This window comes from Hemitrygon akajei, unplaced genomic scaffold (assembly GCF_048418815.1).
Source record: "Hemitrygon akajei unplaced genomic scaffold, sHemAka1.3 Scf000048, whole genome shotgun sequence".
Taxonomy (NCBI): domain Eukaryota; kingdom Metazoa; phylum Chordata; class Chondrichthyes; order Myliobatiformes; family Dasyatidae; genus Hemitrygon; species Hemitrygon akajei.
Window position 1 is genome coordinate 2,204,421 of NW_027331934.1, and position 72,089 is coordinate 2,276,509.

Here is a 72,089-nt window from a genome sequence, read left to right on the forward strand (position 1 = left end):
TCGAGGTAGAAATAAAATGTATGAATGTGTGGAATGGGCCGGATGGAACTCTGTATTGGATTAGGACAAGCGTCATTTCAATTTTAAGGAGACCAGACTATTTGCATCCAGCATTGGATCTCTGTAAAGCAGCAGAGAGCGACGGTCAATAACATCCTTATTCCATATTTCCCGACCTGCCAAACTGTATAATGTGAAGCAGCGAAAAAGAGGCGCAAAAAGTTTTCGAATACTGCACAGCCGCGTCCAAAATCCTCAGCAGGAATTGAGGATAGAAAATATTCTTCCTCGATAATTATTAGAAGAATACAAATTTGGAAAGAAGTTACATAGCCTTTCAAAAGATCCTGTGTTAGTTCAGCTTACGTTGTGTCGTTCCATTTATTTCGTGATTGGCAGTGCCACTCAGCTGTACCAGAACTTCCTCAGTTGACCAGCCACCCCTCAGCAATAGAAGGCGATCTTCTATTCCCGATCCTGTAGACATTATATTCGATGTTACCCCGCGATACCCCTGGTTACGGAAATCAGCCCTTACAGTACAGCCCTTACAGGAAATCAGATATCAATGCCAGATTTGGGAACAGCTTCTTTCCAACTGTGATAAGACTGCTGAACAGATCCTGACCCGGATCTGGGCCGTAACTTCCAAATATCTGGACTTGACTTGCACTACCTTACTTTCCCTTTTCTGTTTTCTAATTATGATTTATAATTTATTTTTAAATTATATTTATTTCGATGTGTACTTCAGGGAGCGCGAAACAAATATCACTGTGATGATTGTACGCACTAGTATCAATTGTCTGGAGACAATAAAGTAATAAAGTCAATAAAGTACTTACTGTGAAAAATAATAAATAAGCACACGATGTATTGCTTTTCAAATTGATTTTATTAAATCATGTACAGATGACTCACATTCACTTTCTAATTAAATCTGAATATGGTTCATATTTTAGGGAGGCAATACTCTCACAAACGCTCCACAGCACGCCCAGCAAACCCATCCCCAAAATGTCGGGATTGCGTGAAAACTGATTTATTCAGGTTATTAACAAGGAGCACGAGAAGCTGATTCTCACCTGGTCTGAAGCCGACTGAGCCAAAGCAATCTCGCATTCCGCTTCCACAAGCTTCAACGTCACTCAAACCTGTCGAACTGTCTGCCTGATTTATTCACAGCTCATTGCCATGGAGGAGTGAACGTGCCGAAGCGGGTGCCTTCCTGACTGACTCCCATTTGCCTGTGTTTAGACATCGATCCTTCCCAAGCTTTCATAACATGATCTTGTCAAAATGCCAAAGACACATTCCAATTATATCTGCCTCAAATATGTTTACTGTCATCTCGGTCCGTGCCCACCACAATGAAAATTATGTTACTCAGGAGCCCCTTCAAAATTTCCCTTCTCGCATACAAATATAGCCACTAGTTCTAGAATCCACTCGGTTGGAGAAATGCTTACTATCCGCGCCATGTCGTTTATATAAATCTTTATATATTCGCCCTTCAGCCTCTACCCCAGAACAAAAAAAGTTCCAGACTATCCATACTTCCCGCTTACCTCAAAGTCCAAGTTCCAATTACATCATTGTGAATCCTTTCCGCGTCCTTCAACAACACGTGAGCACTTCCCACTAAACTTCACTCTTCTGCGCATGTCAACGGATCGCACTCTTTGGTTCCATACGTCACAGGGGCAGGTGTAAACGTACGAACTATTTTTCAGTATCTGTTCGGTTGATGTTATTGATAAAATGAGCTTGTTGCTGCGGATCTGAGTATTGAGAGAGAGCCGCAGAATGTCCTTCCAGGTCACGCTACATCTTCAGATTAACTACATCCCTGCTCTTCCTGATATCTACACTCAAAAGGGGATTATCAGCATGTGGGGTCCGGCCAGCTCATCGTCCAGTGACATCACTTATGATCCCAACAACAATCCCTGACGTTTGCATTAATAATGTTAATAAATGGCTTCACGGCACTGACGCTCTGTCTCTCGAATCTCTCTTTCCTACGGGGTCACACAGTCCTAAACGTCCATTGATATTATGGAGTTGTTCCGGGACAGTAGGCAAGGTAAGGGAAATTGCATCCTTCCCGAGGATTGGACTATTTTAAATTAATCTGTGTTTAATTAGTTTTGGTAGTGCCCGTGTTCTTCGTTGTTTTAATGTCATCATCATGGCTTGGCTTCGCGAACGCAGATTTAGGAAGGGGGCTGCCCCCGTCTGCTGCAGGCTCGCTGGTGGCTGACAAGGCCAACACGGGACAGGCAGGCCCGGCCACAGCGGCTGCAATAAGGGAAATTCTGTTCCGGGTTTGGTGCTGCTGTGTCACTGTCGTTCCTCCTTCTCCTTTCATCCTGAAGACCAGCCCTGCGTGCGTTCCCAGTGGAGGAGACAGACTGGTGAATGGCGTGTCGCCAGGCCTCGCCATCGGAGGCTACAGTAGACCACTGGCGATGGTCAATGTGACAGGCACCAAGGGATTTCTTCAGAGAGTCCTTGTACCTCTTCTTCGGTGCCCCCTGTCACGGTGGCCAGTGGAGAGTTCGCCACACAGCACAGTCTTGGGCAGGCGATGATCCTCCATCCTGGAGACGTGCCCTGCCCAGCGCAGCTGCGTCTTGAACAGACTCGATGCTGGTGACCTCCGCCTGTTCGAGGACTTCGATGTTGGTGACGGAGTCACTCCAGTGGATGTCGAGGATGGTGCGGAGGCAGCGCTGGTGGAAACGCTCAAGGAGTCGTGGGAGGTGACGGTAGGTGACCCAGGACTCGGAGCCATACAGGAGGGTGGTGAGTCCAACGGCTCTGTACACGCTGATCTTTGTGCCTTTCTTCAGATGCTTGTTGTTCCAGACTCTTTCTCACAGCCTGCCGAATGCGCTGTTGGCCTTTGTCAGTCTGTTGTCAATCTCTTTGTCGGTCTCGGCATCTGACGAGACGGTGCACTCCAGGTAGCTGAACTGGTGGACTGTCTTCAGCTCTGCCTCGCCGATGGTGATGCGGGGAGGGTGGTAATCTTCCTGAGGTGCGGGCGGATGGAGGACTTCTGTCTTCTTCAAGCTGGCTTCCAGTCCGAAGGGCTCGGCAGCCTCTGCGAAGCCGGATGTTATACGCTGCAGGGCTGTCTCTGTGTGGGCAACAAGGGCAGCATCGTCGGCGAAGAGGAGCTCTCGGATGAATTGCTCCAGTGTCTTGGTGTGGGACTGCGGTCGCCTCAGGTTGAACAGGCTGCCATCGGGGCGGTACCGGATGTAGACACCGTCCTCGTCATCACGGTCTTCCGTGACCCTTTCGAGCACAATGCTGAAGAAGATGGTGAAGACCTGACCAAGGCGTTCGACACTGTGAGCAGGGAAGTTCTGTGGCAAATCATGGAACGACTGGGATGCCCCCCAAAGTTCCCCAGCATGGTCATCCAACTGCACGAAATTAGCGTAGCCAAGTCACACACAACAACGATCTCTCAGATCCCTTCACAATAGGCGACGGTGTAAAGGAAGGCTGCGTCCTCCCCCCGACTCTCTTCACCTTTGTTACAAATTCTGTGTTATAATATACAAAACAGTGACTAACACAATTACTTCACTAAAAATAAACAATACACATTACAACAAAATGTTTGCATCTCTATCAATGATTTACGCCTCTAAGGTCGCCGTGGACTGCGTATGTTCCTTTTCGATATTTACCCGGGCACGAACATACCCTCTAAACATTGCCAGGCAGTCTGCCTGGGGAGATCCTCCCGCCACCCGTTTCCAAGACCCATCAATGGCTGTTTTCGCCCGCCCCAGGAGCAAGTTAACAAGGATATCCTCATCCCTTCATGCCCCCTCCTTACTGGATGACCATATATAAATAGGGTGGGGCTAAAATGCAGCCAGAAGGCGAGAAGCAGCCCACGCAAATACGCAAAAAGAGGCTGCAGCCTCGCACACTCCATGTACATGTGGTACACGGTCTCCTCCAGCCCGCAGAAGTGGCATGCGGGTGGGAGATCCATGTACAAATTAAAAAAACTTATTGCAGGGCACCGCTCTATGCAGCACCCTCCAGCCGAGATCCCCCAGGTGCATGGGAAGAACCCCCTCGTAAAGGGACTTCCAGTGGGAACCCTCCTCACCTCCGGGTGGAAAGATCGACCGCCATGGCGTGTCGGGACGGTGGACAAGGGCAAGGGATTGGAGGGTGTGGAGCAGCAGCCGATACAATTACCTCCTACTTGCATCCCTGAAAGGGACTGTGGGTATCGATGAGAGATGGCTCAAGTTGTGTGGACACGGCTCCCGGAGAAGTTTGCGAGGCCTGGGCCCGACAAGCAACTCGGCCTGAGTCAATCCACACACCCGAGCCGCACCGACATCCACTGGGGTAGGACAAGAATCGGCCAGGACCCCGCCCTCCGCCAGAGGAGGGGATTTCCGGCCTGAGGCGACCATGTTCCAGACTCTCAGTAGGTCCTGATAGAAGCCGGTCAGACTCCGCAAAGCAGTACGGCTGACGCCCGCCGGTGGTAGCCGCATGTCTTCGTGAAGACAGCAGCCCCTCCGGATGAAGAAAGTCGCCAACAAGTGCCACCTGGGAGGGTGCTCTGCGTCCAGGAATCTCTGCAGAGTCCTAAGGCGGAGAGCCGACGGTCGCGTTCGAACGCACACCAGCGACTGTCCGCCCTCTAACACTGGGAGACTCAAGACCGCTGCAGAGACCTAGTGTTTCCTGTTGCGCCAGAAGAAGTCCACTAACTTCCTCTGCATTCTCGCAACAAACGGGGCAGGGGGGGCCAAGGTGACCATCCGATACCACAACATGGAGGCCACCAGCTGGTTTATGACCACCACCCTGCCTCGATAGGAAAGCACCCTGAGAAGGCCTGACCAGCGCCCCAGGCGGGCCATGACTTTCGTCTCCAGGTCCTGCCAGTTCGCCAGCCAGGTCTCCCCAGATGGACTCAGGTAGAGTTCCAGATAGAGGAGACGTCTAGTGCTCCACTCATAAGCTCTCATCTCCTCCGGCAGGGAGTCCACCTACCACTGACCCACTAAGAGTCCGGAACATTTCGCCCAGTTGATCCTAGCGGAGGATGCTGCCGAGAAAACTTCTTGGCACTCGCGCATCCTGTGCAGGTCATTGGGATCTGTCATCATGAGGAGTACATCATCGGCGTAGGCCGAGAGGACGGCCTCCATGTCCGGTTCACGCCGAACCAGACCTGTCAGCCTTCGCCGTAGGAGGCTTAGGAATGGCTCGACACAGATCGTGTACAATTGACCGGACATGGGGCACCCCTGGCGTACTCCTCTCCTGAATGGAGTGGGCGCTGCCAGTGATCCATTGATCTTAACAAGGCACTCCGCGGCAGAGTATAGGAGCCGAACTCGGGCCACAAAGTGTGGTCCGAGCCCAAAAGCCTGCAGAGTGCCCACCAGGAACTGTGGTCTACCCGGTCAAACGCTTTCTCCTGGTCAAGAGAAAGAAACGCTGCCCGGGACCCAGTCTCCTGTTGCAGGTGGATCAGGTCCCGTACCAGGTGGACATTGTCCTGGATGGAGCGGCCCGGGACCTTGTAGAATTGGTCAGAATGGATCACCTGTCCTTGTACTGTACCAGGACGGTTGGTCATTGCCCGGGGAACATCTTGTAGTACGCGCACAATAGGGACACCGGGCGCAGTTCATTAGCAGGCGGAGTTCTCCCTTCTTGGGCACTAGGACCACAACAGCTCTCCGCCATGAGAAAGGCATTTCCCCGGGGGCTCGGCTCTCCCCTAGAACAAGGCTGCAATAAACCCCCAGTGTAATCCACACTCAGACCATCTAAGCCAGGGCAGTTAACCCTCCGGAGTTGCCGAAGGGCAGTAGACAGCTCCTCCCGAGTTAGGGGAGCGTCCAGACGCGCTGCGTCTACTCGGCTGACCTTTGCTAAATCTTCCCAGACCTCACTGCACGCCCCCGCATTTGACGGATCTGGTGAGAATAAGGACCGATAGAAAGTGCGGACTTCTTTGATAATTTCGTCGGGATCCGTGATGGAGGAGCCATCAGCAGCCAGTAGCTCCACCAGTTGCTTTTGAACACCCCGCCACTTCTCCAACGAGTAGAAGAAGGGTGAGCCGCGGTCCAAATCTTGCAGCATTTGGATCCGCGACCTCACATATGCACCTCGGGACTGCTGAAGCTGCAGATGCCTGAGTGCGTCCTTCTTCTCCTGGTATTCCTGCCACAGCTGTTTGTCTCCACCGGTCGGACCAAGACGGGGCTCTAGGTCAAGCAACGCTCTCTCAAACCGCTCAATCTCAGAGCCCCGCCTCTTTGTCGACCCCCTAGTGTACTCCCGACAAAAAAACCGGATGTGGGCTTTGCCCACATGCCACCACAGCCGTAGGGAGCAGAACTCTCTCCGTCCCTCACTCCAGGTGGCCCAGAACGCTCGGAAAGAATCCCGGAATCGGCTGTTTTCCAGCAGCCGGTTGTTAAAGTGCCAATACCCGGATCCCAACCGAGGGTGCAGAGGAGTAAATTCCATCCACACAAGGTGATGAGCCGAGCACGACACCGGCCGCATGGAGGACACCGACACGCGGGAGATACAAGCCCGAGAGATATACAGGCGGTCTATCCGGCAACCCCCCTCTCTAGATCTTCTGGAGAAGGCGCTAGAGTCGGGTTGAAGATTCCGCCAGCTGTCCACCAAGTCAAAGGAGCCGACTAGCTCCTTTAACCTTTTCGCCGATGCTGGGTCGCGTTGGAGGCCCGAGCGGTCCTCCACCTCGAGGGTACAGTTGAAATCTCCCCGAGGATGACGCAGTCCCCAGAATCGATGGAACTCAGCAAGGTGGACAGCTGACAGAATAGGCGCGTCTGCATCATCCCGCGCCGCGGGCATACACATTGGTAAAATGCAGCAATACTCCATCCAGGCGCACAGCCATGTGGAGCAGACGGCCGGGCACAACATCTTGGGCTCCTACCATTTCTGGCTGGAAGGTTGGGACAAACAGGATCGCCACCCCGCTAGAGCTGGAGCAAAGGTGACTCATGTAGACACCACCCTACCACTCCAGGAGCAAAGCGGACTCGTTCCTGGGGTGGTATGGGTTTCCTGCAGGAAACTCACCGCGTATCTCCCATCGTGCTACAATTTATATTAAGACTAGCTATGGTAAGCTTCATGTCGGGAGCACACTAGGCCTCAGCACCAATACCCTTCCCACTGAGAGCGGTGGCGCCCTCAACCTCACCATCCCGAAGAAAACCAAGAACATTCTTTGCTTTCCGGGCTCGACTGCTACCATCGCTATCGTGTGACCCACCGGTTTCCGAAGGAGCGAGGCTGCTTTCCACCCTGATGTCCCTCACCAGGTCATCCAGGAAGGATTTCAGCTGCCGTCTGTCATTCCCCGACACAACATTCCTCTTCCCCTTCCCCTTCCCTCCGAGAATGACTCGCAGGGACTTCACCAGCCTCGACATGCTAGGCCAGCGAAGAGAGGCTAGTTTAAGCCGATGCTTTGCACCCACAGAGGAGTGAATGAACTCTCTGATCTCCTCCACAGGTACCAAAGGGGATTTTTTCAGGAGGGGTGAGGATGTTCATTGTCTCGATATCAAACGAGTCTCCCTCCAACCACTCACTGCAGATAGATCCCCCATCTTTCTCCTCGTGTGTTCTAATATGCGGCTGCACTTGTAACCCACACTGCGCAGCGGGTACCTCCCTCATCCTTCCCGCTCCACCGTCGCATCAGTCTTATCCACAGTTACGCCGATGGAGGGAAAATCCCAGGGACTCCCTGCAGGCCTTTAGTTGATGGGGTCGGCAAGCAAGGTATATCACCCTCCCCAGGAGACAGGTATGAAGGGGACCCCAGCAGCTCTGGTCCAAGGGATTCACCGGCAGCCTGATGCTGACAGTGAGAGAGCTTGGTCTCCTCTCCGCTCATACTGTTTAATACACTTGCCTCCAGGGAGTCGCTTACTGCTAAGTCCTGGGTGGAGGGCTCCAGGTCTGTTTTAGTTGTGCAAACAGGCCCAGCAGTAGCTTCCTGCACAACCACACCACCTACCACAGGACTGGTGGCTACATCTGGGGATTCAGGGTTAGACACAACTTCCACCCGGAATTCCACCCCTTTCTGGGACTCCCCCGCATCTACATTCCCTGCCCTCTTGGGGGAGCATTCCCTTCTCCTCTTCAAGCCGGAGGAGCACACAGGTGCAGGATTTACTGATGGAGCGGTACTCTTCGCTTCCATTCCTCCGTCCAACTGTGCACTTCCACGAGCCTCCTGCTCCACTTCTGGGCAAATGGGCGTGAGCTCTGCTTTCTCGGGGGCTGACTTCTTAATGAGTTTGGATTTCTTCCTCACTTTCCTTCCCCGCACAGGCTCCACCCCGTCCCTCGCCTCAACATCCTTGCACGTAACCTCAAGAACTCCCGCCTGAACAATAGGGGCATGGGCAGGGACTAAAACAGACACAGGAATAGGGGCGGGGATAGAGACAGGGTCAGGGGCAGGAGCAGGGGGCGGCACAGGTGTAGGAGCAGGAATGGGATCAGGGGCAGAGGTAGCTGGGGCACCAGTTCCCGAAGTGGAATCCCTGGGTTTTCGGGTGCTAGGACAGTCCCTCCGAAAGTGCCCCACCTCCCCGCACGCATGGCACCGTGGGCGCTCAGAGCTCCAATATAGCTGATAATCTACCCCCTCGTGCCGGACAGTAAACCGGTCTCAACTTCGTCCTCCCTCTCCAGATGCATGAATACCTGCCGCCGGAAAGAGATTACGGGACGGAGGGTGCGTCTCTTAAAATCGTGCCTGATGGCAGTTATTTCTGACCTTACTTGCCCCAAGCGTGATCGTGCGGGAAGTAGGTCTTCGTTGAGGATGAAAGGCTTTAATCTCCCTCCACACCGTCCCATACACACTCCCGGTGTCAGTCTCAGAGTGAATCTCCCTCCACACCGTCCCATACACACTCCTGGTGTCAGTCTCAGAGTGAATCTCCCTCCACACGGTCCCTTACACACACCTGGTGTCAGTCTCAGAGTGAATCTCCCTCCACACCGTCCCATACACGCTCCTGGTGTCAGTCTCAGAGTGAATCTCCCCCCACACCGTCCCATACACACACCTGTTGTCAGTCTCAGAGTGACTCTCCCTCCACACCGTCTCATACACACTCCCGGGTTCAGACACAGAGTGAATCTCCCTCCACACCGTCCCATCACACACTCCCCGGTTCAGTCTCAGAGTGAATCTCCCTCCACACCGTCCCATCACACACTCCCCGGGTCAGTCTCAGAGTGAAGCTCCCTCCACACCGTCCCATACACACTCCCGGTGTCAGTCTCAGAGTGAATCTCCCTCCACACCGTCCCATACACACTCCTGGTGTCAGTCTCAGAGTGAATCTCCCTCCACACGGTCCCTTACACACGCCTGGTGTCAGTCTCAGAGTGAATCTCCCTCCACACCGTCCCATACACGCTCCTGGTGTCAGTCTCAGAGTGAATCTCCCCCCACACCGTCCCATACACACACCTGTTGTCAGTCTCAGAGTGACTCTCCCTCCACAACGTCTCATACACACTCCCGGGTTCAGACACAGAGTGAATCTCCCTCCACACCGTCCCATCACACACTCCCCGGTTCAGTCTCAGAGTGAATCTCCCTCCACACCGTCCCATCACACACTCCCCGGGTCAGTCTCAGAGTGAAGCTCCCTCCACACCGTCCCATACACACTCCTGGTGTCAGTCTCAGAGTGAATCTCCCTCCACACCGTCCCATACACACTCCTGGTGTCAGGCTCAGAGTGAATCTCCCTCCACACCGTCCCATACACACTCCTGGTGTCAGTCTCAGAGTGAATCTCCCTCCACACCGTCCCATACACACTCCTGGTGTCAGTCTCAGAGTGAATCTCCCTCCACACCGTCCCATACACACTCCTGGTGTCAGTCTCAGAGTGAATCTCCCTCCACACCGTCCCATACACACTCCTGGTGTCAGTCTCAGAGTGAATCTCCCTCCACACCGTCCCATACACACTCCTGGTGTCAGTCTCAGAGTTAATCTTCCTCCACACCGTCCCATACACACTCCTGGTGTCAGCCTCAGAGTGAATCTCCCTCCACACCGTCCCATACACACTCCTGGTGTCAGCCTCAGAGTGAATCTCCCTCCACACCGTCGCATACACACTCCTGGTGTCAGTCTCAGAGTGAATCTCCCTCCACACCGTCCCATACACACTCCTGGTGTCAGAGTGAACTTCCCTCCACACCGTCCCCTACACACTCCTGGTGTCAGTCTCAGAGTGAATCTCCCTCCACACCGTCCCATACACACTCCTGGTGTCAGTCTCAGAGTGAATCTCCCTCCACACCGTCCCATACACACTCCTGGTGTCAGTCTCAGAGTGAATCTCCCTCCACACCGTCTCATACACACTCCTGGTGTCAGTCTCAGAGTGAATCTCCCTCCACACCGTCCCATACACACTCCTGGTGTCAGTCTCAGAGTGAATCTCCCTCCACACCGTCCCATCACACACTCCCCGGGTCAGACACAGAGAGAAGCTCCCTCAACACCGTCACATCACAAACACCAGGGGTCAGACGCAGAGTGAAGCTCCCTCCACACTCTCCCATCACACACTGCCCGTGTCAGACACAGAGAGAATCTACTTCAGTACCGTCCCAACACACTCCTGGAGTCAGATACAGAGCGAATATCCCTCCACACCATCACATCACACATTCCAATAGGTCTGTCACAGAGTGAACCTCCCTCCAAACCATCCCATACAGACTCCTGGGGACCGACAGAGAGTGTATCTCCCTCCACAATGTCCCATCACACACTCCCGGGCTCAGACACAGAGTGAAGCTCCCTCCACTCTATCTCATAAACATTCCCGGGGGCAGACACAGAGTGAATCTCCCTCCTGGACTACATCCCCTGGACTGATCTTAGGCAAATCTTTCCAGACCTCTATTTGACGGATGTGGTGTGAGTAAGGACCCATAAAATCAATAACTTCTTTATTTATTTCATCAGTGTTCGTGGGGAGGTACCATAAACAGGTAGTGACTCCACAAAGTGCTTTTGGAAGTAGGTACAGAGAAGATGTCAGGGGTAATTTTTTTACTCAAAGTGGTGAGTGCGTGAAATGGGCTGCTGGCAACAGTGGAGGCGGATACGATAGAGTCTTTTAAGAGACTCTTGTACACGTACATGGAGATCAGAAAATTGGAGGGGAATGGGTAACCCTAGGTAATTTCTTAGGTAAGGACATGTTCGGCTCAGCTCAGATGTAAATTAAACATTGTGAGCGCTGCTGACGTGCAGGAATAAATACACTTTCCCGATTCACTCACAGTCACACACAATTAACTGATCGGCGACAACAAGTGGCAGGCTGAAGAAACTGTCCCGTTTCTCACCCATTGATTATAAAATCTCAGTGCCGTGCCTGAGATCGCTGCACATCGAGAGTCAATGCCGAGGTGTCTGTTAATTTAACATCGTTACATCGGCCAGACTGCCGAATGCATCGTCCTCAGCCCAATCCTTAAAAAAAAGCATCCTCTCCTGGGATAATCCCATCCGGGGAACTCGGCCCCACCCACGGGGTCTTCCTGTCTGTGTAATTCCCGAGGTCGCACTTGTCGGAGCTCTTTACCCGGACTTAAACCGGAAGCAGAATCGCGGGACGTGAAGCGGTATTGCGTCACTGTGGAGCCATCTCTGACGTCACAGAGGGCCTGGCTGGAGCCAGCGTCCGTTGGGACGGTTGGAAATTAAAGGGGAGGGCGCCTATTAATGGGAGGGCAGAAATTCGGTCAAAATATCCCTATCCCGCGGGCTGTGATGTCGTCACATGCAGATGTTCACAGATCCACTCTCAGTCCGGGTCGAAGTTCCTTCAGAGACTCCACTTCCTTCTTCCATGTCTCACTGAACTGATTCCCACTCAGGCTGAAACAGATGGAGGATTAAAGTTTCAATAAATGGATTACACAATAGTGTCATTACAGGGGACTGAGGTTATGTTACAAGAACACCCACAAAAAAAATCAACAGAAAACCCGCGGATCCGCTGATATTAACATGAACACAAACACTCACACGATCCGCTCCAGACTCGGGAGGGTCAGTATGATGCGGCGGAGAGCGGGGACAGATCGGTCTGTGAGCGTGTTTGATGCCAAGCTCAGCTCCGTCAGTGATGGGTTTGTACTGAGAGCGGAGGCGAGATCCTCTGCACCAGAATCCGTGAGACCGACACTGTGCATCCTGCAGATGAGAGAGAGAGAGTGAGGGTGAAGGACACAGAGAGACAGGAGACAGTTTAAATCCCCAGTGTTTATCAGTAACACAATTACTAATCACATTAATGTTCAGTGTCAGACACCCTGTGACTGTAAACACAATCTCCCACAGTCTTGTACTTACCACAGTTCCTGTATTTTACACTTCGCGTCCCTCAGAGCCGCAGACACCAGTTTCACTCCTGAATCTGCCAGTTCATTACCGCTCAGGTTCAGCTCCGTCAGTGATGTGTTTCTACTGAGAGCGGAGGCGAGATCTTCGGCACCAGAATCTGTGAGACCGACGTAGTCCAGCCTGGAGATAAGAGAGAGTGAGGGTGAAGGATACAGAGAGATAGGAGATGATACAAATCCCCAGTGTTTATTATTAAAACAATTACTGATCACATTAATGTTCAGTGTCAGACACCCAGTGACTGTAAACACAATCTCCCACAGTCTGGTACTTACCCCAGTTTCTGTATTTTACACTCCGGGTTCCTCAAAGCAGCAGACACCAGTTTCACTCCTGAATCTTCCAGTTTATTATCCCCAAGTCTAAACACAAACAGACAAATTGATGAACAAAGTGATTCAAACCGCGGGTCTGAGGGAATTTCTCTCACTTGGGTATTTCAGGAAACATTAAACCCTTCAGTAAATCACTGATCGGAGTTCCCATCACTGTCAATGACTCTCACTAACCAGCTCCGGGGTATTCACCGAACCTCAGTGATTTAGTCCGTCGGTGTTACACTGTAAAGTCCCCAAATTCTGTCTCACTCCACGATGGTTAGAAAAGTGTTCGTGCCTTGAGAGGGTCGACGGGGCCAGAGCAGAAAGGGAGAAAGTTCCACAGTAAGGAAGAGATGTGTTTTGGAAAATATCCAGGGGAAATTGCGGAAAAGATCCTCAAAGGAGGGAGGGGGATGGGGAAGAGTGATCCCACAGGAGGAAGGAGGATAAGGTGAAGCGATCCAATCAGGAGGAAGGTAGATGTGATACAGAGATCCATTATGAGGGAAACACGAATCGACAAGACAATGAGGCAGAAATAGATCGCGCGGACGGGTGGGTCTAACTTGAGGACCACAATCCGGAGAAAAGAGATGAGGTCTGGGTATCTGGTAGTGAGCACAGTCACACAGGTGGACTGATGGTGATAGTCACACACGGGGAAGGGCAGGGGAGGACATTCACAATGGTATTTCTTTCCTTCTCACTGGGACAGTCTGCTGACGGTCTCTTGTCCCTCACCGGGAAGGGGATGTGAATTTCTGACCCACCTGCCGGAGTCAGTGTCGGTCTGGGTGTCAGTAACAGTGAGAAGGAACATTGTCAATGGACGTGTCACAGGCAGCGAGAAACACGGCCATTCCTGTGATTTACTACCATTAAACCAAAGGCCGTTGTTCACTGATCTGATGAATGTCTCCAACATTCCTTTACAAGCAATCACATGATTATCGACCAATCACAATTCTTCACAGTCTGAGTTACTAGAGTTTTACACAAATTCCTTTACACTGAAACAAAACAACAGAACAGTGTGAGAGTTAAAAACAAATTACCTCAAATCCTGGCACCTGTGCAGCCCGGGTCCCAGACGTCGGATTCCTTCACACTGAATGTGGCAGTACTCCAATTTGAGCTGTTTTACTGTTTCACAGAGTCCGATGGCATGAGACAGGACCGCGCAGTCAATCGGGGTCAGTGTCATTCCGCGGAATGAAAGTGTTTCCACAGATCCCAGTGCGTCCTGAGCCAGTCCACGATTCTGAGACTCAAACAGGTAGTGCAATGTGTTCAGGAGGCTCCTTTTACCAGCTTCATTCTCTGTGTTACCAGTCTGGCGTTTAACCTCTTCCTTCACCCAGTCAATCACCCGGCAGGTTGTTTCATGAGAAAATGGACCCAGAAACTCCTCCAGGCCCCGAGCTGTCATTGGGGAGGAGAGACCAGCAACAAAACGGAGAAATACCTCAAATTGCCCATCTGTCGTGTTGTGGGCTTCAGTGAGGAATATCAGGATATCCCCGGGATGTGGATTCAGGAATTGTGCGACTGCAGCTACAAACTCTTGGATGGTGAGGTGTGGGAATGTGTACACCACGCTCCGGGCCGAATCCTCTCTCTCCAAAAGCTCCATCAGGAACCCGGACAGGAACTGGGAAGGCTGCAGATTGTACTTGATCAAATCTCCATCTGTAAACACAATCTTCCTCTCGGACACTCCTCTGAAGGCCATCTGACCAACCCTGAGTAACACATCACGGGGGTTCTCAATCTCACGGCCGTGGTTTTTCAGGATGTTGTAAATATAGTAGGAGTATAGTTGGGTGATGGTCTTGGGAACTCGCTGCGGGTCCCTGACTCTTTGTGTGAAGAAGGGGCCCAGTGCCAGAGCGAGGATCCAGCAGTAGGAGGGGTTGTAGCTCATGGTGTACAGGATGTCGTTCTCCTCCACGTGTTTGAAAACTGCTGCCGCCACCGTCTCATCTTCAAAATGTCTGATGAAATATTCTTTCCGTTCCTTACCAACAAATCCCAGGATTTCAGCAAAGACACTGATCCGAGCCTTTTCCAATAAATGTAACGCAGTGGGTCGGGTGGTCACCAGCACTGAACACCCTGGGAGCAGCTTGCCCTGGATTAAACTGTACACAATGTCAGACACTTCAGACCACCACTCCGGATCTGGGCACTGGTGTTTGGGTTCTGTATCCCTCCGACTGTCTGCAAAATTGATTCTGTGTTTGAATTCATCCAAACCATCGAATATAAACAGCAATCCCTCTGGGTTGTTCCAGACCTCTCTCAGGATATTCCCAAAGTAAGGATATTGATCCAGAATCAGTTCCCTGAGGTTTATTCTACAGTTCATGGAGTTTAAATCTCGGAACTTGAAACTGAAGACAAACTGGAACTGTTGGTATATTTTCCCCGAGGCCCAGTCATAAACAATCTTTTGTACCATTGTTGTTTTCCCGATCCCCGGGACTCCAGCCACTGCTGCCGAACGTCCCGAAGTTGATCGGACAAAGAATCTTTTCATTGTTTCCCAAAAACTATTTGAGTAACTGCTCTGAAACAGGTGATCAATGCGGATTTTTTCCAGCTCTCCGCGGAGATGTTTCTGTCTCCACTCCTCCTGGTCTCTGCCTCTTGCTAGCAGCTCATGTTCCACCAGTCTCCGATCTCGAACAGTAGAAATGACCGTGAGTTCAGCGTATCGATCATCCAGCTGGAAAACCTTCACCTTTTCCCTCATCAGGATCGTGTTCACTCTCAGTTTTTCAGTCTCTGCCCGCAGAGTCTCCATGTGTTTCTGTCGAACATCTGAGGACGGAAAGAAATAGGTTGTCACTGACTGATCTGATGAACAACAAACACTCACGTATTCCAGCCCACAATGAAGAAACTTGTTGAAGACATTGTTTGGGCGAAATTAGGAGATCAGAAACAGAGTGTCTGAAATTGAACGTTGGCCCAGAAACATTTCTGATCTGATTCAGATCCGCTGTTAAAGGCTCCACTCTCCCCTCTGTTGGTAGTTTGCAGATTCCCCGGTGTTCCAGCGAGCACAAAGTGCACACGTGATTCTGGAGGGGAGAGTGTTGTGTGGAGCGGGTGGTTTCACTGCTTTCACTGCTCAGCTTTGGTTGAATTCTGCAACAGTGCAGACGGTAACACGGGGGGGAGGGGGTCAATGGGCAATTTACGTCATTTTACTTCTCTCATAACTGACCTGATCTTCTTGATAGTCCTTTCAGTTTAAGCTGTCAGTACTGAGCCACAGAGTTTCCTTTTCCAGGCTGTGCCAGTCATGGTATAACACAGCCTACACTACTCTACTGTCTCTTATTCTCTGAGGGACTGGGACATGAATGCAGGCAATAAGCACCCAGCACTCACTACAGTCTCCTCTGCTCCGAGGAGCTGGTAGATGAACTCAGAATTACACAACCACCACACGTCTGCAGTCTCCTCTGCTGCAGGAAACTTGTATATGAATTCAGGCAATCCTCTGATGTTGCCCGCAAGAGCAGGAAACTGAAGAGGATCGCAATAGCAATAGTGGACTCTGTCCTCCAGACTATAGATAGGCGTTTCTGTGGACAGAAAAAAAGAAACATTGGTGGTTCTTTTCCTCCCCGGTCCGAAATGTTCCTCGACACGTCCACAATATGCTGAGATGGGAGGTTACACAGCCAGAAGTCGTGACACTTATTGAACTGATGACATAGGAAGTAAAAAGGGACGGGGTCTGGAAAACAGAACATAGGGAGATAGGAAGGAAGCTGAGAAGCTGGAATTCAAACATAGTAATCACAGTATTTCTGTCTGTTCCACACGACAGTCGACATAGGAATGGAATTGCTGCGCGGGTCAGGGATTCTAGTTTTTGGAGAACTAGGACAACCTCTAGGATAGGCGTGCCCTGTACAAAATGGACGGGTTGCACGAATCGGAGTGGTACCAATATTCCTGCGGGAAGATTTACTGGAGCTGCTGGGAGTGTTTTAATTTGGCAGGGGGAAGGGAACCAGGATGATAGATCTGAGGATGAGATAACAGGCTTACAAGTAGATGATAGGTGTAACATGAATGTAAGGAAGGAGAAGCTCATGATTGGGTTGAAATGCAAACATAACGAAGTATTGAATTGTACCACAGAGGCAAAATTCATAAGGGCACAGATGCAGAACTGAAGGTGTTGTATTTAAATGCGGAACAAGGTGGCCGAACTCTTGGTGCAATTGGTCAGTGTGATGTTGTGGGCGTCACTGAGTCGTGGCTGAATGAAGGCCATTGATGGCACCACAATATTAAAGGACATGCTTTGTATCGAAAGGACAAGCAGGACGACTTAGGCGGCAGTGAGGCTCTGTTGGATCGTGATGGAGTTTCATCTTTAGAAAGACGTGATATGGAGTCAGAGAAAGTTTAATCTTTGTGAGCGGAGATACGAAGTTACAAGGGTGAGAAATACATAATCAGAATCATATATAGTCCACACAATAGTAGCGAAGAGGAGGGGTTGAGATTGAAAAGAGAGCTGGAAAAGGCATGTAATAGGAATGACACAATTGCAATGGGCGACTTCAATATACCAAGGGAAATAGGAAAATCAAGCATGTTGACTCGCAAGAGAGGGAATTTATTGAATGCCTATGAGATAGCTTTGCAGAGCAGCTTGTGCTTGAGACTACTCAGGGAAAGGCTATCTTAGATTTGTTGTTGTGTAATAACCCAGATATTAACAGAGAGCTTAATGCAAAGGAACTTTAGGAGGCAGTGAACAAAAATGATGGAATTCAAACCGCAATTTTAGAGGGATAAGCATAACCTACATGTGTCAGTATCGCAATGGAATAAAGCGAATTGCAGAGACATGAGAGAAGAGCTTTACCAGGTGGATTATAGAGGATGCTAATGGGAGTAACGGCAGAATATAGATTGCCGAACGTCCTGGGAATAGTTCACAAGGCGCAGCATAGATGTAGCCCACAGAGGAAGAAGTTTTTAAGCGGCAGAGCATAAAAGCCAAGGAAATGGCATACATGGTAGCAAAGGTGAGTGGAAGGTTGGATAAAATTAAACGTTTCAAAATCCAACATAAGGCAACTAATAAAAAGCTTTAAAAAGGGATAAGATGAATATATAAGGGCAATCAAGCCAATAATATAAAGCAGGATAATAAGCACTTTTTCAGTAATATAAAGAGTAAAAGGAAGTTGAGAGTTGATACTGGACCACTGGAAAATGATGTTGTTGAGATAGTACAGTAATTGGGAATAAACAAACTGCAGATAAAGGGTGTTTACATATGTTTTCACTGTGAAAGGCGCAAGCAGTGTGCAGTGGTGCTTAAGTGACAGTCAATAGGAGTGAGACCCATTACTATTAAAAAAGAAAAAAGCGCTTGGCATACGAAAAGGTCTTAAGATGGATAAGTCATCAGGGCAAGGTGGACTATATCCCAGAGACCTGAGAGAGATTGCCGGAGAGATAACAGATGATCGTAAATAACCACTTAAGTCTGACATGGTCCCGGAGGGACCGGAGTGGCGTGCAAATATCATTTCACTCTTTAAGAAGGGCGGGAGGCAAAAGAGGGAAATTATAGGCCTGTTAGCCAAACCTGATGGTTGTGAAAATGTTGGAGTCTCTTACTAACGTGGAGGTTTCGAGGTACCTGGAGACAAATGATAAAATAAGTCAAAGTCCGGCTGGTTTTGTGGACTGACTCCATAAGACTGTCAAAGCTGCTGCATATGTTGACACTGTGTTTAAGATAGCATACAGTGCATTGGCCTTCATCAGTCGTGGGATTGAGTTTAGAAGCCGAAAGGAAATGTTGCAGATATATAGGACCCTGGTCAGACTTAATTTGGAATACTCAGTTCTGGTAGCCTTACTACAGGAACGATGTTGAAACCATAGAACGCGTGCAGAGGAGATCAACAAGGATGCTGCCTGGATTGTGGACCATGGCTTATGAGAATAGATTATGTGAACTCGGCTTTTTCTTCTTGGAGTAACAGAGGATGAGAGGTGACATGATAGTGTATAAGGTGATGACAGGCATTAATCATGTGGATATTCAGAGGATTTTTGGCAGGGCTGAAATGGTTAGCATGAGAGGGCACCGTTTTAAAGTTCTTGGAAGTAGGTACAGAGGAGTTGTAAGGACTCAATTTATTACACAGAGAGTGGTGAGTGCGTGGAATGGGCTGCCGGCGACGGTGCTGGAGGTGAATAAGATAGGGTCTTTTAAGAGAGTCCTGGACAGGTACATGGAGTTCAGAAAAATAGTGGGCTATGGGTAACCCTGGGTACTTTCTCAGGTAGGGACATGTTCAACATAGATATGTGGGCCGAAAGGATGTATTATGCTGTAGGTTTTCTATGTTTCCTATGTTTCAATATGGACACAGACAATATACCCCCACCACATTTCTACTGTCTCCTCTGCTGCGAGGAGCTGGTACATGAACTCAGGCAATTCCCTGATGTTGATTCATGCTGTAATTTGAAACAGAGTATAAAAGTCGCTTCTATCAGTATTGCAGAACGAATTACAGGGGCGTGAGAGAGGAGCTTGCCCAGATGGATTAGGGAAGGATACTACCGGGGATTACAGCACAGTTGAGAGGGCTGGAAATTTTGAGAATGGTTCGCAAGGCGCAGGATAGATATGGTCCACATGGGAAGAAGTTCTCAAATGGCAGGGGTAGACAACCGTGACTGACAAAGGAAGTTTCGGACCGCATAACATAAAACTAAAGGGCATATCAGGTAGCAAAAATGAGCGGGAAGTTGGATGAAAGGAAACCTTTCAATAAACAACAAAAGGCAACGGATAAAGCGATAAGAATAGAAAAGATTAATTACGAGGCCAGACAAGCTAATGATAAACAGCACGTTAACTAACGTGTTTTTCAGTTATATAGAGTAAAAGGAAGTAAAATTGACAAGGGATCATTGAAAAATGATGTTGAAGTAGTAACGTGAGACAAGGAAATGGCAGATGAACCTAATAGGTACTCTGCATATGTCTTCACTGTGGAACACGCTAGCAGTGTGCAGTGGTTCGTGAGTGACAGGCAGGAGGTGTGAGTGTCATTGCTATTACAAAAGAAAAAGTGCTCGGCATACTGAACAGTCTTAAGGTGGATAAGTCACCTGGGCCAGATGGACTACATCCCAGAGTCCTGAAAGAGGTTACTGAAGAGTTAACGGATGCATTGGTAAAGAATCTTTCAAGAATCGCTTGATTCTGCCATTGTCTCAGAGGAGTGGAGGATTGCAAATGTGACTCCACTCTTTAAAAAGGGAGGAAGGACAAAGAAAGGGAATTATAGGCCAGATAGCAACATCACATTGGTTGGGAATTGTTGAAGTGTATTATTCAGTTTGAGGAGTCCAGGTTCTTGGAGACAAATGACAAAATAAGTCAAAGTCACCATGCTCTCTGTTACGCGAAATCTTGCATGACAAACCTGTTAAAGATCCTCGAGGTAGTAGCAAGCAGCGTGGACAAAGGATAGGCAGTGGATGCCAGTCAAGTGGATTTTCAGAAGGTATTTGATATGGTGCCACATATTATACTTATTTACAAGTTAGAATCCTATGATGTTACCGGAAAGATACTGGCAAGACGAACGGAATTGCTGACAGACAGGAGGCAGCGAATGGGAATAAAATGGACCATTTCTGCTTGGCTGTCGGTGACTAGTGGTTTTCCTCAGGGTCAGTATTGGGACCAATGCTTTTCACATTGATTGTCAGTAATTTAAAAAATGGCTTTGCGGATGATATGAAGATAGGTGTAGGTTTCGGTGTTGTTGAGGAAGATTGCAGCACGACACAGACAAATTGGAAAAGTAGGGAGAAATGTCAAAGGTGGAATACAGTACTGGAAAATGTATGGAAAGACCTTGTGGTAAAAGGAACAATAGAGCGGAACATTACCTACATCGGAAGAAGGTCTAAACATCAGAGGTACAGAGGTACTTAGGAGTCCTCGGGCAAGACTACCAGAAGGTTAATTTACTGGTCGAATCTGTGGTAAAGAAGGCAAATGCAATGTTGGCATTTATTTCAAGGGGAATCGAATGTAAAATCAAAAACAAGTAATGCTGAGTCTTTTCAGACACTCGTCAGACCGCACTTGAAGAGTCGTCAACAGTTTTGGGTCCCATATTTCAGAAAGGAAGTGTTATCACTGGAGAGGGTCCAGAGCATGTTCACGAAGATGATTGCAGGAATGAAAGGGTTACATTATTAGGAACATTTTGGCAACTTTGGGCAAAAGTGGAATTTAATAGAACACACGGGGATGTCCTTGAACCCTACCGCAAGATGAAAGGACAAGAACGGGTGGATGAGTAGAGGATATTTTCAATGGTGAGAGTACACAGAACTAAGGGGCACAGCATGAAAAGTGAGGGAGAGACACTTTAGAACAGAGGTAAGGAGGGATTTTTTTAACGAGTAGTGGTTCCTTAAAATGCTATGTTACAAACTGTAGTGGAGGCTAAGGCGGAAGGTCGTCGTTTTCTGATCAGTCAGGGCATCAAAGGATATGTTAGAAGGCAAGTGCATGAGGTTGAGTGGGATGCAGGATGAGCCATGATGGAATGGCGGAACAGACTCAGTGGGCTGAATGACCTAATGTTCCCGAATGTCTTCTGTTCTTATGGAGGAATCACAACAAATATCGGCTCCACTTTGGACCAGACGTGTGAGATTTCCTTTGCTGGAGTTGGATTTTCCAGTTGGAGAGGTCTGGCTCTAGTTTTGTCAAATCTCCTGATATTCAGTGAGGGGAATGTCAGTTTATAAAACCTATAGAGGCGTCTGGGACCCAAAATGTACCGTGTGTGGTGACAAATGCATTTTGGTTTCCTGTCTTCAGCCACGGCAACAAAAACCTGCCTCCCAGTTTCTGCCAGTGTAGAAACTTGCCTCTAAACACAGGTATTCAGACTGTCGTAACGAAATGAATATTTTGAGATTTCTGTTCCATCGCTTACCTTTCAGATGCGCGGGCAATTCATATAAACCCCGCTCGGTGTCCATGTAGGCGAACTGGCCGTCACCTGTTCAAACAGATTAACCTGCATTAAGTCTGTTCTGTGTAATACTGTAAATTCATCAGCATTTACATCTGTAACACACAATGTATTGTTCACCGTACCACGTTTCCGTATTTCATCCAATATTCTGCTCAGCTTCGGTAAATGGTGATGTAGTTTTACAAAGGATTCCCACATCACCCTCCGGGCCCCGGAGCCCTTCTCCATCACCAGATCCAGGAGGAGTTTGGAAGCGCCCGCTCGGTTTCCCTTCTCCGCGAGCTCAGTCACGCTCTGTAATGAACAATGGGGAATATACTGAGGAGCGGAGGGATGGGTTCAAATCTACCCTGAACATGGACTGACCCAGCACATTTTGAACGTCACAGATCGCTAAGAACCATTGAAGTGTTCATAGCGGGAGAAAAAAAGTAAAAATAAAATTTCTTCTGACGAATGGTGTCGGCCTGAAACATTGACAGTTTGTTTGCAAGGATCCTGCCCGACCTCCTGAGTTCCTCCCGCGTGCTGTGCGTGTTGAAGTAATTTAAAAGAAGCGAGTGGGGTCAGTCCGGTCATTCTGTGCCACAGATTGCGGGGTAATTACCCACTTGGCAACGTTTAAGCGGAGAGGACATAGTGTGAGTGAGCCAGAGATAGAATGGGGAGTTGAGACTTATTGTCAGAGAAGGTCCAGTGAGGCTTCAGGCAGATTTTTGGTACGATTTTACCAGTCGTTTTCACGGTTAGAGCAGTGCGAATGCCAGGAAGGATAGGGGAATGCTCTTCCTACAGGGCGCGGCAAGGCAAGGAGACCTCCAGTGTCCTTGACAACTGCAAGAAGGGCATACAACTGCAGCTTATTATAGACTGTGTTAAGGAACTGGATGAACCAGGGATCACTCATCAGGCTGAGAGGTTAACTGACGGGCTAGACAGGGAGTGAAGTATACCCAAGGCGTAGGACACAGGTAACTGGGTAACTGTCAGCAGGGGAAAATCAGAATATCTCCCTGCAGGGAACCCCTCTATAACAGATATATAGCTCTCTGTTTCGGGGTATGACCTAGAAAAGAAAAGCCATGTCGATTATGCCTCTGGCACTGAGTTTGGTTTTGTGACTCAGAAGGGGAGGAAAGAGTGAGTTTCACTAACAGAGGGAGTTCAGTGGTTAGGAAAACAGGCTGGAAATTCTGCTGACAACAGCAAGATTGCTGGATGGTGTGTTGCCAAGGTCAGGGATATCTCGCATCGACTCTGCAAAGGTAAAAAGGACAGGATGAGTAGCCAGATGACGTGGTTCACATTGGTACCAATGGCAAGTGCAGGAAGTATGATGAAGTCCTGCAAAGTGAGCTCATGGGGTTCAAAGTGAGCCCATAATTGTGTTCTCAGGATTGCGACTAGTGAGGTCGGAAATAGGACGATAGTGCATTTTAACGTGTGGCTGATGATATGACACATGACCAAGGGCTTCAGACTTTTGGGATAATTGGGATCTCTTCCAAGAAAGTTGGGACTTGGACAGACGTGATGGTTTTACACTCATATTGGAGGGCGCTGATACCCTTAAGTGAAGGATTGTTAGCGCTGCATAGGGAGGGGAGATGTGTTAAACTTAAGATGCAGGGGGATTAAGAACCAGAGTGGATAATAGAGCGGTTGTGTGGGAAAGTCGAGTAGCTAAAGGATGAGTATCGTGAAGCTATTTTTTTCCGAAATCCGTATTATACCAATGCAAGCAGTTTTGTCGGAAAGGCAGATGAGCTTCACTCATGGATCAGCACATTGAACTACAGCGTTGTAACCATTCATATGATTTGTTTGGAATATGCGCCGGACTGGTTGTTCAGCATTCCAGGGTTCTGTAGCGTTAGACACGATTCGATAGAGGTGAAGAAGGGGTGGTATTAGGAAAAAATATCACTGCATTGCTCAGACAGGACAGACTGGAGAGCTCATCTACTGAGTCTACGTGGGTGAAACTGAGCAATGCGAAAGGGACGAACACGTTAATTGGATGACATTGTGGACCACCCAATAGTCAATGGGACTTAGAGTATCAAATTTGTAGGGAGATCACAGACCGTTACAAGAAACACTATGTACTGATGGTAGGTAATTTTAATTGTCGATTTATCGACTGGAGTATCCATACTTGAAAGGGCCGGATGGGATAGTGTAGCTCAAGTATGTCCAGGGACGTTTCCGTAATCAATATATTGAAGTCATGACTACAGACAGCAAATACTGGAATTGTATCAGAGTACAAGACACGTCAGGTGGTAGAGGTGTGTGCAGGGGTGTGGTGATGGAAATGACATTAGTTTAAAGAACATTATGGACAATATCTGGTCCTCAGGTTAACAATCTAAAATGGAGAAAGGCTAATTTTAATGGTATCAGAAAGGATCTGACGAAAGAGGATTGGGTCAGGTTGTTTTCTGGTACCGAGGTGATTGGTAGGTGTGAGGCGTCCAAGGCTGAAATTTTGAAGTTTGAATCCATGAATGTCCACAAATACAGATCGAATATTCATGACAGAATAAAAGGCAAGACAAGTCATGGTTTCTGAGAGATATTGAGGCCCGGAGCGCATCGCAAATACAGGCTCGAAGGATCAAATGAGGTACTTGAGGAGTACAAGAAATGCAAAAGTTACTAAAGGAGGAAATCGGGAGGGCTAAAGTATGGCATGAGTTTGCTCTAGCAGACAAGGAAAAGGAGAACCCCAAACTCTTCATCAAATATACTCAGAACAAAAGAATACCAGCGGACAAAATTGGATTTCTTGAAGTTCAGAGTGGGCCTTTATCCATGAAGCTGAAAAAGGCGGGGGAGATTTTAAATCTTTTTGTTTTGCATTTATATTTAGTTAGGAGTTATACAGAGTCTTCAGAGTGAGGGAAAACGTCAGTGAGATAATGGACAATGCACGGATTATAGAGGAGGAGATATTTACTGTCTTGAAGCAGATGAAGGTTGATAAATCCCTAGTGCTTTCCTTCGTACCTCGTTTGAGGCTATTTCAGAGATTGCAAGTGCTCCAGCAGAGGAATTTAAAATGTCAGAAATGGAAGCATTGGAGGGTAGGCAATGCTGTTCTGCTGCTTGGAGGTCTGTAAAATTAAGGCACGGAATTACAGGTTGGTGAGTCAACACCAATGATGGTAAAGTTATTGGCAGGTACTCTAAGGGACGGGATATGAGTATTTGGATGGAGAACGATTAATTACGGGTATTCAACACTGATTTGTGCCTGCTAAATCCCGTCTAACCAATCTTATAGTTTCTTGAAGAAGTTACCGGGCAAATAATGAAAACAAGTCAGTGGATGTTGTCTACTCGGACTTCAGCAAGTTGCTTGGAATTCATGACATGGCCGCAAGTTAGTTTAGATATTGGATTCGCGAGAGAAGCTAAAAGAGATAGTAGAGGTTTGCTTCTCTGACTGGAGGTCTATGACTAGTGGTGTGCGGCAGGGATCTGTACTGGGTCTGGTGTTGTCGGTCATATATATCAATGCTCTGTATGACAATGTGGTAAACTGGGTCAGCAAATCTGTGGATGACACCAGCGTAGTGACAGTGAGAAAGGGTGTCAGAGCTTACAGCGGGACATGGAACAGCTTGCAAAAGGTGGAATGGAGTTTCAAAGATAGAATTTAATGAAGAACCTTGCGAGGTGATGTACTTTATGAGAACAAACCATGATAACAGTAAGACATTGAGTGGTAGGGCATTGAGCAGTGCGGTTAAACTAAGGTATCAGAGAATGGACATCCGAAATTTATTTAAAATGTTGTCGAAGTTAGATGGCGTTGGAAAGCATTGAGGACATGGGCCTTCATAAATCAAAATATTGAATACAGAAGTTGGAATATTATGTCGAAATTGATGTGGCAGAAACTGATTTAAAGCAATGTGTGCACCTGTCTCTTGGAAGGATATAAATGATTGACTGAGTGCAGAAAAAAAATACAGATTGTTGACAAGGCTTGAGGAACTGAGAGAAAGGGAAATGATGAATAGGCTAGGACATTATTCCATAGAGTGTAGGAGGACCAGTGGAGATGTGATAGAGGTATCCGTTTATAAAAGGTATAGAGAAAGTTAGTGTGAAAAGGCATTTACTGCTGAGGTTGCGTGGGACTGGAATTAGAGGTCATGGGGTAACGATGACAGGTGAAAGGCAATATGAGGGGAACCTGTTCACTCAGAGGTTGCTGAGAGCGTAACACGCGTTGCCATCGAAATTAGTCGATATACATTCGACTTGTACATTTAAGATCAAGTTGGATAATTTCATTCAATGGGAGAGTTATGGACTTCTCCAGCAAGTGTGCCGATCAATGGGACTAAGCAGATAATATGTCGCTGTGGACTGGATGGTCCGAAGATCATGCTACTGTACTGTAGAGTTTGATGACTATGGGTAGGTCAAACTATGGCAGGGTCACTGTTGATTTTCCCTGGGGTAATTGTCGGTGAAACCCAGCAGGTTCACACTTCACTGCCGGACTCCATGAGCGCTCCAGTGTCAGCCTACAGCTGGGAACAGGCGGTGAGGAACAGACAGCAAATTCTGGACCATTGTGCATGTGTGACAGACCAAAGCCAACTGGTGGTAACGTTGAAAAAGAAGTTTGGACTGAAATTGTCAGCTGCGTCACGTAGAATGTAGTGTTCAGTATGGTGTGTGGCTCTTCACTGAAATTCAGTCTGGGTGGCAAAAGATGAATATACTCCAGTAGCACAAGGACCATAGGAAACTGTTTCTCTGTAATACTGCGTTAGCCGTAGATGCTCGGAATATTTTTAATGATAATAATGTTGCACTCCCCAGTGTAAACAGTATAAGCTGTAGTAAGTACAAACACAAATTGGAACATTCACAAGGAACAGAAGTTAACTGAACCATGAGGCATGTTGTGATATTGATCAAAAAATGGTCCGTGGACAAATGAGAGACGATAGTCAGTGTTGTCTAGTCAGTTGAAAATGGGTTTGAAGGTAGACTGAGAATGAGCTGAGAAATAAGTCACTATATATTTGATTTGTGGGAATCCCGTGGGTCATCAGAACACGGTTTGGTGAATGTCCATTAAAGTCGAATATTGGGAGGATGATGTGATGTCAGGCAGAGTGATGTAGAGTAGGTCTCTGTCCACTTGCAATGTCCGTCAAGTGTCATATTACTAAATTCACCTGTCAATCATTGTCTGTATCCTAACCTGTCTAAAAATGAGTGTCATCTAAAAATCGGAAAATATAGTTTCCGCTCATGAAAACTCTTTTCCAGATGTTCTGCACAAGCATTGCTGGATTTTCACTGCCCAGAGGTTCCGTTGCGTTGGTTCTACACTCAGCCTGTGTCCCGCCCACTTACGTGATACTCTGGCCCGGTGAAGTGATCCTCGCCCATTAACATGAAACTGACTCCCTCCACACCCTCCTCAATCGCCTGCTCCAGTCGCTCCATGTAGAATCTCGTCAACCGGAACAGGTGGTGATCTTCACAATTTGACAGGAAGGCGGAGATTGTGGAGTTTAGATCTGTAGTCAAAAATAGTAGAGTGTACCATGCGTATGCGGACACGATGCCAATTTAAACCAATCCCAACTTCAGCAACATGGTCAATATCCCTCCATTCCCGACATAGTCATGGGTTCAAACGCCTCTCAGATGCTACTGAGTGTCTGTTTCCATCCCTTCCTTTGGCAGGACATTCCAGACACCTATTACTCTCTGTGGAAAACATGCACCCTAAATCCCCTTTAAACTGTACCGTCTAACCTTAAACCTATTCCCTCTGGTATTTGTGGTGAAACTTGTCTGCACTCTCACCAGAATCACCACATCATTCTTGTGATTTGGTTACCAGATGTGTGGACAATTCTGAAATTATCTCTTAACCAACGCGTACCCAGTTACAGGTCAACTTCAAAAAATACCTCAACTCATCGTTAGCAATCTACCAAATGTGTTGCTACTTTCAGGAAGCTATGCATATCCATCACAAGACACATCCATACATCAATCTTATTAACGGTCCCAGCATTCACTCTGAACATTGCTCGCGAACGTCCAAAGTGTAACTTCTAACATTTGCCTGAATTAACTGTACTTGGTGACTCTCTTCATATTTCTAATTGGATGCTGAACACGTTGACGAAGTCCCAAATTTGCTCAACTCCGTCAACTCTGTAATCAACGAATCAGTTCACCCAGTATATCATTTGAGTAAGACATAGTTTATTATTAATTTATTTACATCACACACGACGCATGGCGTATCAGTGATCCTTGTGGACACTGCTAATGGCTACCCACCTTATTCAGGAGCTCCATCTCCTTTCACTGAGGTGAAGATTTACATCATGACCGGAGTGATTCGACTATTCCCCTTGGAATAGATAATGGAACAATGACCCCGTTTGATGGTACTTTCTCTCTGCCCCTTTATCTCCCAAGTTTATCGTTCTGAAGTATTGATGATTTGACTACACGTGTAGCATAAGAACAGATTTTTAATGGGAAACAGCCCAGTGAGCATACCTGTGTCCATTTTGACTCTGACTGACGTTGGTTGATTGCCGTCTTCTTGTCTGCCGGCCGGGTGGAAGAAAGCACCACCTGCTGGCAATGACCTGAATTACACAAATAAAGGAGTGAGACAGTTACTCTGCCCTTCATAATTTCAACCACTTTTGTAAGGTCACTGCTCACTCTCCTACATTCCAGAGAGCAAACGGAGATTTGAACAAAGACCTCCAACTGAATACAAAGTTCAAGAAGGAGAGATGCATTGAAGCTGAAACAGCTAACAGAATTGAGGGGAAAAAAACGAAATGTGTTGCAGAAGATGAGAGAAATCAAAGGAATATTTCATGTAAAATGAGCATAGGAAAAGACAAAAAAGGGAAGGACCTTACAGAAGCAGAGGACATCAAAAAGAGTTGGCAGGAACACACATAAGAATTGTAGAAAGATCCAACAGCGAAGACATCTGCAATCACTCTCTCATCGATCTAGAGCCAGGCATTTTGGAAAGTGAAGTTGAATGGGCAATAGAAAACATTGCCAATAATAAAGCTGCAGGATGAGACAGGATTCCAGTTGAATTGTTTAAAACTCTAGAAGGTGATGCTGTAAAAGTGATGCATGCAATTTTCCAGCAGATCTGGGGGGAAAATAAACAACAATGAACTTTAGGCTGGATTAAGATCTGTTTTTATTCCAATACCCAAGAAGGGAAATGTAAAGGATTGTTCAAATGACCGGAAATTTTCACATGCTAGAAAAGTAATGATAAAGATCGTGCAAGCAACTCTCCAGCAATATATGGAACACGAACAGCCAGATGTACAAGCTGGTTTTAGAAGAGGCAGAGGCACCAGAAACCAAATTGCTAAACTACGCTGGATAATGGAGAAATCGCGAAAATTCCAGAAAAGTATTTATCTATGTTTTATTGACTACTCTAATTTTTTTTTTGTTTTTTTTATATAACAGTGTGGACCATAATAAACTATGGCAAATACAAGATCAAGAAGCAACAGTTAGAACTGACCATGGAAAAACAAACTAGTTCAAGATTGGGAAAGGATTACGACAAGGCTGCATACAGTCACCCAGCTTATTTAATCTATGTGCTGAACACATCATGAGGAATGCTGGTCTAGAGGACTCAACATGTTGGAATCAAAAATACCAGAAAATATGAACAAGCTCAGATATGCAGGTGATACTATTCTAATGGCCGAGAGTGAGGAGGATCTGAAGAAGCTTCTAATGAAAGTGAAAGAAGAAAGTGGAAAGCCGGCTTCTTGCTCAATATTAAGAAAACCATCCAGTCCTATTAACTCCGTGGTAATACATGGAAAGGAAGTGGAAGCAGTGACGGAATTTCTCTTCCCCGGTTCAAAGATTTCTATACATAGTAACTGCAGCCACAGAATTAAACGGCGCTTACTTCTGGGGAGGGCAGCAATGGGAAATTTAGATAAAATACTGAAGCGCAGAGACATGAATTGTCTACAAAGGACCGTAGAGTCAAGTCTATGGTATTTCCAGATGTGATGTATGGCTGTGAGAGCTGGACTATGAGTGAGGCTGAAGACAAAATAATCGACGCCTTTGAACTTGGATGCTGGAGGAATGTGTTAAGAATTCGTTGGACAGCAAGCAGATCCAACAAGTTAATACTTGAAGAAATACTTGAAAAGCTGAAAAATTTTGGACACCCGTGAGATGACAGGATTCCTTGGAGAAGACTCTCATGTTCAGTAAAACAGAAGGTAAAAGAAGCAGAAGATGACAGAGGCTACAATGGATAGATAATAACACTCGGGAAATGCCGATGCCCCTGTGGTATCTTAGAGAGGCAGTTTCCAACAAAGAGGACGTACAACACGCTGGAGGAACTCAGCAGGTTGGGCAGCATCCGTGGAAACGAGCAGTCAAGGTTTCGGGCCGAGACCGCTCATCAGCACTGAAGAGGGAAGGGGACGAAACCCTATAAAGAAATTGGGGGGAGGGTGGGAAGGAGAAGGCTGGAAGGTGCCAGGTGAAAAGCCAGGAAGAGGAAAGATCAAGAGGTTTGGGAGGGGAAGCAGGGAGGGGATAGGCAGGAAAGGTGAAGAAGGAATGTAAGGTGAAAGCACCATGTAGTGGAAGAAGGCAGAATCATGAGAGCGGTGATAAGCAGCTGGTGGTGGAGGCAGAATGAAAATGGGATGGGTGAAGGGAGAGGGAAGGAATTACCATTGTCTTCCGTACCATCACTGCCCTTACCAACTCCGGAGACCTTCTATCCTCAGCCAAAAAAGCTCATAATTCCCACACCCCGCACTGCTCGGTTTCACCTCCTCCCCAAGATCCACAAGCCTGACTGTCCCAGTAGACCCATTGTTTCGGACTGCTCCTGCCCCACCGAACTTGTGTCTACCTACCTGGACTCCATTTTGTCACCCATAGTTCAGTCCTTCCCCAACTACATCCGGGATACCTCCCATGCCTTCCACCTCACCATGCCCTCCGCTACTTTCTGGAGAATCGACCTCACCAGTTCTGCAACACCAGCACACTCCTCCGGTTGGTGGAACTGGAACTCACACTTAATAACTTCTTTTTTGAATCTTCCTACTTTCTGCAGACCAAGGGTGTTACTATGGGCACTCCCATGGGCCCCACCTGGTGGGGTCTATGGAGCTAACGCCTTATTGACGAAACCCATATCCCCGTTGGTTGGTATGCTAAATTGGCATTTGCTGTCACCAATTAGAGACAAGTAAATCTCACGTCTCTTCATGAGAGATACCGGGCACGTGCAGTTGCTTAAATCGTCTCAATGTCAACCCAGGAGCGCGAGGGCGATGAAGCTCCGCGAGAGGGCGCGCGTGGGCGGTGACCTGGTGCGCGCGGTAGATGGGGAGACTGTAGAGTCAGTAACAGGGAACGGGGAGCGCGTCCCTCGGTCCCGTACCGCGCTGGCCAGCTCACCGAGTGAGTCATGGTCGATCCGCAACCAGCAGGGGTACAACATTAACGCACAAATCTCGATGTATATACTTAATCAATGTAATGTTTCCTGTCAGTTCCACAATATAATTAATTTGCTAATGTTATATTGGCTTACACTAATTAAACTGTGAGAACTTTTCTAATCAAGACACCAAAAGCGTAAGTGGACCACTCGGCCCTCCGAAACTGCTGCTGATCTGACTTAAACTTGCGTTATGCATTCCCCCATGTTCATCTCGATAACACTTCAACCCCGCTCTTTATAAACAAACTGGGCTTTGAATGGAATCAAAAGCTCTACTTTCACTAATCAGTGAGTATAAAGAGTTCGCAACTCCCGCGATTAACACCGGCAAAAAAAAAAAATAGGAGGGTGTGAGGGGGAGTCGGCGGGGAGGAGAAGTTGTTGCTGCTTTTCAAGACGTGATGCCCTGTCCACAGCCAAACATCCCACAGTCTCTGTGAACATTGCATCTACCTTAACATCAACTCCTTTGTCATCTGAACGAACAAACTGGCTCCCATCCCGAAGCGACTGAGTTTAAACCGATTCCAGCAGCTATAGCAATCCTGGCTGCAAGAACATTCCTTCATCTCAAGTACAGGTATAACCCATGCCTTTGGTACTGGGTCAAATAGGAACATTGCAAAATCTATTTCTGCTTAATCACAGACAATTTATTGGTAGAAAATACTTGATGACGCCAGTCTATGTCAATGTAAATTATTAGTTGGCATTTGCTAGTTAGGACTGAATGAAATGTGGTGCTGGGACATTTAGCATCAGGAGGGTTTGCTCTTAACAGACCCTGGCACGACGATATACTTATATCGAGGGCAAATATATCATTGCAGCTTGCAATAGCTGGAGGAATCATTATGTTGCTGTTGTTTATGGTAATTCCACATTTCTGCAATCACTATAGCAGAAAGCGGTCGTGGCATCTTGTAAAGGGAGGAAATTCTCAATGCGTTTAGAGATTATTATGACCTAACACAGGCAAGCAAGGAAACATGAGAAGTGACAAGTCTGAAGTGAGCAGACAATATGAGGAATGTGCGTGGCTTCAGAAAGATAGGATGCTGACAGCAGATCTGGAATGATTGCAACTGACACTTCTGGGTTTATTCAGTCTCACTCCAGCTATTTCTTATTTATCTTGGTACAGAAATGTAATGTCTGAAGGACCAACTTTCCTTTACTTTACTTTAGAGTAAACCAAACTTTCTCCTGACTGAATCAATGGAATCTCCGAGTGAGACGGGTTCACTCCGTTCGGTGCTCTCAGTCCTCGGGCTCGTTCACTTGTTGCTGTTCCCTCGTCTTCAGTTGTGGTTTGCTTCCAGATGTGGGCTTTTCTGCCAATAAATCTCTCATCACAGGTCTAACTTTAACCAGAGAGACAATGAAGTATGTTACTAATACAAACGGGAACAAAGCATTAACCTGAAATTTAAATCTTGAACGCATATAGAATGATCCGAGTGAAGAAATCAGGAACTGTCCCTCACACTTTACAAGCCTGACATGGGATACAAAAGAACAGGCACAAAATGCTGGAAGAACTCATCAGACCAGGGAAGATCTGTATGTCGACTCTACTCTCTTCCATAGACGCAGGCTGGACCGTTGAGTTCCTCCAGCATTTCGTGTATGTTGCTTGGATTTCCAGCGTCTGAATATTTTGTCGTTCGTGATGGGATACCAAGAAGTCATCACACAGTCATGGTATAAGATTCATAGGAGTAGAATTAGGTGATTCGGTCTTTCTAGTTTGTTCCATAATCAATCATGGAGGATGTTTTTTTTTCCAACAACGTATTCTTGCTTCCTTGCTGTAACACTCAACTTATTTAGCAATCCAGAAAATAAATATACCCAACGATAGTCTCGACCACCCTCTGGCTAAAGTAATTGCTCTCATCTCAGTTTTAAAGTGAAGCTTCCTTATTCTGAGATCTCAGATCTCTCAGATCCCAGACTCTCAGATCCCACTCTCAGATCCCAGCACTCTCAGATCCCAGACTCTCCGTCTAATCAAGTCACCCTCTCCATTTCCACTGCACCGAGACTTGTCGTTATTCAGTTCTTGTAAATAATCACTCCCGCCCTAACTCCCCTCACCCCCACCAACCCCCAATCACCTTCCCTCTGAACTCCACTGAACACCGCCATGGCCATCAAATGTTCCTTATGAATAAAGCTTATCATTCGTGAGTTTATTTTGTGAATCTTGTTAACAACAAATGTACTGAATACATTTCCGGGGAAAATGGGACAATTAGTACCAGGATAATGTATTTGGAAAAGCTTTGGTTTCTTTACTCTTCTATCAACTCTCACAAAACGAGCGCTGGTACACTGGTCCATTCGCAGGAGATTTAACATTTTCCAGGGTGAATGCAATAAAGAGAAACTGGAATCACTAGAAACGCTCTGCAGGTAAGGAACAGCTGTGGGGAGAGGAAAAATGTTCGCGATTCGGTTTCCTGACCTTTCGTCAGAATGGATTCAAACATCTCCCAGCTTTTTAGTGGAAAATCTTGGGTTGTTCCCCATGGAGCGGTGAGGACTGAGGGAAGATCAGATAGAGGTTCATAAGAGAATGAAAAATATTGGCAGAGTAGACAGGGAGTATCTTCTCTCTGTTTGGAAATGTCTAATACCAGAGGCCATGCAATGAAGGTGTGAGCGAGTAAATGCAATGGAAATGTGAGGGTAACTTGTTTCACTCAGAGAGGTGTGGATGCCTGGAATCTGCTGTCTGTTATGGCGGTGGAAGCAAATACACTGGAGGCTTTTAAGTGACGTTTAGGTCGGCACATGGGTGTGAGGAAGATTGAGCGCAAATGGACATTTTGTAGGAAGGAGTCATTCGTTGTTTTTTGAGGGGGGGGTTGATTTACTTTTCAGCTGGTTTGGCACACCATTGTGGCTGAAGGGCCTGTTCCTGTGATGTACTGTTCCATATTCTGGTCTATCTTCAGCATCTTGAGTTTCTCTTTGACTCCCACTGGCAGATAGACAGGTGACAGTGAGGGGGAATTTCCAAATGTGAATTGAATTCTGAAACCCCAGTCTATTTCTATTGGTGCAAACACACAACAGCGTATTTAATCACAGCCTCTCTCTGTGAGGGATGGAATGGGAACTCATTCTCTGCTTTGCTTCCAAGGAACTTCAGAACCAAACATCTGAGCACAGAACTGGAATACTCGCTCAACATCTCATAAACCCGGACACCTTGATCCCCGGTTCATTTTATCTGGGTCAAAACATGTGAGATATCCCAGGATCCAACGTCAGAGGGGCACAGCCTACACCGGGAGCCTCGCACATCTTTTCCACATCTCACACTGGGTGTTCCCGGATCTCACACTGAGAGATTCACGCTACCAATATACAGCCCCCGGAGACGTCTGCTTCATTGCGGAAGGAGGAACATCCAGCCGCATCTGTAAAAGCACCAACGTAGACCGAAGCCCAAACACTGACAGTTCCATATTTCTGGAGCTCCCATCTTAAGATTGCATCTCAGGCACAACTCTCTCAGGGCTCTTTGTTGCTGGCAATATGTGGCAGTTTCTCAGCTAATCCCAGCTCAAAAATTTACACTCCTCTACCAACCCGTGACAGAACTGGAGCCTGATGATCCTTTGTCTAGACAGGGATCAGCCGGGAAACATGGGCATTTGGGTCACAAAGAGGGTGCTGATATATTTCAACTTGTCCCCACAGTTATATTGAACACAGCGGTACATTAATTTATTGTTGAGTGTGGTGTAGCCTAGGTCAATTAGCAGCCACTTTACCCGTCGTGTAAAAGGAACAAAATGTTTTCAACATAAAATTGAAAAGATAGCACTGAAGCTCAGTACAGGAGATTTGTTTTTGTTCTTTCGCTGCAGAAACGATTGACTGACTGCTAGAAGTTTGACACCCAAAACAGAATTGCATAAATTCAATCCCTACAATCTTCGTCAATCCATGCCGGACAGTAAATGCTCAAAGTATCTTCGTATCTGAGGCCACTCTCTCTCCGCTGAGAGTCAGCAACCAGAGAGCGATAAACATGTTCAACACTCTCTGCAGCTCTGGTGAGCTGTTGCCCTGGTGACGGAGGAAGTGGCTCGCAAAGATAACCGAGCGGGGAAATAACAAACTCAGTGTGACACGTTCTCGGCTTCATTGTGACAAAGATAAACTGAACATTCAGCCATTTTGTAATGGTGATACTAAAATTCCAGCGGTTGTTATTAGCCTTTCGAGGTATATTCAGTAAATCTCATAGTTGTTTCAGCTCTACAGAGATCTCAGCAGTGCAGACGCTGGTCCAAAATAAAAACACATTGTTGGATGCGACAAATATCGATTATGTGTAGAAATTTCAATTTAGATTCACAGAGCCGTTAGAGCACAGCCACAGGACTGTTAGCCCATCCAGACCGTGCCATGTTCGGTGTGGTCCAATCCCCCTGCACACAGACCACAGTCCTCTATACCTCCCTCATCTATTTACCTACCCAAACATCTCTCAAATGCTAAAAGTGAACCTGCATCTCTCACTTCTGCTGGGAGCTGGTTCCGCCTTCACACCACCCTCTGAGTGAAGTAGTTCCCCATCAGATACCCATTAAATGTGTCACGTTTTGCCCTAAATCCATGACCCTATCCAAGCTGAGGGGAAAATGCCTAGCTGCATTTACCCTATTTATACCATCATAGATTTCTACATCTTTAGCAGGGTGTCCCAACCTGGGGTCTGTGGACTCTTCCTTTAATTGTAGGGGTCAATGGCATAGTAAAATTGGAGGCCTGCTAGAATATCCCCTCATTCTCCTCTATTCCAGGCAATCAAGTTCTAACCTGTTCAACCCATCACTATAATTATTTCCTGAAATACCAGCAATGTCCGGGTAATTTTCCCTGCACTCTTTCACGCTTATCCATATCTGTCCTCCAAGTAGCTGATCAGAACTGCACGCAATCCTACATGTTTTGGAATCACGGTGAATTACAACTTTAGCATTAATATCCCAACCCCTCTTCTTAATAGCCTGCGTTATAAAGGTCAATATGCCCGAAACTCTCTTGACTCTGGTGCTACCTTAAGTGAATTCTGGATCTGTAACACCTACGCCAGGACAATCAGGTTTAAAACAATTATTTACCCCATGCAGTAAGCCTGATCAACACGTCTACTCACTAACCCACGCTCCACACCCCACCCATTACTGGTTTAAAATTTCCTGACAGTTCTAGACACTCCTGTGCCTAAAGTAATTTAATGGGCAGACAATCAATATCAGTTTCCATATGTCCACTCTCTCCTGTGCCTAACGTCACTTTATGGACATAGAATCAATGTTTTTAAGCAATCATAATGCATGTACTGTGTTTTGTTTATTATTGTGGTCCCTATCATTTTGTTGTTTTTTTTTTCTGTCCTGCTTCGGACACAGAGTAACAATTATTTTGTTCTCCTATACTGGAATGACATTACACAATCTTGAATCTTGAACCCTGGGAAAAATACAATGATCAACCACATTATCTGTACTCCCTCTTGATTTTATAAACTCCTACAGTGTCAGCTCCATTCTCCTCTGGAATTAATATCCAGCTTGGCCAACCTCTTCCCATGAGCCGGCACTCTAGTCCAGGCAGCATCTTCAGCAATCTCGTCTGCACACTCTCCAGACTGATAATATCTTTCCTACAGTACGGAGAACACAAATGTACATAACACTTCGTGTATCCGCACCACAAAATTATATGACTACAATATAATGCCCATAATCGAGAACTCAATTCCCTAACTGATGAAGGTCAGCATGATTAAAGCCTTATTTTTCACCCTCAATACCTGCACAACCACTTTCAGTGAACTGTGCTGTTGTACACGCAGGTCGCTCTGTTCCACAGCACCCGATGCTCTCCCATTCACTATACCAGTTCCACCCAGTTTGACTGTCCAACATGCACAATCTCTCACTTGCCCAAGTTGAAAACCATTTGCCATTCCTCAGCCCATCTCCAAAACTGACCGAAATGTCTTTCAAATTCAGTGTCACCTGTTGCCTTATCAACCAGTCTCCCGAAATTAGTCTCCCTGTATACCCATGACTGTGTCGTCACCCAGAGCTCTAACCTGCTAATTAAATTTGTCGACGACACTACATAGATTGGCCTCCTATCAAGCAATAACGAGTTGGCCTACAGGGAAGAGGTCATCTCTCTGACTCATTCATGGCAAAGTAACAACCTTACTCTCAATGTCGCAAAAACAAAGGAGCTGGTTGTGAATTACAGGAGGAATGGAGACAGGCTAACCTCTATTGACATCAATGGATCTGGGGCTGAGAGGGTGAACAGCTTCAAGTTCCTCCGCATCCACATCACCGAGGATCTCACGTGGTCTGTACGCACCAGCTGTGCGGTGAAAAAGCACAACAACACCTCTTTCACCTCAGACGTTTGAGCAAGTTCGGTATTGGCCTCCAAATCCTCAGTACTTTTTATGGGGCATAATTGAGAGCATCCTGACTGGCTGCATCACTGCCTGGTATGGGAAATGTACCTCCCTTAATCACAGGTCTCTGCAGAGTGTGGTGCGGACAGCCCAGCGCATCTGTAGTTGTGAACTTCCCATGATTCAGGACATTTACAAGGAGAGGTGTGTAAAAAAGGTCCGAAGGATCATTGGGGACCAGAGTAACCCCAGCCACAATCTATTCCCGCTGCTACCATCCGAGAAACGGTACCGTAGCATAAAAGCCAGGACCAACAGATTCCGGAACAGCTTCTTCCACCAGGACTTCAGATGAATTAACTCACGTTAATTTGTGGTAATCCATATTATGTAGACAGTTTAATTTATCTTGAATTATTATAAATTACTTTGACTGCACATTGCACCTTTAGACCGAGACGTATTGTAAAGAGGACGTAAGAATCAATTCAGTTTAATTCAATTCAAACTTGCTGATTGTGCCTTGTACATTCATATACAAATCAATGGCATGAATAATTAATTATAGAGGTCTCGACAGTGACACACACATCCCACTCGCCACAGGCTTCCATTCGCTAAAACCATCTTCAATCATCTCCCTCTGCTTCTTGTTCTCGAACCCGGTGTGAATCCACCTCGCCAGGTCCCCGTGAATCCCACGTGACAGAACCATCCAGATCAGTTGCTATGCGGGATATTGATACAGACTTTACCAAGGTTCAGATGAACAACATCACTGCCCAACTTCACCCAACTCCCTAGTTAACTCTTAAATAACCTCTAAAATACTCGACAGATGTGATGTCCTATTGGACAGTGTAGATGGCGATTTCCCCATAACCAATGCCCAACCGCCCAGGATTTCAGCTTCACTGCAGACTGTAAAAATTTCGATCCCAGTTGTCGAATTATTAACCTGGACTGAAGCCCGTATACTGCCAGTTCCATATCCTCAGAGTCACCGGCCCAATATCACCACCCATACAAAGACGCTTTGGTGCCGGCAATTTGCCGTGGTGTTCCTGCCATTTCCGATTCACAGACTAAGGTGGAATTGGAAGCTAATGACCCTCTGCCGGGGCCGGTGCTCAGACTGGTTCCCCGGTCTGTATAAGGGATGCGGATACACTTCAGCCTGACCCCAGCAGCAAAACCGAGCACATTTGATCACAACCTTCCTGCTGTGTGGGATCTTGCCAGCAGAGCTGGCTGTCATGTTTTCCGCAGTGTAGCAGGAACAAAATGTAAAATTATAAAGTAGAAAGTGCCGGGAACTCAGTACATCAGACTACGTCTCTGAAAGGAGAAATGGTGGAAGACCCAGTTCCAGAACTGAGATTGTCCAAGATGCTGCCGATCTGCTGAGCGTTTCCAGTATTTTCTCCTCCTGACTTTAAATTTCCTGCAACTGTAGTATTTTCTCCCTCTTCATTTTAATGCACAAATAGTAACTGATTCCCACCCTAAACTGTAATTGCCACCCCATCCCAAACAATTTCTTGGGTCCTCAGTCCATTCTGACCCTGGTGTAATACGTTCCATATAGTTAATGCTCACAGCATCCTTTCCTCCCACTGTCATTACTGACACACCCATCACACTCGTCACTGGCCTCTATTTGCTAAATCCATCTTCAATCATCACCCTCCGCTTACTGTCATCGGGTTCGGTCAAAATACTTACGTATTTGAAAATCTACAAATTGTTTGACAAACATAACATCTCACTGGCTGGTCCGGTCAATGATTTTCCCACAGCCAAAGTCCAATCGTCCCGATCTTCAGAATCACTGCACACTGTGGGAATTTCAATCCCAGCTGTAGAAATAACAATATACTGCCCTACCCATATTCTCAGAGACTCCAGCCCAATATTATAACCTACACAAAGACTGCCCACTGACGCATTGCCAACAACAATTTGCTGTGGTGTTCCTGGCATTTCCAATTCACAAACTAAGGAGAACTGAACCTATTGATCCTCCAGCCATCTTACTTCAGAGTTCCTGCAAAAGTACATACCTCTCTCTCTCTCTCTCTCTCTCTCTCTCTCTCTCTCTCTCTCTCTCTCTCTCTCTCTCTCTCTCTCTCTCTCTCTCTCTCTCTCTCTCTCTCTCTCTCTCTCTCTCTCTCTCTCTCTCTCTCTCTCTCTCTCTCTCTCTCTCTCTCTCTCTCTCTCTCTCACTCTTTTACTGCGCAGATATTATTTGACTGCAAAATGTTGGGGGCGCCCAAAACTGGTCAACAAATTTGTGTAATGCCACCCCTGCCAGTCTGTTAGTTTTCAGATCATTCCTACTCTTGTGTAATACATTCCATACAGCCAATATTTACAGCATCCTTTCCTCCAACTATCACTCCGTTACAGTTGCTCCTGCTAACACTCTCTCTACCACAGAGCGATAAAAATGTGCAACACTTCTTGCAGCTCCGAATGGCTGTTACCTTGGAAACGGAGGAAGTGGCTCACCGCAAACAATTAAGAAAGGAAATAACAAACTCAATATAATATGTTCTGAGTTTCATTGTGACAAAAAATTAGCACTGCAGCCATTTTGTAACGGTGAAACTGAAATGTAATGGCTTAATGGCTGCCTTTACATTGCCTCGTGCTGTATTCAATTAAACATCAATTAACCGAACAAAAAACACAGTTCCTGAAAACTCAGTGAGGTAGAAGTGCTGTACAATACTTCAGAATCAGACAAAGGTTAGAAGAAAGATGTTTGACATGTGTATCCTTGACGTGGTGAGATGCAGGCTGGAAGGAGTTTGAACAAGATGGCACGGAATGATCAGGTAGAACCAGGCGGGAGAAGGGATCGAGAACAATCATTGATGGTCCTACAGCATTACACAGATACTGAATTAATAGTACATACTACTACATGTATATGATCCTAAAACTTCAAAGCTATAACAAACAATAAGAAATTTCGCATATACCCTTTGCCCCTGAACGCACCATAGAAAGCATCCCATCCCGATACTTCACAGCTTCCTACGGCTATTGTTCTTCCTTTGACTGCAGGGAATAGCAGAGAACTGTGGACACCGCTGAGCACATCATAGAAACCATCCTCCCCTCCATGGACTGTCTGTATACCTCCCGCTGCCTCAGCAAATCAGGAAACATAATCGTTGAGTCCCAGAACCCTAGACATTCTCAATTCTCAACCTCCCATCCGATCGAAGATAAAACAAAACCGAAAACATCCCACCGGGCTCAAGGATTGCTTCCATCCTGCTGTTATAAGCAAACTGAATATTCTTTAGCATGAGAAAATCTGCAGATGTTGGAACTTCAAGCAACACACACAAAAGGCTGGTGGAACGCAGAAGGCCAGGCAGCATCTATAGGGAGAAGTACAGCGACGTTTCGGGCCGAGACCCTCAGCATGATAAGATGGACTCCTGACCTCACAATGTAACTCCATGTGACATTGCATCATATGTCTACCTGCAGTACACTGTCTCTGCGACCATAAAGCTTTATTACACTCTGTTAATGCTTTACCTAATATACCAGGGGTGATTGATGAGTTCGTGGCCTAAGGTAGGTGGAGATAACTTATTAATTTCAAACTTTCTGCATAATCACTCCAAAAGTTGAACTGCATGTGCACGTAACGAGAGCTGTATAACTCATCTCCTTCTACCTTAGGACACGAACGCATCAATCACCCCATGCTGTGGATACTTTCTGGAGGTCCAAGATCCGTATGCTCCACAACCGCTGGACTAAGTGTAAATGTAAGAGAGGACTATGTTGAAAAAATAAATGTGCTAGGTTTTCGGAAATTGACTCCTTCTCTCTCGCCCCTCGTGCTGTTGTGACGTATTGATCTGTGTGGATGGTATGCACGACAAGATTTTCATTGTACGGTGGTACTTGGCAATAATAAACTATTCCCCATTTTAATTGTGTGGAAATATTAGACAGTCTGAGTTACAGCTCCGGAACTTCGGGCGGGCGATTTCACCAAAGTGTACAAATTTTTGAGGAACAGGCAAATGGAAAAGGCTTAATTCTCGCATTAATAGGGTTATGTACCCAAAAACATTCGCTGCGCTTCGGCGGGTCGTAACAGTGGAATGGAGTCAAGAAACAAAAAATAATTGCCCACACAAAAAGAGGGGACGTCACAAATCTGCCATGTCTGAACTGACGTGAGATAAAACTACTCATACACATGGAGCAGTGTCCCGCAAGCGCGATTACTCCGTTTAACCTCCGGCTGCAAAAACACAACCGGCCGAATTTCCCCAGGTACAACTCAACGGATGAGTGCAGTCCCGGCATCACCACATTACCCGTTCCTCGGACTAAAGCAACAGGGACTGAGCGGCGGCTCATCTCAGGCGGTTCGCTGTGAAGGACCTACAACCCGGATCGACCCCGGCAGTTTCTCTCCAGCAACCCGGACCGACCCGCCGATTTAGGTGAGTTAACGGGACTCAAACATGCCCGCTCGGAAGGGCCTCAAGAACTCACCGATGGGAACTTGATGTATTTGCCTCGCAGACAGCGATCCTTCCCCCGTCTCCCCGCGACGATCCGCTTCAACACAGAACGGAAAGTAAACCAAGAATGAGCATGCGCAATTTGAGCCGCTCGTCTTCAGAGCCGGGGAGGGGCTTTTGGAGGCAGAGCAAAGAGGTTGGACAGGAGAGCATAGATTATAGACCATGGAGCATAGAATTGTTCAAAAATGTTAACATAATAACAATAATAATTATATTCCCCATTTTAATTTGGTGGAAATATTAGACAAACTTGTTTCCAGATTTGAATCCTCTAGAGGCTTAACTGAAGTGTACACATTTTCGAGACACACAGATCAATGGAAAGGCTTAATTCTCCCATAAATACGGTCGTACATCGGGAAACATTAAATGCTCGTAGCAGTGAAATGAGTCAAAAAATACCCACACACAATGAGAGGGCGTGACAGATTGGATCTCATTGCCTTGACAGAACGGAAGAAAGATTAAAATGCACAACCACGAGAAACAAACCCGCAGATGTTGCAGATCTGCGCTAAAATGGGAAAATTGAGCGGCAGGAAGTGACGGGCCGAAGGTTTCCCTCCTAAACTGGTGACTCTGCTCTTCGCCCCTCACACGCTGCATGACCTACCTGCCACATTCTCCACATTATTTCATATTTACACCAGCTAGTTTTTAAAATTATTCCTCCATATCTTTCCGCTTTCTGCTCCCTTGGGTCAACGATTTATGGGTTTGGCCCCCATACCAGACCGCCATACAGTTTACACCCAGACCGGAAATGTGCAGGTTCTATTCAAATCAGTTCTATGTTTAGAAACACTAACTTCTATTCGCATTCCCCCGGCCTCACTGGAGAGTAAAAATGTAACATCGCCAAGAGAGAAACTGCAGGAGGTGGCCATTCAGCCCATCGAACGATCAACAAGATGGCGGCTGCGCTCCCATCTCAGCCACATGTTTCTGCCCGATCCTCATTTCCTCGATCCCTTCAGTCTCCACACATTCCGCCAAGATCTGTTTTCTGTGAGGATGATCATGAATCTTTACTGCTTTCTGTGGTGGGGATTTACAGACTTTCACCACCCACGGAGTGGAGACATTTCCCCTCATCTCAATTCCGAACAATACACACCATTTTTCATTGGTTCAACCGCTATTGATGTTGTGCATTTCAATGTGTTCTCTTCTTCGTCCTCGGGCCTCTAAATTAAAGGCTTATCGCGCTTGATATTTCTTCGCATGATGACCCGACCACTCCAGAGATCAGTCTGGTGAATCTTCATTGCATTCCCTCTCACCTCTTTGTTATTCCTCTATGGAATGTAAACTTTCAAAATTCTTGAGGAACTCGGTAGGTCGGGTACCGTCAGCAGAAAAGAGTCGGCAGACGACATTTCAGACCGAGCCCCTTCTTCAGGACTGCGACGGAAGAGTGGAGATGCCTAAATTAAAAGGTAGTGGGAGCGCATAGAGGCTTTCTGGAAGGGGATAAGGGAAGTCAGGTAGGTGGGAAGCTGCTGGAGAAGAAAGAATCTTATAGGAGAGGAGAATGGACAATAAGAGAAAGTGACGGAGGCGGGGGCTCAGGGGGAAGTAATAAGAGGTGAGAAGAAGTAATAGACCAGAGTGTGGAATAGGGAAAAGGGGAGAGGTGGAAATTTTGATCACTGGAAGGAGATATCAGTATTTCTCTTTTTGGGGTCATCTACTGTATCCGGGGTTCCCGGTGTGGCCTCCTGTATATCAGTGAACCCCGATGTAGACTGGAGAATGCTTCACCCGAAAAAGAGGGATCTCCCTGTAGACACCCGCTTTAATTCCACTTCCCGTTAAAATTCCGACATGTCAGTCCCTGGCCTCCTCTACTGTAGTGATAAGGGCACACTCAGGTTCGAGGAGCAACACCTTGTATTCCTTTGGGTAGCCTTCAAGCCGTCGCCATAAACATCGATTTCTCGAATTTCCGGTAACTGCCCACCCACTCCCTTACCATTCCCCATTATCTGTCCATAACTTCCCTCTGGTGCTCCTCCCCCCTCGTTTTTATCCATGGTTTTTACCCTCTCATATAAGGTTGGCCCTCCCTCAGCCCTTAATCTCTTTCACCAATCGGCTTTACAGATCTTTACTTCACCAATCGCCTGCGACCTTGTACTACTTCCTCCACTCCCCCACCTTTCTTTAAAATTCTGCCTTCTCTCCTTCCATTACAGTCCTGAAGAATGGCCTCGGCCTGAAACGTCAACGGTTGACTTTTGCCCAGAGATGCCGCCTGACCTGCTGGGTTTCTCCAACACGCTGTGTGTGTGTTGCTTTCCGGAAGGTTGGTAATCACACATCCAATTAAACTAATCCTTTTTGCCTACACAGCGTCCATATCCTTCCATTTTCCTCACATCAATATGCCTATGTAAATGGCTCTTAAAGGCCACTAATGTATCTGCATCTGCGAATACCCGTCAGCACATCTCAGCTACCCACCACTCTCTGTGTAAAAGAACTTGCCTCTCACATCTCACATCTCTTCTAAAATAACCCCTATCTCACATTAAATTTCAAATCTAGGAAACGATATTGTCTCTGTACTCTCGTAATCCTACAATCCTTCTGGAAGACTCACACCGGCCTGCAGGGCTCCAGAGAAAAGAACCCAAGTTTGTCCAACCTCTCGTTATAACTCATGCCCCGGTATCCAGGCAATATCCTGGTCAACTTCATCTGCACCCTATCTTAAGCCTTGACATCCTTCCTAGAATGAGGCGACTAGAAATGCATGAAATAATCCAATTGTGGCCGAATTTGTGTTTTATAAAGCTGCAACAGAACTTCCTGACGTTTCAACTCAATGCCTTGACTAATGAAGGCAAGCATTCCAGTTGCGTTCCTTCCCACCCAATCAGTTGCCTTTCAGGGAACTGTGAACTTGGAATCCAAGATCCCTCTGCTAATGAACACTGATTAACAGTGTACTATCTCTTTACAGTTGACCTACCCAGCTGCCAAGTTGAACATCGCTACTCAAATCTCACTGAGTTTTCTCTGGTACTTTTGAATTTATTGCCAAGTGCACAAGTGCTGGAAGGTACAAGTACAGAGAAACACTGACTTGTGGCAGCATCACAGGCAGGTTCATTCAGCTAACAAACAGAACACAAATTATACGATTGTCTGTCAGTAACAATATAGAAATACAAGTATTATGTCATTAACAATATAGAAATACAAGTATTATGTCATTAACAATATATAAATATGATATTTATGTCATTAACAATGTATAAATACACATCAAATGGATAGACTGTGTACTGGGAACAGAGACAATAACTTTGGTATTTGCACTGTTTGAATTTGCAAACATTATGCTGCAATATTAATCCATCAATATAGATATACTAGCTCATTGCCAACTAGTGTATGGCCTTTTACCTTTGTGCTGTCAGCAGCCGTCAACAAAAAGAGGATTAAAATACTTAATCCAGATCATAGTAGACAATGCAAGTTCTATCCAGATTAACAGTAGATCCATGTATTAGAAACATTGCCAAAAGCAAATCCTTTTCCAGATTTCATAATGTTTTTACCTGTTCAAGGTATCTGCACACTTTAATAAAAATATTTCTTTCTAGTTTCAACTGTTACTTACTCTATTCATAGTATTTATTTGTATTCATCTTTCAATAGAGCAAAAAAACTGGAAATATTGAACATCCATTTCTGGGGATACTTCATTATGGAAAGGAATTACAATGAATTTTGTTGTTTTCTATAATTATAGCCTGTATGCAAATCATTCCTAATAGCAAAAAAAAATGTGTTAACAAGTTTAACGTATTTAGGTGATGAATCAGCAGAGTAAATGTATAGGGAGTTACAAAAGAGGTTAAAAAGCATGATTTGAGGGTAGAAAGCATGACCTCATGATCAATATAAAAATACACATATTGTGTGAATAACACAATGGGAAATGTTGTACTTGGTCCCTCAGACAAATTGTTAACACAGTTTAGGAACAAATGGGCTCCAACAGTCACTGGGACATTCTGCAGGCCCAAGAAGGCTCTGTTCATACCTTCTCTATAAAAACACAGACAACAGGCAACAGGCCACTCGGTTCCTATAGACCAACCTTTCATTCAACAAGACCCCGGGTCGTTCCATCCTTGACCTCCAACATCACTGCTATCTAGACTTTTCCTGCAGGTCGACAGTCTGCCGGTGTTTGACCCCAGTGTGGTGAATCTTTCTGCTCGCGAACACCGTGGGCTCAGACATTTCCACAGACGAGACCCTCCTGTGTTCACCGGGAGAAATATCCTGTCCGCCCCCCTCTCACACCACCTTCATCCTGTCAATAAAATCCCCCTAACCCTCCCTCCTTCTTCTGCCGTGATCTCTCCTTCTCCGGGGAGCCAGCATCAGGCCGACGGGCCGAACGTCTCCTCCTCCCTGTCAGCCGTACATCAGACTCCGGTCACAGGAGACGCAGACAACTTCCTTCGGAGGGAAATGGAAAAAATGTTTTAAAAAACGGGGTTGGGGGTTGGACGTTTCTTATGATTTCAGTGGGACAACAACATTAATCACGGTTTCAGTATTGAATTCAGTGTTGTGTGACGTAAAGTCCCATGTCACGTGCTCATCGCTGTCGTGTGACTGGTGGAGTGGGCAGCATGTGGTTTGTCTCGAGTTTGGTCACAAAACCCCAAATCTTGTGGGGAGTCTTTCTCGGGATGACGTGGCATGGGGTGGCTTCCGTCATTTTACGATCTCGTATTTTGGTAAACAGCGGTTTCACTAATTTAAACGAGAATTGTCAGCGGGCTAGACACATAGCGTATTTGGCAACAGAATACCTCTCGTCCCTGAAATCTTTGTCTCCTGGGAAACTAAACACTCTAACAATGTAGACCATAGTTACTCTGTCCTCTAAAAGACAGAGAATCATTCAGAAAGCTGAGGGCTGAGAGGAATTATGTTTGTTAGTCATCATAGTTCGCCCAGAGTCGATTGGATGGTGTTGATGTGGATATCGGGCGTCTCCCAGTGAACGGACGGGCAGCTGAATCGTCCGCGTTGTCGGTCTCCGACCGCTGCTGGCGCTGTAGTAACCTCCGGCGACGCGCAGGGGCGCTGTGGGAACCTTCGGCTGCTGCAGGCGCAATGCCGATCCCAGTGCTTGCTGGTTCTTCTCCTGTTCGGGCGGCAGGCCTGATCTGGTCTGTGGAAATCGGGGGCCGGTTGCCCCCGTTGGAGCTTTGAGTCCGAGCACGGTCTGTGGGATCAGTTAGTTGTGGTTCTCAAAGCAGGGAGCAGGTTTAGGGTGAAGTTGATCTGTCTGTGTGTGCGGGGAGAGTTTATGGGTGGACGTGCGGGTGTGGAGTTAGTGATGGGAGAGATGTGGAGCCGTAGGCGTGGTGGTGGCGATGTTATTGGGAGAAAGTTGGATGGTTGGACGTTCCGTGACCCGGGAAGGATGGACACGGGACAAATTAAGTTGTAAATAAGGGAGGATCTGATCCATTGGATCAGACAGCTCGCCAATCCCTTCAGAAAGCAAAAATGCTCCATTCATAATAATTATTGTCTAATTTTGCTGTTTATACTGTGTTTGTTACAAAGCCCCAGAGTCTGGGATATCTGTCACCGTCATGGGCTGCGAGAGCGGATTGGGAACGGGGAAGGGGTGACAGTGACGTCTGCATTAGAGAACGACAGGAGCTTGTACAGCCTCCTGTGAGATATAAATGCCCTTATAGTAGATTCAGATCTAGTGCCATATCTGGAGTTTGCAAAGGGAAAGGGAAAAATGAAGGGGCTGAGGAGAGAGAGTTTTTACTGGTCAGCAGTGAAGGAGTACACGGGCTGTCTAATGTATCGTTTGAGTTGTTCTTTGAAGATTTCGCAGATTGTGACTGAGGAAGGAGGCTTGTTGAGGTGGAGAGTGAGCTGGGAGGATACCCGGAGGTGAGCAGGTCAGACACTGTATCAGGAGAGTGACAGTGATGTGATTTCCTGTGTCACGGGTACAGACAGTCATCTCAAGTGAGGAGTTTGTGTGGAGATACAGCTTCCCTGGAGGTGGAGGAAAGAGGACACAGCAACAGGTGGAACCAACTGTGGGAAGACATGGTTTGTCAGGTCTGACGATGAGCTGAATGCACCATATGTCACAGTGAGACGGTTATTTTTACTGTAAGGAAGGAATATCAGTGGAAGAAGACACAGGAATTTCATCAATGGCCAGTTGTTTAGCAGAAGTGACCAATTTGTATTTTACGTTGACAGAAACAGCTATTCACAGAGGTGACAAAGGGGTGTCGTCTGGTTTATTTCAGGTTGGAGAAGGGTATGAGATTTGAAATCAATTCCTTGCTTGCCACTATTGTTAATTTGGCATGTCCAGAGTGGTGGATCTCACAGCACGGAAACAGGCATTTGGCCGGCAACAATTGTCCTGACCATCCACTCACTGTCTACACTGGTCCCATTTATCAGCACTCGGTTCATACCCAACTGTATCTCGGCAGTTTCAATGCTCATTCTCTTCTTAAATGCTGTGAAGGGACCTGCCTCCACCACCACCTCGGGCAGTGTGTTCCAGATTTCAGCTACGCTCTGGGTGAAAAGTCTCTTCCTCAGATCCCTCTAAACCTCTTCATCCTCTGCTTAGATCTATGCCCTCTGATCGGTGACACCTCTGTCCCAGGATCGTGGCCGATATGGGCATCAGCGAGGCCTTTGATAAGGTTCAGCATGGAGAGTTTCTGTGGAAAGTCAGATCACATGGGACCCAGGAGAGCTGGCTAACTCGATGCACATTTGGCTTGATGGTAGGAACCAGAGAGTGATGGTGGGATCTGTGTATTGGACTCGAGGCCCGTGTCTAGTGGTGTTCCCCAGGGTTACACATTGCTGCTTTTCATCTACATCAATAATTCCTTTGAGAATGTACAGGATATAATTAGCATCTTTGCAGCAAGTAAGTTCAAGCAATTAGTTTTATTCAGATAGTAAGTCTAGGCCCTCCTTGTTTCCATCTTGCAGTTGCTCTCCCCTTACCCGCTGCAGCTGTGTCCCTCCTCCCGCACCTTCCCCACCTGCATTCCCTCTCCACGCAGTCTTTGCTCTGAACCCCGACAGGTTATAGGTTAAGGGTGAGAGGTGATATATTTTAGTGGAACCTGAGGGGTGAGCTTCTTCACTCAGAGGTTGGCGAGAGTGTGGAACGAGCTGGCATCATATGTGGTAGATGCAGATTTTATTTACAACATTCGTGAAGTTCTGATGAGTACAGAATGGGAGGTGTACGAAGGGCTTTGATGCAGGCAGTTGGAACAAAGCAGAAAATAACATTTTGGCGTGAACTAGACCGAAGGGCCTGTTTCTTTGCTTTCTTCTCTGTGACCCGAACAATATTTTGATATGTAATTTCCACAGTCATGTGCTTTGCTGCTAAATACCAAACCCAGTAATTTACAGAATGAGTGTAGAGGCTGCCCAGTGACTGTTCATATGATCGATGTCACTGGGACGTCCCATCACTGAGCAGATATTGTCTTCTCCATTCTCTTTCCTCAGTCTGTCACTCAACACATTCATTGTCTACAGGAAATCACAGAACTCACAGGGAAGGGAACCCCGACAGAGGATTCCCCGCTCTTCGTCAGCCTGGTGATGGGGAAAGGCTCCCAGTCCCAGGGAGTGATGAGAGAATCCGTTGCGGAAATGAGGAATGGGTTTAAGAAGATGGCCAAAATGCTGAAAAAGCTTCTGGAACTTTTGGTATGGTAAAACAACACAATGAACCGAAAATCACATTGAAACATTGTAGACTGAACAATGTCATAGAACATAGACATAGAACATAGAATAGACTCTATCTTCAGCCCACAATGTGTTTAGCTCTCTGAAAGTGGCCAAGTAGATCAGTAATCAGATGGCAAACTAAACTAAACAGAGGTTGCCTTTCTCCTTTGAACCTACCCCTCTCACATTGAATGCATGCTCTCTGGTAGTAGATATTTCAACCCCTCAAAAGAGATACTGTCTGCCTACTCTAACTGTACTTCACATGATCTTATAAACCTCAATCAGATTTCGCCTCAAAGTCCACGGCTTCAGAGAAAACAACCCAAGTTTGTCCCACCACGCGCTATCTAATTCGGGCAATATCCTGCAAACCGCATTTGCACCCTCTTCAACTCCTCGATTCCCCTTCGAGAATGGGGGAAACCAGAGTTGAACGCAATACTCCAGATGTAGCCTAACGAGAGTTTTAAATGACGCAACTTAACTACCTGACTTTTCAACTTAGTGGTAATGCTTTCATAATTTGCCCTGCCCTAGTTAAATACCCTCCCATAACGCTTATCCTCTCCCCCATACTTTCCTCCACTCACTATATAATTATGTCTGGTCGTGCCCACCATTTTTGACGTGTCTCCAAAAGTCTCTAGCTGCCCACTCAATCTACTGTATACCTCTGATCGTCGTGTATATCAAATCAGCTCTCTTCCGCCTTTTCTCCAAAAAGAAACACACTCGCTCGCTCAATTTATCATCACAGCACATGCTCTCTAATCCAGGCAGCATCATGGTAAATCTCCTCTGCACCATCTCGATAGTTTCCACATCCTTCCTATAACGAGGCGCTAAGAACTGAATACAATATTCCAAGTGCGGTCTGACCGGTATATTTAGAGTCACAGCTCAAGCCCCAGACTACTGAGGCCGACAGCCAATCCGCATTCTTAAACTCCCTATCAACGTGTGAAGAAAGGTTGAGGGATCTATAGGTGTGGACCCTATCATCCCTCTGTTCCACCACACTGCTAACAATCCTGTCATTAACCCTATATTCTACCTTCAAATTCGACCTTCAAAAGTGACTCAATCCTCAATTTTCCAGGTTGAACTCCATCTGCCACTTCTCATCCCTGTTCTGCATCCTGTCAATGTCCTGTTTTAACCTACAACAATCTATACACTATCCACAACTCTGCCAACCTTCATATCATCTGCAAACTTACTGATTCCAGCCTTCCACATCCTCAAACAGATTATTTATAAAAATCACAAAAAAGCAAGGGATCACAGGACAGATCTTGCCGATTATAGGGATGACTTACAGTGGACTGAAAAGCTTGAGCATGCAGATATTAAGAAACAACATGTGCTGCAGCTTTTGGAAAGCATTAAGTTGGATAAGTCTTCGGTACCGGATGAGATCTACCCCACGCTACTGTGGGAGGATAATTAGGATATTGCTGAAACTCTGGCGATGATCTTTGCATCATCAATGGAGACGGGAGAGGTTCCAGAGGATTGTAGGGTTGCGGTTGTTGTTCCTTTGTTGAAGAAATGGAGTAGAGATAGCCCAGGAAATCATAGACAAGTGAGCCTTACTTCAGTGGTTGGTAAGTTGATGAAACAGACCCTGAGAGGCAGGATTTATGAACATTTGGAGAGGCATAATATGATTAGGAATAGTCAGCTTAGCTTTGTCAAAGGCATGTTGTCCCTTACGGGCCTGATTGAATTTTTTGAGGATGTGACTAAACACCTTGATGAAGGTAGAGCAGAAGATGTAGTGTATATAGAATTCAGGAAGGTATTTGATAAGGTACCTTGTAACTCACGACAGCCTTTTTGACCCTTGCGTCCTAAACTCTAAATCATCTTCTTTCTTCCTCTTTTCCAGATGTTCAATATCTGTTGTCAGCCAGGGTTCCTTCACCCTACCATCCTTTACCCGCCTCAATGGGACAAACCTATCCAGAACCCCATGAAAGTTCTGCCGAAAATACCTCCACATTTCCGTTGTGCATTTCCCCCAGGACACCCCTTCCCGATTTACGTTCCGAGGTCTGAGCCTAATAGCATTATATTTGCACTATTTTGGGGACTGACAACGGACAGTGGGAATTAGCAGGACAGTGGGATTAGTCTGGGGACTGACGTGGAGCTGTGGGGAGATAGCGGGTCAAAGAAATTAGTTTGGGGACGGACGGACTTTGAGGAGTTGACGGGCACAGGACTACTTTGGTATAGGGCTATGGTATTAGCGTGTGTTCCTTGCTTACGAAGGGAGACTGCTGGAACAGTGTGAATCACAGTTTTTGATTATATTTTACAAGTCTTGGATTTGTGTTATTCTACAAATCGTTACAGATATCTGTCGAGCTAAATTAAAAACATACAGCAATCTACCTCACCCTTCATCGACGAACTTCTGGAATAGAAGTCTGCGGTAGGACCGACAGGCCACCAAGGAGCCTTGGGTGCTTTGGGCCCCTGGAATGGAGTCTAGGCTTCGGTTGGTTTTGCTGTTGAAGAAGAAATAGGTTCCGGTGGGGAATGCTGGTAGATCCAGCGTATAGTCTATCGTGTCCCCGGACAGATCCTTGCCAAGGGTGGAAACTCTGCCTCCCCGACTCTCCTTGAGCTCCATCCGACCCGGGTCCAGGGTTCTCAGAGCACCGGCTGCGTCTCCAGACTGTACAGGAGGTTGGCTATGCCTCTGGCTGCGTCCGCCCCGGGACCCTCCACCTCCCGCCGGCAGCCAGGGCAACCGTGCAATCAGAGATTCGGCCGCAGGGAAGGTGATCGCCGTGGAGAGAGGGAGTGAGGATCACGTCGGAAGAGGGAAGGGAGTGTATCGTGGAGATGGAAAGGATGTGAACGTATCCATCAGGTCGATTGGGACAAAGTGGCAGGCGCGCATGCGCAGTTTGATAGTGTGTGGTGTACAGATTGGGCCCCTTGCGCGTAGAAACATAGAAACATATAAAACCTACAGCACAATACAGACACTTCGGCCAACAATGTTGTGCCGCACATGTCCCTACCTTAGAAATTACTAGGCTTACCCATAGCCCTCTATTTTTCTAAGCTCCATGTGCCTATCATGTGAACAGGACTCGAATTCGATGCCGTAGAAGGTGTGGAGACCAACCCATAGGGTGTGGTGAGGGAAAAGGTTTAAAGGTTCTCGATTGGTGAGGGGGCTAACGGTTTCTGGGAAAACGAAAGAGTTTGGAGTTGTCGAACGGACCCCCCGAGAAAGAAAGGCGAAGTGCTCGATGGAACGAGTGGCCCAGTTCTGCTCCTATGTCCTGTGGTCTTATCCCATGTAGTTTTATTGTCTGAATTAACCATCTGGCCTTCGCTCAAAGCCTTTGAAAGTGCCTATTGGCCGGCTCTGCGTTGTTGAATTTATTGAAATTCTTCGTTATGCAGGGAAATGCGGAATAAAGGCACCTTCTTCATTTATTCATGCAAGACAATTCAGAAATAGAGTTTCTGCAGATGATAATTAGACCTTGTTGATACTGTCCCTGTGCAGGAGGAGACATCACAAAGCTGATACCAACTCACTCTGCACAGGCACACTCACAGTTAACGTTAAGTTACGTTTACGTTAAGATCAGTTGATGTTAAGTTTACGTGGACGCTGACTGTTTATAGCGTTTAGAAGGACGTGCCGATGTTGGATGTAATGAGCTGAATCTCTGCGGCTCTGCCTACTCACTGTGAGTACGGGCCGGGCTCGATCTGATCTCTGGGCCGCTCAGAGTGAATTCTACCGATCTCCTTGTGAACGCAGCATTTCCGCTAGATGCTCCGTTTCCTTTCTGTCACCGAGAAGAAACGGCTTTGTAGGTCACCTGACCAATGGCCAATCACGCTAGAGTGCGGGACTCATTGTCCAAAGGAGTGAGGCGCTGACAAGGGCGGAAAAATGATAAAATAAAGATAAGCGGCAGTGTTCGCTTCATCATTGGTAGGGTGTGCCCGTCGGGGGCTACGGATGACGAAAGGTGTGTGCCTGTGTTGTGTCTCTCTCGGTCTCTAAACCAGGTTTATTCTCCCCGCGGCCGCGTTCTCCGATGACCGCCAGTTCTGACGTGTCAAGATGGAAAACACCGCGACCACCTGTCAGAGCCTGATGGACCGAATGGCCCAATCCGGCTCCTCTACCCAGTGTTTTCATGGTCTTACCCCGTGTTGTTTGGATTTACCACCTGGCCTTCGCCCAAAGCCTTACTAAACTGACCTTTGGCCGATTCTCAGTTGTTGAATTTATTGAAATTCTTTGTACCTAGGGAAATGAGGAATAATTTCATGTAAGACGCCTTCAGAGATAGACCAATGTCCAAATACGCTCGGGGTGTGGCAGTGACAGGGGCGGGAATGTGGTGCAATAGAAATAAGTGGGTGTGTGAGGTTAATCATTGGTGGGTAGTCCACGTCCGGGGCTGCGGGTGACTGTGCCTATGTTTAGTCTCCCTCGGGCATTTAACCAGTTTTATTCTCCCCGCGGGCATGTTTTCTGATGACCGCCAGTTCCATAGTGTCAGGATGGAAAACACTGGAACAGCCTCTGAGAAGAGCTTAGATATTTTGTTTATTAATTAGTTGAATAATTGACGTGAGCAGATATTTCGCTGCGCTGAGGAACTGCTCTCTGAACTTGGACTGAGTTACCCCATAAATAAACGTGTTTGTGCAGCAGCTTAATATCACCAACATATATGCCGATTGTTGAAATATTAATTCAGAATCACTGTAATTATTTGGATCCACTCCAGCAATGGTGTAATAAAGGAATTCGGCAACATCCACCGACCACAGGATGATGAAGCTTCCGGAGATGGTGAGAAGTAAGATCACAGACCTCCTCCTGCTCTCCATCTCCGGGTCACTGCGGTTCTCCGAGTTAATCTGACCTCTCAGCCCCTGACGGACGCGACAACTCACTAAAATGTGTCTGACTGTCAGAGCGTTGAACAGCATTATTAACACGAACGGGAGTAATGGCGTTAGAACGGTAGAAAGCCATCTATATCCCATCCACCCATGATCCGTATAGTATCCGGGCTTCGGTTTACAGTCCCAGGGTATATTGTTAATCACTTTCAAAGGACCATATATAAAGAAGAAGGGGACATTTTTAAAAGACAGCAGAACGCCGGTTGTTGTCAGAACCACAGCCGCAGTTTTCCCGGTGCAATACTTTGTTTTCCGCTTCTGGCAATTGATGGCGACAAATCGATCAAATGTAAACATGACGGTGAACCAGACAGAACAGTCAGTGGCTGCCTCTGCCAGGACAGAGATCACACTGCACACGGGGGTGATGTCCAGGAAAGTCCCGGGGAAGTAATAATAACTGATCTGCCACAGTGTTACATCAAAGATGATGGTTAGTAGATCCGACGTTGCCATGGCCACCAGGTAGCGAGTGGTGCAGGTGGAGAGGCCGCACTTTCCGCGGGACAGGATCACAGTCGCCGTTAAATTCACTGGAGAAACAGCAAAATAAAGAATGAGCGAATTGCTATCTCACGGCTGCGTGGGTCTAAGGGTAGAGATAAGCTGGAAATTGCAAACAATCAAACTTTGCCGACAACTCATTGGAGGAAGTTTCAAAGATGTAAAGCGTGAGTCGCAAATGCCTCACACCCGTGCACGCCGGGTGACAGGTTATGGTACTCGGTACTGGAAGAAATCAGAGTTCGGGAAGGAGGCATTGTAACTGCTCGTCGAGGGCGGTTTGGAGAAATCAATATAAATCTCCCACCATCAGGTTTTCGATTGATGTGTAAACCTGGATACCTCGGCAACTTGCTCGGCGATGATGACTGCCCGGTTCCTGTCACTTATGTTCTGGGATCTCCCCATACAGTGAAACCCCACTCCCTCCCTTCGGTCCATTCACAAAGTTCAAAGCAAATTTATTTCCCACGTTCACATGTCCTCGTCCCCTCCCCAGCTCCAGTTTGTCTCGCTTGGTTCGCTGTTTAAAAATTTCTGCAACTGCGTTTGGCCGCGGTTCCTTCACTTTGATCAGAAAAGTTCAATTTTCGCTTTTAAAGATTTTCCCTGACCCGCTAAATGTGTCGGGTATTTTGGATGGTAGTGCTGAAACCATCCAATTTCCAAAGGAACGACAGTATAGCTACTTCAAAGCATCTGCCTCTTTTGGGGTTTCTCCAAACTTCTGCAACATTATTCTAAATGACACCAAGTAGCTCGCACAGGTGCCGAGAACGTTGTATTACCGGCATTTACTGTTACAATGGCTTTGCCTTTTCATAAATCAAAAGATGAACTTGTGACTTGAATCCAGAAAATGAATCCACCTCACCCATCTTCCACTCTACATCTGTTTCAACTGCCGAATTATTTTTTCAGCCGAGGCCACGGATTAATCTGCAAGTGAACTTCTAAACCAACACAAGAATTTTGTCACAATGTCTGCACCGCACTCTCTGATACACCGGCATCACCACGCTGTCGGTAACCGAACGAGTCCAAATACAGCGCACTTAGAACAGCAAATGTTAGTTCGCCCATGTTCTTACCCGGAACACCAATAACGGCAACGATCATATACCATATCTTCCTCACTCGGTAAAATGTTTCAAGCATGCTGTGTTCTCTGAGATTCAGCCTGTCTTCCAGCTCCCTGTCATCTTGCTGAAGAAACTCTGAGCTGATGTATCTCCACTGTCACCCATTTATACTCGCTCCAGCACACTGAATATTCAATACTACACAAGGCTGACTTGTCTTCCAACAGCCAGGGTAAAAAATAAACATGATGTCATTGAGATAAAATCCCAATTGTCAACTGGTATGGTTAATTTGAGAGGAAATTGCAAAATCTTAGAGACGAAGAAATGACGATTCCAAAAGTCAGTAGAGGTTGTTGTGCATTCCTAGATTTGTCATCACAGGCCGGTGCGATACTGCCATTGGGCTGCTCCGTTTCACCCTGCCAATTGTCTCGGTTATAGATCACAGCAATAGAAATATAAACAAGAACATGTTGTTTGTACGTTCCTGTAATACAGTGAAGAGCCTTAAACAAGTATCGCATCCGGGCTTACGCAGATACGGAACGCATTCAAACCGTTAAGCAAATTATTTGCAACACACACAAAATGCTGGAAGTATTCAACAGGTTAGGCAGCACCTTTTGAAATGACTAAACAGTCGACGTTTCTGGCCGCGACCCTTATTCAAGTTCATTAAGGCTCCGACGAGTACCTGAGCTCCATCAACAGAAGCGGAATTCCCAGTGTCCAACCACCTCAATTCCTGTCTCCATTCCCGGTGAGACATGAACTCCTCGTGCCACGATGAGGCCACTCACAGGCGGAAGGAGTAACCCCTTGTATTCCGCCTTGGTAACCACAAATGGTATGGCATGAACATGGTTATCTCTATTTTCCAGTGTTTTCCCCTCCACTTTCCATTTTCCTCAATTCCCCACTCTGGCCTCTTATGCTTCTCCTCATTTTCCTACCACTTCTCCCGATGCCCCTCCTCCTTCCCCTTCTCGCATGATTACTCTCCTCTCACGTCTGATTCATCCTTCCCGAGCTCTTTGCCTTCTCCACTGATAACTTCCCAGTCACTCATGTCGTCTACATTCCCCAACCATCTGGCTTCAACTATCACCTTTCTGATTTATAGACAATAGACAATAGACAATAGGTGCAGAAGTAGACCATTCGGCCCTTCCAGCCTGCACCGCCATTTTGAGATCATGGCTGATCATCTACTATCAATGCCTGGTTCCTGCCTTGTCCCCATATCCCTTGATCCCATAAGATACCTATCTAGCTCCTTCTTGAAAGCATCCAGAGAATTGGCCTCCACTACCTTCCGAGGCAGTGCATTCCAGACCCCCACAACTCTCTGGGAGAAGTTGTTTTTCCTTAACTCTGTCCTAAATGACCTACCCCTTATTCTCAAACCATGCCCTCTGGTACTGGACTCTCCCAGCATCTGGAACATATTTCCTGCCTCTATCTTGTACAATCCCTTAATAACCTTATATGTTTCAATCAGATCCCCTCTCAATCTCCTTAATTCCAGCGTGCACAAGCCTAGTCTCCCTAACCTCTCTGCGTAAGACAGTCCAGACATCCCAGGAATTAACCTCGTGAATCTACGCTGCACTTCCTCTACAGCCAGGATGTCCTTCCTTAACCCTGGAGACCAAAACTGTACACAATACTCCAGGTGTGGTCTCACCAGGGCTCTGTACAAATGCAAGAGGATTTCCTTGTTCTTGTACTTAATTCCCTTTGTAATAAAGGCCAACATTCTATTAGCCTTCTTCACTGCCTGCTGCACTTGCTCATTCACCTTCAGTGACTGATGAACAAGGACTCCTAGATCTCTTTGCATTTCTCCCTTACCTAACTCTACACCGTTCAGATAATAATCGCCTTCCTGTTCTTACTCCCAAAGTGGATAACCTCACAGTTATTCACATTAAACATCATCTGCCAAGTATCTGCCCACTCACCCAGCCTATCCAAGTCAACCTGAATTCTCCTAACATACTCATCACATGTCACACTGCCACCCAGCTGAGTATCATCAGTAAATTTGCTGATGTTATTCTCAATGCTTTCATCTAAATCGTTGACGTAAATCGTAAACAGCTGTGGTCCCAATACCGAGCCCTGTGGCACCCCACAAGTCACCACCTGCCATTCCGAGAAACACCCATTCACCGCTACCCTTTGCTTTCTATCTGCCAACCAGTTTTCCATCCATGTCAATGTCTTCCCCCCGATGCCCTGAGCTTTGATTTTACCCACCAATCTCCTATGTGGGACCTTATCAAATGCCTGCTGAAAATCGAGGTACATTACATCCACTGGATCTCCCCCGTCCAACTTCCTGGTTACATCCTCAAAAAATGTCTTCCTCCTCCTTCCCCAACGATCTTATTCTGGCATCTTCCACCTTACTTTCCAGCCCTGCTGAAGAGTCGCGGGCCGAACAATCAACTGTTTATTCACTTCCAAACATTCATGGCTAAAGATTTCAATTTTTATCCCCATTTAACCCTGGCATTTCGTTCCATAGACTCCTCTTCTGCCAGTCTAAGGCCATTCTCAGGTTGGTGGAGAAATACCGTTATTCAGTCCAATTAACGCCCCATCTCTATGGCCTGAACACAGTTAGGTTGAAAGGACGAGATAGGGTGGATATGGAGAGGATGTTTTCTCTGGTGGAGAAATCCAGAACTAGAGGGCACAGCCTCAGAATTGGGGAGTGACCTTTCAGAACAGAGGTAAGGAGGATTTGTTTGAGGCAGAGAGAAGTGAAGCTGTTGAATGTTTTTTCATGGACTGCGGTTGGCATGCGCCAACTCCGTGCGTATGCTTAAGGTGGAAGATGGTCCTTTCCTGATTGGTCATGAAATCAAAGGATTTGGGGAGAAGGCAGGTGTATGGGTTTGAGCGGGATCCGGGATCAGCCATGATGGAATGGCGGAGCAGACTCGATGGGATGAATGGCCTATTTCTGCTCACATGTTCTTATGTGTAAACTTCAACTGCTTATTCATTTCCATAGATTCTGTCCGACGTACTGAGACGTCGAGCATTCCAGCTTGTCCTCTTCCCCCTCCCCGAAACTTTTTGTCCTGGCGTTTTCCCCTTCGTTTTGCTGGCTGAAGCTGTGTCGGGGCCTGAAAGGTCAACTGTTTATTCATTTTGATAAATGCTGCCCGACCTGCTGAGATCCTCCAGCATTTTGTGTGTGCATCAAATTGATGCAGTCCGTCACGTGGTAAACCAACAACGCTCGAAGTTCACACCAGTATGAAGCAAAGTCATTCAGTCACCGCACACAGGATCTTCCAGTCAATGCAAATGAATAAACTTACAGAGCGCCCGCATTCATGAGATTTGATCCAACACTGACAATTGTAAATTCTGTTTTTGTTGTCCTGATGTGTCTCCTTGATGTACTTATCTGTTGAATCTTCTGAAATGAACAGCACACAAGAGGAGCATGCCACGTGACTAGATATTTTTGCATAAAACGCCAATGGATCATTGGTTATCGGATGACATTGATCTGATTTTCAGATGGACAGCAAAGGGCTGATAGGGGTCAATATTGAGGTACGTGGTGATTACCTTCCACGGGTGAGTAGGGTTAGGACATTCAGAAAGAGTGACCGGGTTCTCAAGAATACTTATGAGAAGACGGACAAGGAAATGGAAGTTCAAACATCAAAACCAATTTCATGACATATGTGACTGATGATAAATCTGAGTCTGATATGTGTCTCTATTGTCGACTGAGAGTGGAAAGGGGGCAGGGACAGTGGATTCATGGTCGAGAGGGGGCGGAACGTAAAGCGCCAGACAGGCATTCCGTAATGATCGATAAATAGTTTGTAATTAAATGTCCTTGCCTGGTATCCCATGGCTGGGTGAGGCAGCACCCGCACCAACTCCTCCCTCACACCCGGCACTACTTCCCTGCTACCTGCTACCCCTCCAGCGGAGCTCCACCCTCCCCGTACGCAACATCCTTAGATCCCGACGGATTTACAAAGACACAAGATGTACCGCAGCTGATGGAAATCTAGAGCGATGCACATGATGTGTGGGGGAGCTCGGCAGGTCAGACAGCATCTATTGGTGGGACTTCTAGCCGAGACCCATCAGAACTGGAAAGGCAGAGGGAAAGACTAGAATTGAAGATTTACTATCCCGCTCACCTCTCCGTGTTGACAAGTACCGCACTGTGAAAAACTCTCCGGCACCCTGGCTCCATATAAGTGCCCGTATATTTTGAACAGTACGGTGTATTAATGGTAATGGATGCCCATGCTACACTGCACTTAACTGTAGATTTGCACACTGTATATTTGAGATTAATGGGTAACTTCATACTTGGGTGTCGGGTGTGAGTGTGGAATAGACACCGTTAGTGTGAAGGGCTATCTAATGTAGAACCACAAAAAAAACACATACAAGTATTAAATGAATACATCTCATCAACATTGACTCGTGAGACCGACATAGTTTGGAGGGGACTGCGCTATCTGAGGCATATCAGCTCTAGAATGGATGAAGTGTTGGAGTTAGTCATGAATGTCTTCAGATCGTGGCCATCTTTAACACTGGATAATGCAATAAATAAGAGCACAGATTGTTGTGCCCTTGGTAGTGATCTTTGTGCCCAATTTTCCAAAATGTAATCTATCAAAATACTGGGAGATCGATAATATTTCGTTATATCAGGAAGCAGAGATAAACCTGGGTCCGACGGGCAGAGGAGCTTTTCAATAACGCAGAGTCAGCTAATAGATAGGATTCAGATGGTTAGGATTTACCTGCAGAGACAAGTATTGTCGCCGGCAGGGTTTCAGTTTGACAGAGTGGGCAAAGCAGTGACAGGTGGAATACAGTGTATGGAGCTGTGGGGCATGCACTTTGGGACCAAGGATTTATGTGTAGATAGGTTTTTAACGGGGGGAAATTCAGAAATAGAAGATGCATAGAAACGTATGAGCCGTTGTTCCAGCTTCCCTGAAGGCTACCTTACAGGATAATTCGTTGTAACGAAGACAAATCCAGTGCGGGCACTCACTTCAAGAGAACTCCGATTAACTGCCACAGAAAATGTGGACCCAAAGTCATTGGGTGCAGCGATGAAAATTGGTTTAATTTTTTGATTGGCGAGGGCCCTAAGTGTTTATGGGAGGAAGCAGATTGGGGTTGAGGAACAGATCACTTAGAAAGGATAGACGGAAGAGCTCGATGGATCGAATGGTCCAGTTCTGCTCCTAAGTCCTGTGGTTACCCCATGCCGTCTGAATTAACCTTCGGGTTTTCGCCTAAAGACTCACTAAAGTGCCTATTGGCGGACTCTGCCGCGTTGTGTTCATTAAACCGCTTCGATACAGATTAGAAACACGCAGGGAATTGAGAAAGGAAGGCTCCCTCCTCATAAAGTCATGCAATCACCTTTGTAATTCGACTTTTCAGATGATTAGTCGACATTGGGGAGATATTCCCCGCACTGGTAGCCACATCACGAAGTTCATTCCCTCTTACTGAACACAAGTAACCTCGGCAGTTGAAGTCAGGATATCGATGTTGTCTGCTGAGAAGGTATTGAAGGGTGTGCCGTTGTAGAACGCAATCAGTGAACTCTCTGTGCCGGCGCTGCCTGCTCAATCTGAGTAATCCGAGAACAGGTCCGATCTGACCGCTCAGTGAATTCCGCCGGGTCTCCATAGTGACGGCAGCATTTCCGCCAGTTGAATTGTGTTGTTTCCGTCACCGAGATGCAACGGCTTTGTAGGTCACTTGACAATGAGTATTTACACTGAGGTGAGGGACTTATTACCCAAAGCGGTGCAGAGGTGAGGAGAGCTGGAATATGTGGAAAAATGAAGATTAATGTTAGGATGCATTTAAGAATTGTTAGGAGGCGGAGGTCACAGGCTTCGGGTGCCACGGGGTCTGTTGCTGTGTGGTGCCGCATTCGGGATTCTCCCGCTGACACGTTCTCCGATGGCCGCCGATTCTGTCGTGTCAAGATGGAAAACACCACCACCGCCTCTGGAAAGAATTTAAATATTTTGTTTATTGATGAATTTAAAAGTTGCCATGAGCGGATATTTCGCTGCGCTGATGAACTGCTCTCTGAACTTGGATTGAGTTACTCCATAAATAAACGTGTTTGTGCAACAACTTAATATCAACAACATCTCTCCAGTGTCTTCAAATATGTTTTCCGAATCGCTGTAATTATTTTGATTCAATCCGGCAAAAATGTAATAAAGAAATTCGGCAACTGTCACCGAACAGAGGATGATGAAGCTTCCGGAGACGGTGAGAAGTAAGATCACAGACCTCCTTCTGCTCTCCATCTCCGGGTCACTGCGGTTCTCCGCTTTTCTCTGACCCTTCAGCCCCTTACGGACGCGACTAGTCACTAAAATGTGTCTGATTGTCAGAGCGTTGAGCAGGAGTATTAAAACGAACAGGAGTAATGGCGTTAGAACAGTAGAAAACCAGCAAAATCCTACCCACCCGGGATCCGTATAGTAGCCGGCCTTTGGAATAAAGTCCCAGGGTATATTGTCAATCACTTTCACAGGATAATATATAAAGAAGTAGGGCACATTTATAAAACAGAGCAGAACGCCAGTTGTTGTCAGAACCACAGCCGCAGTTTTCCCGGTGCAATACTTTGCTTTCCACTTCTGGCAACAGATGGCGACAAACCGATCAAAAGTAAAAGTGACGGTGAATCAGACAGAACAGTTTGTGAACGCCACACCCAAGGCAGAGATCGCGCTGCATACGGGGGTGATGTCCAGGAAAGTAATAATAACTGACCCGCCACAATGTAACACGAAAGATGATGATTAGTAGATCCGCCGCTGCCATGGCCACCAGGTAGCGAGTGGTGCAGGTAGAGAGGCCGCACTTTCCCCGGGACAGGATCACAATCGCAGTTAAATTCACTGGGGGAAGAGAAAAAAAGAATGAATAAATTACTGTCTTTCCGTTCCCTGAGTCACAAGACAGAGATAAGTAGGAAACTGAGAACAATGAAACTTTACAGACAACTCATTTCCGGAGTTTAAAAGGTGTAAAGCGGGAAACGCAAACGACTCTCATGAGTGCATATTGGGTGAAATCGTTGGGTACACAGTACTGACAGGGGCGCAGAGTTTCTGAAGGAGCCATTGTCAACTGGTCCCCGTGGGCGCTTTGGGGGAAATCATTCTAAATTTTAAACCATCAGGTTTTCAACTGACGTGTATTCCCTGAAAGCCTCGGCAATCTTCTCAGAGCAACTTCATTTCCACCACCTTCGTCTCCTTCTAGACTCCCCGTTGTGCAGCCGCCCAACGAGTCCCCACTTAGTTCGCTTCTTTTAACTGCTGCAATGCAAGCCGCGTTTCCTTCACCCTGCATCAAGGATCTCCATCAGAAAGCTCGATTTTCGCATTTCGATATTCTGCCTGGCTCGCTGACCTTTTCAACTACTTTACACGTTAGTGTTTAAAACACCGCAGATAATATAGGTATTTCAAAACATCTGCTTCTTCAGGAGTTGATCCAAATTGCTGCAGCAGGATTCTAAATGGTTCGATGCTATTGTTCCGGAGCGGAGTATCGCATAAGCCTTACGCCGTCTCACCTCTAATGGACCCCGCTGGTCTGGATCTTAACTCCCTCTTCACTTCACGGAACAGGACACGGAAACAAAACCTGGCACAGTAAAACGCGCTTAGACGCTTATTTCCGAAACTCCCGAGGTTTCGGGATCGAACAGACAAATGATGTCTACAACGTCAATTTATTTCCCGCGTTACCTTCAATTTCTTAAAACATGGCGCCATACTGTTAAATCTGAATTTAAACCATGTTGCGCCATTGATACGCAATAACACCGAGCAGGTTACGAGCGCGCTGGATTATCGGAGTTTACTTTGAGAGCGGGTTTCGATTGATAACTCAAAACCGCTGTCCAAGTAAACTCCGATAATCTACCGCTGCACGAACTCAGCGTTTTGTCACAATGTCTGCACCGCACTCAGTGATACACCGGCATCACAACGCTGCCGGTAAATGAATGAGTCCAAAGACCGCGCATACAGAACCGCAAATGATAGTTCGCCAAAATTCTTACCAGGGAATCCAATAACGGAAATGATCATGAAGTATATCTTTCTAACACGATAAAATATTTCGAGCATGCTGCGTGAGAATCGGCTGTCTTCCAGCCGCCCGCGATCTCGCTGAAGAAACTCTGAGCTGATGAATATCCACGATCATTCATTTATACTCGCTCCAGTACACTGAATATTCAATACTACACAAGGCTGACCTGTCTTCCAGCAGCTGGGGTAAAAATAAACATGATGCAAATGAAGTAGAATCCCATTTGTGATGAGCTGTGGATAGCTTGACACGAAATTACCAAATCCCACAGATGAAGAAATGACGATTGGAGAAGTCAGTGAATGTTCTTGTGAAACACTCTCAGCCTCATCTCTCGGTTTCATGATCGTTATTGTTGATCTTCTCCATTCCGAGACTCCACAGACTTTATCACCATAGAACAATGCTAAACTGTCATTGGGCTGCTGTGCTGACTTTGAGAATTGTCTCGGTTAAGGATCTTGTAATAGAAATAGTAAAAAGAATATGCTGTTTGTACGTGCCTGTGATAATAATGAACCTTAAACTAATGTGGCATCTAGGCTTATGTAGATCTCGAACGCATACAGACCTTTAATTAAATCGGTTATCATCTTGTCGAGAATCTCAGCTCCATCAATGAAGGTAGAATTCCTGGTGGCCAACCATTTCAAATTCTATCCTCATTCCCGCTTCGACATGTCGGTCCATCGCCTCCTGTTCTGCCGTAATGAGGCCTCTTGCAGTTTGGATGAGCTACATCTCATTTTCAGTCCAGGTAGCCTCCATTCTGAAGACATTGGCATCGAATTCCCTGACTTCCAATTTTCCCTTTACCCTTCCCTCTTCTGGTCTTCTGGTCTTTTAGCTCTTCTCCACACCGATCTCTTAACCTCCCCTCCCCGCCCCCACCCCGTGGCCCTGCTCCTACCCTTTATCCTAGTATTCAAACCCTTCTCCTAACAAATTCTATCTTCTCCTTTGGCTTTTCCACTTATTATTTCCCAGCCACTTATTTCGTCCCCCAACCCCGTCCACCTGACCAACTATCGCCTTCTAGCTTGTCATCCCCTCCCTCCCCCAGTCCTCTTATTCTGCCTTCTTCCCACCTCTTCCCAAGCCTGATGAACCTTCGCGACCTGAAACGCCAAATGTTTGTTCATTTCCATGGATGCTGCCGGATCTGCGGAGCTCCCGCAGCATTTTGTATGTGCTGCCGCCTTCAGTAAAAGAAAGTAAGCACCCTGTCAACCTCATACATGACTGCGCAATCGACCGCCTTCTGGGCACCACTCCTTGCCGCAGCAGAATGTTCTCACCCTCTCCTTCTGAGACCCAAGCCAATAACCATCAATGACGTCATCGCCGAAGCGCCAAAGCACGGTTCCATTGGTCATCCAGATCTCCAGCCTGTGCAGGATCTGTGTCCCTGCAGTGACTAACGTGGCTTCAACAAAATCACCAGTAGGAACTTCTACTCAACCCTTTATATGAACAAATTCGAAACACACCACGGGTTCTCGCGTTCACATAAATGATACTATGGACAGTGTGCAACTTGATCAGCAGCCGCCGGGGCTGGGGTGTGGGTGGCGGGGAGGGATATGGGTGAATGGAAGACCTAGTTCATAATATCCACTGATCACTAGGACTTTTCAACATTCCAGCTGTTTCGCAAAGCTTCACTGATGAGATCATCCGAGACATGTTTCACAGATAAGTTTACATACATGGGAAACACTCATCTTCTCCAATAATGAGAAAGAAAAGGTCCGTCACTTCGCTTCGTTTCTTCAACTTCTCAGCCAACACCTAGTGATCAATTCGAAAAACATCATTTGTGTGAGATGGTGCTCGTGGATCACAACGGCGTGTTCCGGCAGCTTACAAAACTTCTAAATATTCTCTTCTCTGAACTAATCTCAGGACAATATACAGCTTGAATATTCACTTTAAGGTGTACGGTACTTTTGAACCGTGTTAATGAAACAACAATTTCACGATCCTCTGAAGGAATCGGCTGGCTTAACTCTCAAGCATACAGGTAGAGCACCTTTAAGCGGTAGAATGTACGTCATCATAGCCGTAAGAGTGGGAGGAAGGAGGGCTAAACCGTAGAGGAAAGAATCCCCTTCTACCCTTACATTTTATTAGCAAATGTACATAGCCTGGAGAACAAAAATTGAGGGCGAGATTACGGTATCAGAGGGAAATCAGAAATTTCTACGTTCCGTGTTTTGCGGAGATATGGCCTACTCCTAAAGCATCGATAAGACCCGAAGGTTTGTCCATACGCAGAATGGACTGGACCGCTGATTCTGATAAGTCAAAAGGTAAAGTTCTGTGTTTCTGAATAAACTTTTTGAGGGACTATGGCACAACAGTCTTGTCACTCTCTTGTTCCTCCGAGATGGAACTTCTGATGATTAAATGCCGACCATTCGACTTACCAAGAGAGTTCATCTTCGTGATCCTGTCTGCAGTTAACATGCCGCCAAATGTCTACGTTAAACCAGCACTCGAGAAGTTGAATGATGACATTAGCAAAGAAGAAGCAGTCTAGCTTGATTCCGTTCAAATCTTCAGTGACTTCACTCAGGCTTGTTTGGAGCTATCTTCAGAATGTTACCTGCAGCTCCAAAGGTCACAAAACAACTGAACACTGCGTTAGTAGGATTCGGAAAGCCGCATGTTTCTAGACCGTGTTTCGGGGGAAATCAGATCTGTTGCCTGTGTATCTCCTCCCTGTATTCAGGCTTGTTTGACAGAATCTCTGTCCAAATATCCTCAGAATGTTACCTGCAGCTCCAAGGGTCACAAACACACGAACAATGCGACAGTGCGGTTAGGAAGGCTACTGTTCTGAGAACGCATTTCGGGAAATCTGATTATTAGGCTGTACATCTCCTCCCTGCGTTCAGGCAGCAACACACAAGGATCCAGAGACTAGACAACAAAAAGGTGGTCGCTGGAGGCAGGGGAGCGGCTGTACGATTGCTTTGAGTCGATGAACTTGGCCGTGCTTAGGGATTTATCAGAGGATCTGAATGATCATCACCGTGGTTGTCACGGACTTTATAAAAACAGTCGTAGATGAGTGTGTCCCCACCAAGTCATCCACCGAGTCTTCCCCAATCACACTCCCTGGCTGAGCTATCAGATCCGCAATCTGCTGAGGGTCAAACCTGAATCACTGACAAACGCTCGGCAGCTGTGGCAGGCCTTGAATGCGATCACTTCCTACAAGGTGAGGCCAAGAGACACAGGTGAAAGCAAGGCATTGCTTCCACATGATTCCAATGCCCTCTAAGCTCGCTTTGACCGTCATGGAGGAAACGTTAAGAACTCCCAAACCCTAGAAGACGGTATGATGTCTGCCTCATGGCTGACATGACAGCATCGCTCAGGAAGGTGAACAGATCAAAAGCATCCGGCCCAGACTGAGCACCTGGACGAGAAAAAAAATAACCCGTGCTGATAACTGTCTGCAGCTTTCACCGATATTTTTAACCTCTCGCTTACGCGCTCTGAGTTGCCTGCCTGCTTCAAACAGGCTTTAATTATAGCGGTGCCTGAGGAGAACGTGGTCACCTGCCTCAATGACAATCGTCCAGTAGCATTTACATCCACTGTGACAAAATGCATTGAGAGTTTGTTGATGAAGCATATCAACTCCTGTCTGAGACACGACTCAGATCCGCTCCAGTTTACCTACCGTCACAGCAGGTCCACAGCAGTCTCAATTTCATTGGCTCTTCACTCAGCCAAATAACAATTACAGCACTGAAACAGAGATTGGCCCTTCTAGTCCGTGCCGAACGCTTACTCTCACCAAGTTCCACTGGCCCGCACTCAGCCCATAACCCTCCATTCCTTTCCTGTCCATATACCTATCCAATTTAACTTTAAATGACAATATCAAACCTGCCTCTACCACTTCTACTGGAAGCACAATCCACGCAGCTACCACTCTCTGAGTAAAGAAATTCTCCCTCGTGCTACCCTTAAACTTTTGCCCCCTAACTCTCAAATCATGTCCTCTTGTTTGAATCTCCCTTACTCTCAAAGGAAAAAGCCTATCCACGTCAACTCGATCTATCCAGCTCACAATTTTAAATACCTCTATCAAGTCTCCCCTCAACATTCTACGTTGAAAAGAATAAAGAAATAACTTGTTCAACCTTTCCCTGTAACTTAGGTGCTGAAACCCAGGTATCATTCTAGTAAATCTTCTCTGTACTCTCTCTATTTTGTTGACATCTTTCCTATAATTCGGTGACCAGAACTGTACACAATACTCCAAGTTTGGCCTTATCAATGCCTTGTACAATTATAACATTACATCCCAACTCCTATACTCAATGCTCTGATCTGTAAAGGCCGGCATACCAAAAGCTTTCTTCACCACCCTATCCACATGAAATACCACCTTCCGGGAACTATGCACCATTATTCCTAGATTACTCTGTTCTACTGCATTCTTCAATGCCCTACCATTGACCATGTATGTCCTATTTAGATTATTCCTACCAAAGTGTAGCACCTCACACTTATCAGCGTTAAAATCCATCTGTCATCGTTCAGCCCACTCTTCTAACTGGCCTAATTCACTCTTTGTGCTGTGTAGCTTTGAAAACCTACTTCATTATCCACAATGCCACGTACTGTAGTATCATCTGCATACCTACTAATCCAATATACCACCCCATCATCCAGATCATTAATGTATATGACAAACAACATTGGACCCAATACAGATTCCTAAGGCACACCATTAGTCACTGGCCTCCAACCTGACAAACAGTTACACATCTGTACTCTCTGGCATCTCCCATCTAGCCACTGTTGAACCCATTTTACTACTTCAATATTATACCGTACGGAACCTTGTCAAACCCTTGTCAAACAAGGTTCAAACCCTGGAACATCTGGACACCGAAGACGCATACATCAGGATGCTGTTCATCCAGTGCAGCTCAGCATTCAATATGTCATCCAACAAATATAATCAATAAGTTGCAAGAACCTGGTGTCAGAACCTTACTCTGCAATTGGATCCTCGATTTCTTCAGTAGCAGACCCCAGTCAGTTCAGATTCGCAAACAAATCGCCAGAATAGCCATCAGTACGGGTATACCGTAGGGTTGTATGCTTATTCCCTTTGCTTGATTTTTTGTGCTTTCTGTCTTTGAGGCTATGCACAGCTCCAATGTCACATTTAATTTTGCTGAAGACACCACTGTCATTGGATGAATCAAAGCTGGTCACAAATCAGCATAGAGAAGGGAGACTGAAAATCTGTCGGAGTAGTGCCAACAACTCACTCAATGTCAGCGAGGCCATGAAGCTGATTATTGACTTCAGGAAGATGAACCCGTGGATCCCTGAACCAGTCCTCATCGGAGGATCACAGGTGGAGAGGGTCATCACATGCTGTTACCATTTCAGAGGATGTGTCCCCAGGTCCAGCACGTGAGTGCAATTACGAAGAAATCGTGACAGCGCTTCTACTTCCATAGAATCGGCATCTAAAACTTCGACAAAACTTCTTCAGAGGTTTTCTGAAGAGCGGATTTATTGGTAGCATATGATATGAAAATCCAAATTACTTTGAATGTAAATCACACAAAAGGTTAGGAGATACGGCTAATTCCCTCAGGGTAATGCCGTTCACACCGTTGAGCACATCTACACGGAGCGCTGTCACAGGTGTTAGGAGAGACGCAGGCTTGTACTGTGAGTATTACTTTAAGCGCCTGAGTGAGGCGGGTCTATCACGTCAATCACCGCCTGCTGCAGAATTAAAAACATACGGAGATAGGGTGGCGGGGGGAAGGAGGAGGAGGAGGAGGAGGAGGAAGTGGAGGAGAGAGAGAGAGCGAGAGAGAGCGAGAGAGAGAGAGGGAGAGAGGGAGAGAGAGAGAGAGAGAGAGAGAGAGAGAGAGAGAGAGAGGAGAGAGAGAGAGAGGAGAGAGAGAGGAGAGAGAGAGATGAGAGAGGAGAGAGAGAGAGAGGAGAGAGAGATGAGAGAGAGGAGAGAGAGAGGAGAGAGAGAGAGAGAGAGAGAACGGAAAAGCTGTTTGAACCAGTTTGTTGCTGTAATCGTAAGAGCGTAAAAGGTTGGGTTGATCATCGGCACGCAGTGCACAACGGATGTGTGACTGTCAGTTTTGTATCATCCATATGTGTGGATTTGCTGGAGTATCCTGTGGTATCACTTTTGTTGGCCCTTACCTGGAATCGGGGTGTTCTGTGGTAACCACTTGAAGACGATATTCCTGTGACTGTCACCTGGTGATATTTCTAAGTGGATTTCGGAACGACTCGAAGGACAGGATCTTTGGCGACTGTTATTTCGTTTTACCCGCGTGGAACCTGTAATTCTTCGTATCGGCCTTTCCCTACCTACTTCTATGTGGATTATAAATCTCTCTACCATCATTTATTCCGTGGATTACTGAACCTTATGAACTTGCCGTTTTAAGAGTTTAATAACTGTTCCTAAGCTGATAGTTTGGAAGCCAAACACACACACACACACATATAGGTGTGTGTGTATATATATATATATATATATATATATATATAACTCTGTTAACTTTTGTTTATCTTGTTTAAGTTACTATATTGTAAGTAGATAATAATTAAGATAGTGGTTTTAACATTAAAACCCAACTCAGTGTATAATCTCTTGCTGCTGGTACGTTACGAAATCGTAACAAAATTGGGGGCTGGTCCACAGCTTGAACAAAATTGGAGCTTATTGATTGGTTGGTTATCGATCTGATTGGCTACTTCCCTTTGGATTGACTTTTTTGGGGGAAACCAGCAGCAATGAATATGGGGGATCTTCGTTGTGACGTTGAGGTAGATAGTCGGATTTATTTATTTCGCAATCTGAATTGCACGCCCTATAAGTACAACACAACATTATTTTTTTCCTGACGCAGCACCTTGATATACTTATGTATTCAATTGTCTGAACTGAATGGCACGCAGAGAAGAGCATTTCACTGTGTCTAGACTGACGTCGCAGTAGCAGGTTGTCAGTTCTGGGATGAAACTGATCAATTTGTCAAATGGACAATGAAGGGCAGACAGGGATCAATATTAAGGTACGGGCTAATT

At 46.5% G+C, this 72,089-nt stretch overlaps 1 protein-coding gene across 1 annotated transcript; it reads right to left on the minus strand.

Annotated features, from left to right (window-relative positions):
- Window positions 1-11,049: 11,049 nt before the first annotated feature.
- Window positions 11,050-42,528, minus strand: LOC140720886 (NACHT, LRR and PYD domains-containing protein 3-like). The gene is made up of 10 exons (XM_073035733.1): window positions 42,449-42,528; window positions 28,473-28,564; window positions 27,303-27,469; window positions 22,037-22,208; window positions 21,873-21,938; window positions 13,902-15,669; window positions 12,802-12,888; window positions 12,476-12,646; window positions 12,149-12,316; window positions 11,050-11,998 (listed from the first exon to the last, which is right to left on the minus strand). Exons 2-10 carry the CDS (start codon window positions 28,480-28,482, stop codon window positions 11,911-11,913), a joined length of 2,697 nt encoding a protein of 898 aa, XP_072891834.1. The 5' UTR covers window positions 28,483-28,564; window positions 42,449-42,528; the 3' UTR covers window positions 11,050-11,910.
- Between the last annotated feature and the right edge of the window lie 29,561 nt (window positions 42,529-72,089).

What these genes read in the sequence shown, in the direction of transcription:
- LOC140720886 (XM_073035733.1), bottom strand. An exon ending in ATTGCCCGCGCATCTGAAAG is followed by an intron (nt 15,670 to 21,872) that starts GTAAGCGATGGA and finishes TTCCGTCCTCAG; the next exon opens with ATGTTCGACAGAAACACATG. An exon ending in TGTAAAATACAGAAACTGGG is followed by an intron (nt 12,647 to 12,801) that starts GTAAGTACCAGA and finishes TCTTATCTCCAG; the next exon opens with GCTGGACTACGTCGGTCTCA.